General features: G+C 36.6%; 4 protein-coding genes across 6 annotated transcripts; all 4 read right to left on the reverse strand.

The window, feature by feature from the left end:
* Positions 1-1,816: 1,816 nt before the first annotated feature.
* On the reverse strand, positions 1,817-21,819 carry LOC127646695 (E3 ubiquitin ligase TRAF3IP2-like). Of its 2 annotated transcripts, none has more exons than XM_052130513.1 (9): positions 21,691-21,819; positions 11,364-12,058; positions 9,903-9,945; positions 9,686-9,753; positions 7,981-8,078; positions 7,810-7,878; positions 6,296-6,409; positions 6,104-6,178; positions 1,817-3,419 (listed from the first exon to the last, which is right to left on the reverse strand). In XM_052130513.1, the coding sequence occupies exons 2-9, from the start codon at positions 11,983-11,985 to the stop codon at positions 3,273-3,275; spliced, it is 1,236 nt and encodes a 411-aa protein (XP_051986473.1). In that variant the 5' UTR covers positions 11,986-12,058; positions 21,691-21,819; the 3' UTR covers positions 1,817-3,272. The 2 variants fall into 2 exon arrangements, with proteins under 2 accessions (XP_051986473.1, XP_051986472.1); XM_052130512.1 differs by having other exon boundaries at positions 9,686-9,771.
* Positions 21,820-23,295: 1,476 nt separating this feature from the next.
* chd1l (chromodomain helicase DNA binding protein 1-like) lies at positions 23,296-47,065 on the reverse strand. The gene is made up of 25 exons (XM_052131188.1): positions 46,852-47,065; positions 46,398-46,510; positions 46,093-46,199; positions 43,245-43,359; positions 43,108-43,139; positions 42,811-42,892; positions 42,479-42,641; positions 37,498-37,653; positions 37,272-37,364; positions 37,066-37,162; positions 36,712-36,785; positions 35,855-35,965; positions 33,393-33,507; positions 32,786-32,939; positions 32,394-32,568; positions 31,835-31,980; positions 30,088-30,251; positions 29,765-29,961; positions 29,419-29,517; positions 28,897-28,967; positions 28,681-28,795; positions 28,018-28,126; positions 27,390-27,678; positions 24,893-24,970; positions 23,296-24,791 (listed from the first exon to the last, which is right to left on the reverse strand). Exons 1-25 carry the CDS (start codon positions 46,943-46,945, stop codon positions 24,669-24,671), a joined length of 3,072 nt encoding a protein of 1,023 aa, XP_051987148.1. The 5' UTR covers positions 46,946-47,065; the 3' UTR covers positions 23,296-24,668.
* Positions 47,066-47,310: 245 nt separating this feature from the next.
* On the reverse strand, positions 47,311-50,177 carry sft2d2a (SFT2 domain containing 2a). 2 transcript variants are annotated; one of them, XM_052130957.1, is made up of 8 exons: positions 50,005-50,177; positions 49,717-49,806; positions 49,148-49,233; positions 48,975-49,056; positions 48,129-48,164; positions 47,968-48,026; positions 47,819-47,848; positions 47,311-47,718 (listed from the first exon to the last, which is right to left on the reverse strand). In XM_052130957.1, exons 1-8 carry the CDS (start codon positions 50,068-50,070, stop codon positions 47,667-47,669), a joined length of 501 nt encoding a protein of 166 aa, XP_051986917.1. In that variant the 5' UTR covers positions 50,071-50,177; the 3' UTR covers positions 47,311-47,666. The 2 variants fall into 2 exon arrangements, 1 of the variants encoding a protein (XP_051986917.1); XR_007970985.1 differs by lacking the exons at positions 47,311-47,718; positions 47,819-47,848 and having other exon boundaries at positions 47,965-48,026; positions 48,129-48,832.
* A 1,325-nt stretch (positions 50,178-51,502) lies between these two features.
* tmem45a (transmembrane protein 45a) lies at positions 51,503-60,106 on the reverse strand. Its single transcript, XM_052130501.1, has 6 exons — positions 59,848-60,106; positions 56,126-56,327; positions 54,689-54,901; positions 52,832-53,016; positions 52,511-52,653; positions 51,503-52,368 (listed from the first exon to the last, which is right to left on the reverse strand). The coding sequence occupies exons 2-6, from the start codon at positions 56,319-56,321 to the stop codon at positions 52,272-52,274; spliced, it is 834 nt and encodes a 277-aa protein (XP_051986461.1). The 5' UTR covers positions 56,322-56,327; positions 59,848-60,106; the 3' UTR covers positions 51,503-52,271.
* Positions 60,107-60,948: the final 842 nt, after the last annotated feature.

The following is a 60,948-nucleotide window of genomic DNA, read 5'->3' on the forward strand; positions in this document are numbered from 1 at the left end:
TCTGACCTGTCGTGATACTGCGGCTTAACAGAAAGGGGAGTTTATTTGGTATCGTTTTTGGGTTGTCATTTGCTTTAAGAGTATTTATGCACTGATTTGATGTGTGATTAGTCCTTTCTGTTGATGTTTGCTTTATTATAGTGTCTTATTGACTGTGGGTATTTAATTGGTAAACTGTGAAATGGTAAATTTTTAGAAAGCTTTTAGTGGAATACATTTATTTGTGAAATAAATTGGTATTGTTTGGAAGTCACGTCTCTGCCTTTTAAACCAGCAGGGTCTTTCATATTATTGTAACAGCATTTGGTTTAAAACTTTTGGGGAGTATTTTCATACTAGCATAGTAAAAATCTGTTAAAGCGAACAATGGACAAAGTGGTGCCCAAAGAAATTACTATCCACGGTTCGTTGAACTTTCATAGATGGTGTGCTGGGACATCATCCCGCTGTTAGAGGAGAGGCCACCCGGACATCATGGGAGTTAGTCAATGAGTTGTTATTGCTAATTTATCTTGCTAGCTAGCTTATGCTCACATTCGATATATTCTAGACAACATGATACCTCAGCTTGAGCTTCCCTTTTGCTTGTGAAATGGGTGAGGTGTGTGACATTGGCACCAAGACGGAATATTGAGGGTGGGTTCTAGAGGCCTGCTGACTTTTTAAGGCAACACAGTTCACCCAAGGTTGCTGCTGAAACTAGACAGGTAAGGTTCATAATTACAGTTAAAGCTAACAAATCCCTAGCACGTCTGTTCAAGAGTATGATTCCAAAAATATGTCCTCCCATCTGATGTCTTAATTAAATTAACTAAAGCTCCATATTTAAGGATAACATGTATTTTCTACATGATGTTCCCTTTGTTTTGCCTACAAAACAATTTAAACTAAAAATAACTGCTGGCGTTTCTTTTCTCCTGCTACCATGTTCAAATTCTTAAAACATCAGTCACATAAATAAGTTATAAACCGACTTACTAGTTAACATATTTGTGGGGCTATAGATGTGTTAATATCCAACTCTCAAAAATGGCTTCATGCATTCAGGCAAATCACATTGAATACACACAGAAAAACACTGAATGACACTGTCACATGGTGCCAATTACAACCATTTGTGGCTGTAGAAAGAGACATTTCAGAAAATAAAACCCTTGCAATTTATGAGCTTAAGGAGTCACATTTAAAACACACATAATGACAGTGAACTATAAAATGTTGTCAGATGTAAATGAGTCTCAATTGAAGACATTCTGCTCAATGGAACACACACACATAATAGGTAGTATTTGTCAACCACAGTAATCAGCAATATGAATCCTTCCATTGTTTGAAACTACTGAACAAGTTCTCCTAGCTGCACCCTGTTCCATTTACTTATATCAGAGCTTACAAATCTCTCCGATCCTGGATGAATACATATTCAAAGTTACATTGTACATGTATTTTTATAACAGCTGTGTGTGTTTTATTACTTAAGTCATGATTACAGAACCAAAGGGCAGAGTTTAATAACAATCAAATTAACAAGTCATGAGCAAAAAACAACAAGAAACTCTCATTACAGAGCACTTTAACAATAAACAAATCTTGACCATGAATATGAGCAAACACTGGAGTGTACACACACACACACACACACACACACACACACACACACACACACACACAAAGTCCAATTAACAAGACACACCTGGGAGACAATGAACATGTAAATCAGGAAACAAGAACAATAAAAGACTAACTCCCCCAACTGGCTGCTAGGAAACTTCCTACACATGACAGAGCCACTCCTTTTAATGGGTAGTTCTTCCACATGACAGGACTCATCCAAATTCATTCATGAATCCTGAGAGTTCAGATTTATTTAACATCAAATTCAATAGCATTAAGGGTTTTAACTAGGGCTGTCGATTTAACACATTAATTCAGTGCGATTCATTTGACCAAAAATAACGTTATTACACAATTAATTACTGAGTAATATTAATTAACAACATGTAATTACTATAGGTTTATGGTTAGGGTTTGTTTTAGGGTTAGTTGCTTGTAATAAATAAAGTGTTACCAAAAATTCTTCCATCATTTACTCATTCTCCTGTGTTCCAAACCTAAAAGACTTGTAAAGAGCAGTTAGGCAGATTTTTCAGCCTCAGTCACCATTAACTTCTTTTTCCCATATGGATTTTTCAATTCTTAACATTATGAAATTTGTGTGACTTTGGCGACTTTTTTGCAAAATTATATTACATGGTTCCTTACACGTATCGTGGCACATTAATTCAGTGCGATTCTTTTGACCAAAAATAACGTGTTAAAATATTAACGCAATTAAATCGCAATGCCTCCGGACTGCAATAAGGAAGATTCCTGAGAAATGCAAGCTTGTAGTACCACCAGTTTACTCCAGAGGGCAGTAATAAACATTTCAGCTGTATGAGCAACGCACAGCTTATACAATGAAGAAAACAACACTTCAGTAGGCAGAATAACACAAACATGCATTACGATCTTGCGTTCAAAAAACTTGAAGGAGCGTTATGTTTATCATGCAACGAACTAGAGACACACTACACAAGCATGTCTGACACAGGTGCACATTAACGGGTCCTTAAACAAACCCTCATAATAAATCTCCAACTGATTGTCAAATTCACTTGAGAAATAATTGTGTGTGCCAATGATTGACTTATGATCAATAATATGGTAATAAACAATGCATTGTATTCTAAAGCCGCTTTTTGTATTGTCTTATCAATGATCAACTCTTCTGCCACAAAAATGTAATGCATTTGAATTATTGTTATATGAAGGGCTTTCTCAGCAAATATTCGTATAAGCGATTATTTAATCGGAACACCATGTAATTAATTCGATGCAAATTTTAATTGATTGACAGCCCTAGTTAACACATTTTACACTCATTCAATAATCGAAAGGGGCAAATTTCGGTGGTTAACAGCAAGATCATCCCGGGTTCAAGTCCCGGCTTAACTGGGTCTTTTGTGTGGAGTTTGCATGTTCTCCCCATGTCCGCCACTGGGGGTTGTGTCAGGAAGGGCATCTGGCATAAAACCTGTGCCAATTCAAATATGTGGACCACAAATGGTCCGTTGTGGCGACCACTAATGGGAGCAGCCGAAAGAAGATTATAATATGTATTCATGCTATATTAAAATGCATCACATGCCTGTTCAAGGGTCACATATCATGGGTAAACATAGCAAACCGCATTACAAGGCACTTGTAACTTTTCATTGGATGTATGTTTTCTAAATGGGGATGGAGACAATTGTGGGCAGCTCTCCAATGGGAGGAAGGTTGTACTTCTCAACACGCATGAGTCGACGAAGGACGTCATCTCGGTCCCTGGGCCAGGTGAAGATTTGTGTGCTCTGAAGCCATGAAGGGACGTGACACTGCCAGACATAAGCAGATTTATGTTAAAGGTTAGACATATTAAAGAGAGAATTCACCCAAATTAAAAATGTGGTTACACTTCATTTTAGTGTCCCTGTTACAGTGTAATTACACAATTAATTACTGAGTAATATTAATTAACAACATGTAATTACTATAGGTTTATGGTTAGGGTTTGTTTTAGGGTTAGTTGCTTGTAATAAATAAAGTGTTACCAAAAATTCTTCCATCATTTACTCATTCTCCTGTGTTCCAAACCTAAAAGACTTGTAAAGAGCAGTTAGGCAGATTTTTCAGCCTCAGTCACCATTAACTTTTTCCCATAAGGATTTTTCAATTCTTAACATTATGAAATTTATGCGACTTTTTTGCAAAATTATATTACATGGTTCCTTACACGTATCGTGGCAGTTAAGACAAACAACTACTGGTGAAATGTATATTGTATGGTGCTAAAAAAAAAGTTAAATTTGTTCCCAAATCGCTTTTTAAGGTTACCTCAGGGCATTTCAACTACTTTCTTGAGGGGGCCAGACGTTTTCATCTGGATAATTTTTCAGTTTTCATCTTAGTTAGCACTTCCATCTAAAGTAACATATTTATAAAAATAAAAAAAATACCCCAAAGAGGGAGAAATCGCTGCCAGGGGCGGAGCAGACCCCTACCATCCACCAAAACATGGCAGGGCGTTATGTTCGCCAGGGGCCGGAGGACTGACTCCGATCCTCCAGGGGAGGAGTGGTTGTCATCCATTAGAGGGTGGAGTTGCGACCGAGGACCAGGCTATGGTGTATCAGAGAACTGATGATCGATCGATCTCTCTCTCGATCTCTCTCTCGATCTCTCAGGTCCGAGAAAGTGGGGAGGACCTGCCAACAGGCGGGGCCGGAAGGGCATGCATAATCGACTTGTTGTTGCCTAAAATGTGAATATGCGCTGACAACATTTCTGAAACAACTGCTCAGATACATCTTTTCATCTGTAGATTTGACCGCACTCCACACAACTGAGCAATTTATATAAATATATTATATAAATATATCAAATGCTCACCTAAATGGTGCGATAAATGTTTATCAAAGCAGTGTAACTAAACTATCGTTAGAAAGCTTAAACAAGCGCTCCGGTCTGGACTCCTATGAATGCTGAGTTTGCCGCAGAGAGTGCTCTGGTATTTCATACAGAGAGGCAATTTTATTAAAAAAAAAATAATCAGAGAGAGGGCCAGATCAAGATGACAGGCCACCAGCTGACTAACCCTGCTCTACGGCAACTGAACGCACCTCCCTACCGAAGCTTTAAACTGAAAACGAACCAACAGTCTCATAAAAAGCAAATGTGACATGAATACTGCAACCCCTGAAGTAACCACATCCTTTCATGGTACTCCAATAGTTGAGTTTCTACTAACGTGCCTAATGAGGGCGAACAGGTGCATGCCAGGGCCAGCTGCGTTCCCACTGCCACTTGCGGGGCTTTATCTGGAGTGGTGGTGTAGTGGTCTAAACCACATAACTGGTAAACTGATAATCAGAAGGTCGTTGGTTTGAACCCCACAGCCACCACCATTGTGTCCTTGAGTAAGACACTTAACTCCAGTTTGCTCCCTGTAATAAGTGCACTGTAAGTCGCTTTGGATAAAAGCGTCTGCCAAAAGCATAAATGTAAATGTAAATGTATCGTGCCTCCTCAGGGCTTTCTCGGGGACAATGGTCTTTGGCCTGCGATTACCCTTGGGCCAAACAAGGTGAACCAGGATATGTATCCAGTGCACAATGGCACAGGTTTTGGGACGAACAATGGACAAAGTGGTGCCCAATGAAATTACTTTCCACGGTTCGGTGAACTTTCATAGATGGTGTGCTGGGACATCATCCCGCTGTTAGAGGAAAGGCCACTTGGACATCATGGGAGTTACAGTCAGTGAGTTGTTATTGCCAATTATCTTGCTAGCTAGCTAATGCTCACATTCGCTATAAACTCGATATTCTAGATAACATGATACCTCTGCTTGAGCTTCACTTTTGCTTGTGAAATGGGTGAAGTGTCTAACATTGGCACCATGGCGGCATATTGAGGGTGGGATTTAGAGGTGCACTGCAGAAAAATTGGCCAGATGGTGGGAATGCAGAACAAGTTTATAGATTTAGTTACAGTATGTAATGCAAAAGTTTAAATATATATCGACTTACAAGTCATGCACTTGAGTAATAATATATTGATGTCATGAGACAGCATTGTGTAAGGAATTGTGAAAGTACAGTAACTGATAATCTGTGTTTTACGTGTGATTTGTGTGAAAGGCAATAGAAGTTGTTGTATTGCCACCAGGGTTAATTTCACCAGGAAACTGCCGCATGGAAGTCAAAAGTGTTTCAAACAAGATGAGGGTGAGTAAACGATCACAGAATTTATATTTTTAGGTGACCTAACCCTTTAAAGATTATATTATGTTGTAAACAAACAGCTATAATTACTTCTGAATTCAAGTGAAATCCAATGGAATACATTGTTTTAGTGTTACCATGTATACAAGTAAAATACAACAAAAGTCTATTACTATTATCCTAACAGGTAATCGTAAATTAGCATTTTGGCTCCTTGAGCAAGTTTTTAGTTCAGATATCCTTTTCATTAAGTAAATGGGTTTAATAAGATAACAAAAATGAGAAACATCATTTACCTTCTTGGCACCAGGAAACAAAACAGGGATAAATCTGTAATTCCTAGCCCCATTCTGAATAAATTCATTTTGTAACTAACAAGACAAAACACAAACAACAGAGGTTGGAAACTGCCAAGTCTTCACCCACATGAGTCAATTGAAAAGAAAAACAGTTATGGAGAAAACCAAGATTTCTCCCCCACTTTATACCTGCTTATGTATATAGACTGTGTTGAGGGTTTCATCATTTTCCGTGCAAAATGAGGCATTGGTAACGATCTCGTGGTACTTTGGACTAATGACTATGATGATCAGATAGTCTTTCTGTGGAAAAACAAAAATCAAGCACAAAAGAAATTAAATGGACTGAGAAGTCATTGCTTCAGATAATTTATTAAAATGGTTTGTTGCCCATTCTGGCTCATAAATGCAAAGAAAAGTAACTTCAAATTTTTGTAAAAAAAAATAAATAAAGAATAAAAACAAAAAAGGTTATTGCCAAAATTGGGTCTCTTAAACTATGATCTGTCATGTTACAGAGGGATATGGCTCAACTATGATCAGATTCAAAGAAACCAGTTATAATATTTTAATCCACATTTGGTTGGACAATCAATAAAATGTTAAGTCAATTTTCAGTTTCACTGTTGTTGTAGTTACAATGTTTTGACTTTGTAAGGCAACACAGTTCACCCAAGGTTTCTGCTGAAACTAGACAGGTAGGGTTTATAATTACAGTTAAAGCGAACAAGTCCCTAGCACGTCTGTTCAAGAGTATGATTCCAAAAATATGTCCTCCCATCTGATGTCTTAATTAAATTAAAGCTTCATATACAAGGATAACAAAACATATGAAACTAAAAATAACAGCTGGCGTTTCTTTTCTTCTGCCGCCATGTTAAAATTCTTAAAACATCAGTCACATAAATAAGTTATAAACAGACTTATTTTTTTACTTATTTGTAGGACTATAGAGGTGTTAATATCCAACTCTCAAAAATGGCTTCATGCACTGAGGCAAATCACATTGAATACACACAGAAAAACACTGAATGACACTGTCACATGGTGCCAATTACAACCATTTGTGGCTGTAGAAAGAGACATTTCAGAAAATATTTTGAAAGTGAATACTTGTCTTCCACATTTTAGGGACCAACTCTTGCAATTTACGAGCTTAAATAGTCACATTTAGTCACACAAATAACGTCAGAGAACTATAAAAGTTCTAGTATACTAGCAAGCAATTAATGTACTATGCATTGTGTCTGTCTTTGGTGTCCTAATGTGACCTGCAATGTGTGATTTAACTCTGTGGATATCAAAACAGGAACTTTGCAGAGACAGCAAAACACTTTGCTTGAACTTTCAACTGTTGCGAAAATAAAGGGATCAGATCCCTTCAGCTCGCAACTGAAAACACAAAACCATTGAGAGCAATTGCTATTCATATCACATTGTTTTGCTTATTAACAGGTGTTCCATATGACCAAAAGGCTTACTTGATTGGTTGGTGAGTTCAACCTCCAGAACTGAAGGATTGAATTTCATCCCAAAAGTGAATATGTCCATCAGAATGCAATGTTTTTTTAATTAAAATTCTTGCTTGATGTGAATATTCATTCTTGGTGTAATTAGGCCTTGATTATGTACCCGACCACTATTTATCCTACTGTAAAGTAATGCACAAAAACATTAGCAAGCCAATGTCAATCTCTACTGACCTCACTGATGTATCTCTCCATGAAGTCAATCTTGCTTATGCTCTTGAACTGCTGCTCAAGCATGTCAATCTGAACAAGAACAACAGAAAGTCTGAACAAAATCTCTGACAAAACCCATATTTGGAGACAAGCATGGCTACAAGGCAATGTTTGACAGGATGCTTGACTTACATGAGTGTAAAAGCCGTTGTGTCTTAGTAGCGCAACAAAGTTGATGATCTCATTGACATGTTTTTCACTATCTGCTTCATAAGTGACAAACACCTTCCCTGCAACAAAGTATCGAAAAAGTATAAATGAAAAGAAAAGTTAATTTATTGCGAAGTTTTAAAATATAACTACAGATTTTGCGATTGTGTGTGAATTTTGGAAGCTTGTTCAAACAAATCAGTTTCCCTAGTTGCTCCCTGACATCCACTGCATGCCCAATTATTAGGCAAGTGAGTATTCTGATCTTATCAATATTTCCATGCACATTGTCCAACTCCAAACCATATAAACTTGAATGCTTATTGGATTCAATCATTTTCAGATGGTATGTATTTGTGTAACGAGGGAGGGTGTAGCGAAAGTGACTAACTTTCGCTAAAGTGTGCATAATTATTAGGCAGCTTCATTACCCAAAAAAGAGATTTAACTGAAACTGAACAGTCAAATATTGTAAAATGCCTTTCAGACAGATGCAACACTCTTGAAATAGCTAAACTATTGAGGTGTGACCACCGGACAATCAAAGTTTTGTTGCGAATAGTCAACTGGTGCACAAAAAATGCATGGCAAACAAAAGGCGCAAATTAACTGCAAAAGTCTTAAGACATAAACGTGAAGCTACCAGGAACCCATTATCCTCCAATGCTATCATATTCCGGAACTGCAACCTACCTGGAGTGTACAGAAGTATAAGGTGCCAAGTGCTCAGAGACATGGCCAAGGTCAAGAAGGCTGAAACATGACCACCACTAAATGTATTCACAAGTTGAAGCGTCAAGATTGTACATGAACAACCTTTTCAAATGTTTTATAGACAGATGAAATGAGAGTGACTCTTGATGGACTAGATGTATGGCCTGTGGCTGGATCACTAATGGACACAGGGCACCACTTCCAATCAGGTGCCAGCAAGGTGGAGAAGGGGTACTGGTATGGGCTGCTATCATTAAGGATGAGGTAGTTGGACCTTTTCGAGTTAAAGATGGACTGAAACTCAACTCTCAAACCTACTGCCAGTTTCTGGAAAGTACTTTCTTCAAGCAGTAGTACAGGAAGAAGTCCTCTGCATTCAAGAAGGCTAGGATCTTCATGCAGGACAATGCTCAATCACATGCATCCAAGTAATCAACTGCTTGGCTAGCCAGCAAGGGCCTCAAAGATGCCCAAATAATGACTTGGCCCCCTTCCTTGCCTGACTTAAATCCTTGTGGAGCGGAGGGGGGGGCGGGGCCGGTCGGAATATCGCGCGCCCGGTCCCCAATCAGCCCGATGAGGCGCGCGATGGATAAAGGCGGCCCGGTGACGATGGTTCGAGAGAGAGAGAGAATTACGGACATGTCCGTCATGTGTGTTTGTGTTGTCTTTTAAGTTTTCCATTAAACTATGATTTATATCGTCAAGCCGGTTCTCGCCTCCTCCTTGCCCATCCTTCAACTGTGTTACAATCCTATTGAGAGGTCAAGTCATGGCATGAATCCTTTTCCTTTCATTTAATGGTTCACATGAACATGTTATGACACACTTCAACTTCCTTTGAAAAGGACTGTATAATGTGGTGTCTCAGACAAATACAAAACAACATGTCACCATGAGCTGCACTATTTTATTTATTACAGTCCTACTCCAATTCCACCACATTATTTCAGTGTTGCTCAACTATACTCACTTTGCTCCAGGGACAGAGGGGCTGTGCTTGGGGTTAGTTTAGCTCGAGGGTGAGGTGAAGTATGGCCGCTGTGAGAGATAAGAGCACTGAATATCAATCAGAAAATGAAAAGTTTAGTGCACCTATAAAAAAACCAATAAACTGAAAATTATCCTCAGAGATAAAGACAGGTTGTCCGACATATTGCACAGAAAAACTCAGCACTACTGCACCTTACCTATGAGTGAACTCTGAGGCTGATTGTCTGCTGTTTTCAGGGCCTGTTGGGGATGAAACAATGAAGTAAATAAGATGTTAAACTATGTGCATACCAAGCTTATAAATGTATGGGGGCTTCGGGCAACAATTTCACAGAAAGTCCCAAATACACACCTGAAATTCAAAATGTGTGAGAAAAAAAAAAAAAAAAGCAGCTGTAATGATTTTAAATTATTTTTAACATCTGATATACTTCTACTCTAGGCTAAATTATACATATTATCACATTCAACATTGAGTTGAGGCAGATTTAATTTTATGGATAAGTGATAATAAACTCTAATCCAATTTGTATGTAATTTTTCAGGTTGAGAACTTACATTAAAGATTTGATTAAATTGAAGTAGTCCAACAGTATCTGACATAAAAGGTTGAATCAAGCCAATATTTGGATTTATGGTTAGAGATATAAAAGCACTTTTTAAAAGTAAAAAAAGTGTTTATATTTTTGAGACACTGTAGAGCTACTCCAGCCACTTTGTTAACTAGCCCTTCTGACCCCTAAATGCATTTATTTTTCAAATATGAAATGTGTGTGTGTGTGTGTGTGTGTGTGTGTGTGTGTGTGTGTATTGTTAGATAACTGCTAATATCTAACAATATTAGCAATTACTGTTGCTAATATCTAGTATAAATCTTACAGCTGATTGGTTCAGTAGTGAAAATTCTTAGATGAAGTGCAGCTTTGACGCTTCCTGTGTAGACATGGTGCTAGGGATTTCGGTGGCCACTTTTGGCTCATATGCAAAGTGCGAGCATTAGGAAGAGTAATCGAGGTTCTCTCATGAATGCACAGAGGAAATTGCAGATGTCAAGTTTTATAGTGAAAAAGGAGTTACATTTTGGTCCGTTTCTTATCCAAAACGAATCACATTGCTTCAGAAGACATGGATTTAACCACTTGAGTCAAATGTATTACCTTGATGCTAAGTGTATGTGATTTTTGGAGCCCCCATTGACTTGCATTGTATGGACAAACACACATCATAAAATCTTTCAAAAAAACTTCCATAGAAGAAAGTCATACGAGTTTGAGACCGCATAAGGGTTGGTAAATGGTGAGAGTATTATCATTTTTGGTTGAACTATCCATTTAAGCATCACTCACATTTTATTCAGAAAATGTAATAATCTAGTTTAACCTTCTATTTTTAAGATGTGTCAGTGGAAAGTGGTTGCCCAATCTTCCTACATAATTGCAAAGTAAGTCTGCAATTTTGTCTGGTTTATACAACTTGGTTAAATTTGCAGAGGGATTAACAGTAAACATGTATGAACTTAAAAATATTGACATTACACACCCATGCATTTACATTGTTGATTTACTTCAAGATTTTCATAGTTCCAGGTAAAAGGAAGAAAATTACTTGCTCATGAATCACTCATGTTACACATGGAATCTGAAAGCTTCTAGACTTACCTAAAGGCCAAAAGGGCACATGATAATGTGGTCTGGGATGAGAGCCCTGATCAACTTGATACACATCCAGAGGGTAGTGACCACAGCAGGGCGACCCTCGGGATGGGAAGGGGTGCGAGGGCATGTAGTAACTGTTAGGTGTGAATGCAGTTGGGAAAGAGTGGAGTGAACGGGGCTGTTCTAGGCTTTCCTCTCCCAAACTATGCCTGTCTGGAGAGTTGGAATCACAGCCAGAGTAGCATGATTCACCAGGATAACTACAATAACTCCCAGACACCAAACAAGAGGGCAGGTTGCCACTTGGGTAATCTACTGAGCTACCAGTTGAACTCGAGCAGCGCGAGTCCCTGTTGTGCGGCTCCAGGGTGCTCAGACATCCTTCAGTCTGACTGGGAAAGGGCGTCTGGGGACTGTAGCCAGACGGTAGACCTAGCGGGGGCTGGTAATGGCTGTAGTTAGACGGAGTGTGTCTGTAGTTCGTGTTGCAGATCCTGCCTCTGCAGATTTCTGTGAATTCAGCCTGTGAACTGAGGGAGGACTCATTCCTGGGCATACAAGTGTCAGCATGAGAGAGTTGGGAAACAATGTCACTGATAGGGTCCTCAGTAATGGTTTTATCCATAGTCTCTCTTTCTCTTCTGGAAAGTTGATGGGCTGGAAACTGTAGTGGCCAAATGGGTAACTGTATCAAGATACTGAGAAAGAACATGCAAGAGTTCAAGAATTCACATACTAGTATATTTGTATGAGAAGAAATGAAACATTTAAAAGTCTCAAGAGCTCCATTTATATTAGATTAGATTCAACTTTATTGTCATTGTGCAGAGTACAAGTACAAAGACAACGAAATGCAGTGAAAATATGAAATCAATACTCAGCAGTGTAATAATAGTTAAACCAAAACATTTTTGTTAACCGAAAAACAGGAGCATACAGATAACCGAACGAGCTGAAACTAAAATTAATTTTCATAATTTAAAAACTGACCAAGTAAAAACAAAAATTAACTAAAGCAAAACTGTCAAAAAGTAAATGAAAATTTAAAGGAAAAAATTAAAAGAAGAGTAAAAGCTTTACTAACTTCATTATCTTTATTGTACAAAGAATACGGTACTTTCCACACACTGCTGTAGCTTGCAAATGTACTCATTTTTTAGTAAAATCATTTTGTTCCAATTAATTTGTGTGTGCATTTTAAGAGCTTAAATACGGAGTTCCTAATGCCTAAAAGTTAATGTACCAGAACGTTGCTATTTGAATAAATATTAGGGAATTCACAAGTAACGACCATATGCCGACTGTGATTTGACTGTTTTGCATGCAACCATCCAGGTGTGCAAGGGAAGTTTATTTATTTAAAAAGTGTGTTCAAAACTGTTATTTACATTTACATTTACGCATTTGGCAGACACTTTTATCCAAAGCGACTTACAGTGCAATTATTACAGGGACAATCCCCCTGGAACAACCTGGAGTTAAGTGCCTTGCTCAAGGACACAATGGTGGTGGCCGTTAGAACCAGCAACCATCTGATTAACAGCCGTGCGCTTTAGCCACTACGCCACCACCACTCCTCATTATTATATTTTACATTTAAAATTGTACCTACTAGTGTTGTCAAAAGTACCGGTACTTAGGTACCATTTTGGTACTAAAATAAAAAAAGATGTAAGGATACCAGTGTTTCTGCATTACCGGTAGAACAGAGCACCGACTCAATCCCGTACCAGCGTGCAGAATGACTGACACGCGACTGCTTTAAAATGCTAATTTTGAGCATGTGATCTGTTACTCTTTACACTGAAAAGTACAATTTATCAAATTAAAATTGTAATGTCCTATTGTGATTTATTAAACCGCTAAATGCAGCAATCTTACTGTGGAAGAAATGCGTACTTTAAATAAATCGGACCGCTCATCCACTAGAAACTCCACAGACATTGAGAATCATTCACAATGTCTGAGATGACAATTATCCATTGTAAACATGCAGCACATGAAACGTATATATTTATATAATTAAAATCACAGCATTTGTGCTTTAATCTCTGCTCAGCTTTATTTATACTGCATTTAAAACGACAGAGTTGACCAAAGTGCTTCACAGTAATCAAATTTAAAACATTTCAAAATTACCACATACACAAACACCAGTAATCTAAAATACAAACACTCCAAAACTGTGCCCGACATTTCATTTGTCAGACTGAAAGGCCAGTGTAAACAGATGAGATTTCAGACATGACTTAAGTCTTCAATGATCACACTGGGCCTTGTCCCGAACTGGGAATAATAAAGCTTCCAGCAAACAACACAAGTCATTATAAAAGCACAATTCCAAATAAAATCTAGATTCCCGAATTTTATAAAATTTTATAAAAACATATTGCAACTGTATAGTAAAATGTAATATTCTCTGTAATAATAATTAATCAAAATATCACAAGCAAGATTGCTGTTGAATAAAAGTTTGGCAAAAAAAAAGGAAAGAAAATTCAATGACATGTTGAAAAGTTCTATTTTCACTTTTAAAAGTTTTAAGAATTAATTGATTAGACACCATTTTGATGCTGAAATTAAATTAGCAGTACAGTATATGGTCCAGATTTAACATTTGACAATCGCTAAATGCTTTGGAGTTAACTGCCAACTGAGTTGTTGTTTTTGGTTGTAGAACTGCAAAATAATAATACATGCTTTAAATGACATAATATAAGAATATAATCTCTCTTATGTAAGAAAAAAATGGTTTATCAAAAAGATCTACTTTTCTTTTATAGGCATAACTCTGGAGTTAATGTAATTCAATGGGTCTCAACCTCATTTTCATATGGAAAAACTATTTGTGTATATAACATATTATACACAACAGAGTTTAATCCATCCATCCATCTCCATCCATCTTCAACCGCTTATCCGAAGTCAGGTCGCGGGGCAGCTGCTCCAGCAGGGGGCCCCAAACTTCCCTATCCCGAGCCACATTAACCAGCTCTGACTGGGGGACCCCGAGGCGTTCCCAGGGCAGTGTGGAGATGTAATCTCTCCACCTAATCCTGGGTCTTCCCCGAGGCCTCCTCCCAGCTGGACGTGCCTGAAACACCTCCCTAGGGAGGCAGCCAGGGGGCATCCTTATCAGATGCCCAAACCACCTCAACTGACTCCTTTCGACGCAAAGGAGCAGCGGCTCTACTCAGGGCTCCTCCCGGATGACTGAGCACCTCACCCTATCTCTAAGGGAGAAGCCCGCCACCCTTCTGAGGAAGCCCATTTCGGCCGCTTGTACTCGCGTCCTAGTTCTTTCGGTCATGACCCAGCCTTCATCACCATAGGTGAGCGTAGGAACAAAAATTGACCGGTAGATCAAGAGCTTTGCCTTCCGGCTCAGCTCTCTTTTTGTGACAACGGTGCGATAGAGCGAGTGCAATACCGCCCCCACTGCCCAGATTCTCCGGCCAACCTCCCGCTCCATTGACCCTCACTCGTGAACAAGACCCCAAGGTACTTGAACTCCTTCACTTGGGGCAATACGTCCTTCCCTACCTCGAGTACGCACTCCATCAATTTCCTGCTGAGAACCATGGCCTCAGATTTAGAGGTGCTAATCTTCATCCCAGCCGTTTCACACTCGACTGCCAAGCGATCCAGTGAGAGCTGAAGGTCACGGACCGATGACGACATGAAGACAACATCATCTGCAAAAAGCAGCGATGAGATCCCCAACCCACCGAACCGCACACCTTCCCCACCCCGACTACGAATCGATATCCTGTCCATGAATATCATAAACAGGATTGGTGACAAAGCGCAGCCTTGGCGGACCAACCCCCACATGGAATTAACTCGACTTTGTGCTGAGGACCTAGACACAGCTCTCACTTTGGACGTACAGGGATTGGATCGCTCTAAGAAGGGACCCCCCCCACCCTGTACTCCCGCAGCACCTCCCACAGTCTCTCCTGGGGGGCCCAGTCATACGCCTTCTCCAGATCCACAAAACACATGTAGACCGGATGGGCATACTCCCAGGCCCCCTCCAGGATCCTTGCGAGAGTAAAGATCTGGTCCGTCGTTCCACGGCCAGGATGAAAACCGCATTGTTCCTCTTCAATCCGAGGTTCGACAATCGGCCGAACCTTCCTCTCCAGCACCTTGGAGTAAACTTTACCAGGGAGGCTGAGAAGTGTGAGACCCTGTAGTTGGCACACACTTTCTGAACCCCCTTTTTGAAGAGGGGAACCACCACCCCGTTCTGCCACTCCTTAGGCACTGTCCCAGATTTCCACGCAATGTTGAAGAGGCGTGTCATCCATGACACCCCCTCCACAATGGGGCCCAAGGGATGTAGAGAGGGGTTTCACGTCACTTCTTCGGGCTGTGCCCGGCCGGGCTCCGTGACAAGCCTGCCCACCAGGCGCTCGCCGACGAGCCCTCCATCTGGGCCTGGCTCCAGACGGGGGCCCCGGGCTTCCTCCGGGCAGGGTAACTCCTCCTCTTGCCATTTTATCCATGGAGTCTTTGTGAACCATTCTTAGTCTGGCCCCTCACCTGAGACCACTTTGCCTTGGGAGACCCTACCAGGAGCCCTGTAGTTGGCAACACAGACCTCAGGATCATAAGCGCACACAAACCTCTCCACCACAATAAGGTGCTGGTTCCCGGAGAGGTAACAGAGTTTAATGATCGATGAAAAATATTTAAAATTCACCCAATATTGGCAGATAAAATGTTAATTCTAGACCATATATAGCTTGATAAAATCAGTTTTACCTTAACATTTTACCTATATGCAGCTGATTGTGAGCATTGCACAGAAGGCATCATCCTTATGCCTTATGCAAAAGAGCTGCAGCAATTTCAGTACCTCAGTCAGCACACAAACCTGCACTATAAATATTTGGCACTTTACATGAATACTGTACAAAAAAGAATCTGAAATTTTATCACTGAGCTGCTTATCCTTCAGAAAATGTCAACTGCTAAGCTCACGATGACAAACAAAATATTATATGGGCTATTATTTCATATTCAGTTTGTATGAGGTGTGCAATTTTTGCAAACCTATTAACAAAATTTGGGACATGTCTAAAAATATAGTTTAACAACTGGTTTTCTTTTTTTACATTCTTAGCAATAATCATTAAAGAAACATAAAAAAAAAAAAATTAACAAATAAAAAAAATTATATATAAAAACAAAATGTATCAGCTAATAATAAAAAACATGCCAGAATGGGTGACAGGGTTGCAAATTTAGCTTACATTAATGTCAACAACAATATTTGTTAAAATGGAGATTTTGACAATGACATGATTCTTGATGTGGGGCGTTACATTTTGTTTTTGTCATACAAATGAGTAATATATAACACACACACACACACACACACACACCTTTATTAGGTACACCTGTACACCTACTTATTCATGTGAATATCTAATCAGCCAATCGTGTGGCAGCAGTGCAATGCATAAATAACACAGAGATGGGTCAGGAGCTTCAGTTAATGTTCAAATCAAACATTAGAATGGGGAAAAATGTGATCTTAGTGATTTTGACCGTGGCATGATTTTTGGTGCCAGACGTTAACATTAACTGAAGCTCCTGACCCTGCATTGCACAGGTGCCACATGATTGGCTTAATAGATAATCGCATGAATAAGTAGGTGTACCTAATAAAGTAGTTTGGGAGTATATACTAGAGATGTAACGTATGAAAATGTAATATCACGATTATCGTGACCAAAACTATCACGGTTATCAGTATATCACAGTATTGTTAAAAAGTGCTGAAAATGTACTGATACACACACTGAAATCATTTAAAAGTTTTTTTTTTTTTTGGGAAAATCAACAAAACAAATTAAACGAGTGAACAAGGGAATAGCAAATGCAGTATAATAATAATACTAATTATTATTATTGGTGTGGTTACATTATTATTATTAACTTACACATTATAAATGATCAAAATATGTAGGTTGGTGACTAAACTACACAACATGTTATTACATAGCTCTCTGAAATTCTTTATTCTGGTCGCTCATCCTGAAACTCTTGCTTCTTTCATGTCTCACGCTCTCTCCTTTCATAAAAACACAACAGGTGCCATTCGTTTTCAAGCGGGGGTGGTCACCAAACTAGATTGCACAGCCTTAAAACCCAGGGCACCCCCGGGTAGTCAAGGGCCCCCTGGGACATACAGGGCCACACTGTAAACCATTATCCTCAAAATAATTTTATTGTACTAAATAAAACTTTTTTTGAGTAGGTAAAAATTAAATCATACAAATTTGTTCAAATAATTTATCTTTGATGAGCATTTAGAAGTTTCTCTTTCTTCTGAGTTCATGAAACGGACACCTTTATAGTAAACTGAATTGTTTTATCATTTTGAGTTTAATGAACTTAAAGGAACGTAAATTAAACTGAAACTGTGCAGGGGAATTGTATTACCCAAAATGCTTTGCATGACACATTACAGGGAGGGTTAATGATAAAATGAAGTGTTACACTGTAGAATGTGTGTTTGTGCAAGATGAATGTAAAGGGGGATAATTCTTAGTGTTTCATGTTTAGTGGTGTTATTTAGAAAAGTTTTTAGGGGTTACCATTATGGTGAAAGGTGGAGCTTGAGCTTAGGGTGAGGATGTGTAAATTAATGATTGGTCTAAATACATTCCATTGCATTGAGCAATTCCTAGGCTAATCATAGCAGTGTTTCCAATTAACATGAATTCTGCATGATATGATTGATTGGACTAGTTAGATCTTATCAGCAGCCATATCACCCAGTAACTCTTGCCTGATTGCCCACAAAAGCTAAGCAGGGTTGAGCCTGGCCAGTACCTGGATGCGAGACCTCCTCGGGAAAACTATTAGGTATTGGTATGCACACCCTGCTGGCCTCCCTACCCTGTGATCTGTGTGGGTGAGGGATGGGCGATCCCACTCATTTCAATTCCAATATCGTCAATATCGATACCAATACTTCTATTAAACTGATTTTTGTTTTGCGATTTCATGAGATAAATTAGTAATTTCTAAGGGAAATAATTCGTCATTATTTATTTTTTAATTTGTGAGCCTAAACAGAAAATGATTAGACTTCTGTTTTGTTTACAATAATTAACCATGGTTTCACTAGAATAACTATAGTTTAACCATGATATTTAGTTACCGCACAATATTACTTTAGTAAAAACATGGCTAACTATTTTATTTAAATATTTATTAACAACAATTACCCATAAACACATAAGAAATTTCACCTTTAGAAATGTTGTTACTTTAGCATGAATTTACTCCAGAATCGGTTTCTCTGATTTTCCATCATTACATGGGGCGGCTGTGGCTCAGGTGGTAGAGTTGGTCGGCTGCCAATCGCAGGGTTGGTGGTTCGATTCCCGGCCCACATGACTCCACATGCCAAAGTGTCCTTGGGCAAGACACTGAACCCAAAGTTGCTCCCAATGGCAGGCTAGACCCTTGCATGGCAGTGTAAAGCGCTTTGGTAACCTCTAAGGTTAAAAAAAAAAGTGCTATATAAGTGCAGACCATTTACCTACAAAAGCACTGATGCTTTTGTTTGAACGACCCTTGTGGCGGCAGAAGCACTTGTCTGCACATGTCTTTCAGCATTCATGCATGTTAAGATGAGCGGAAATGATAACCGTCCTGTTAAAAAATTTGAAGTTTGAAAAAACAGAAGAAGAAATTAGTTTCCATCCTGCACAAATATTTGCTAATCCTTTTTATGTCACTTTAAACTTATGATTATATTTTATGTTCATGGTAACCAAATAATACCCTAGTTTGAATTTTTTTTAGAATATATATTTTTGATACTAGTATCGATACTTTATGATCGATCTGCCCATCCCTAGTGTGGGTCCAAATGCCCCAGTATATAGTGACTGGGGCACTATACTGAAAAAGCCACCATTCTTCAGATGTTAAACAGAGGTCCTGACTCTCTGCGGTCATTAAAATTGTGGGCACTTGTCATAAAGAGTAGGGGTGCACTCCATTGGCCCTCATCTATCTTGGCTTCCTAATGATCCCAATCACTGAATTAGCTACATCATTCTACATCAATAGCTGGAGTGTGGTGAGCGTACTGGCACACTATGGCTGCCGTTGCATCATCCATGTGAATGCTGCACATTGGTGGTGGTAGAGGAGATTCCCTGTACTATGTAAAGCACTTTGAGTGTCTAGAAAAGCACTATATAAATATAAGGAATTATTGTTATTATTATTGTTAGGTTCCCTCTATTTAAAGTATTTGAGTGAATTACATGGTAATTTTAAATTAAAGTTAAGTGCTAATAAAATGTATGAGTTAGCTAATTCAATATTTTAAGTTCAGAGCAATTAGCATACATGTGTGGCACAAAATCTGAAACCTCTATTAACTTAGCACTTGGGAGTTTATTAACTTAAAAAAATATGAAACTTGATTGCCTTAAATGTTTTGATTTCTGCTAACTTATTAGGGTTTACAATGTACATTTGATGTTAAAAACGAACTACTTCGCATGGAAGATTGATTTTATGCTGTGTTAATGTTAATCTAAGATATTTAATAGTTTTAACAAAAAAAAAAAGGGATTTTTTTTTTGCCTCTAATGCTTTAAAAATAATTAAAAAAAAAATGGGACAAAGTGTATTTGTAGAATGTGTTATTTGTATACTTTGACCCTTGGATAACTTTCTCAAAAGCAATTAATACTAGCACTAAACATCATAGTCTAGCACATACTGTATGTAAAGTCTTGTCTGATGACCGTCCTGTTATAAAATGTGATGTTTGAGAAAACCAACATCCTTTGTCTACTGAAACACAGGAAACCACAATCATGCTAAGGGGATTTGCTTTTTCTCTATCAACCTGCTTGCTTACAGTATGACGTATTAGTACAGTTCACATTAACAGCGAAAAAACCTCAATACTGCAGTGGAAACATATGTATGACACATTATGGGAAGTCACAAGTAATTAAGGCCAATAATCGCAAACGCACAAGTAAGGCAGAGAGGGTGATAACACATGTACTTACATTCATTACCAGAATATAACACTCAAAAAACACAAAATAGAGATTTAGCATTCACTAAGCATTAACTACGTCACTTCTTCATAAACTATGCCATTTCTCAATGTAACTCTTCTCTAGGACACAGTAGCAAAGCTGACACCATTTAAAGATTATTTCCAAATGTTCTTAACAAAGAAACAGCCATGTTATATACACACAAAGTAATAATAAAAAAAAATGGACAGCATTTTTACAATAAAGCGCAAGCACTGAGAAAAAAATGGATACTGCTATTCATACCCTTAAAACAATTTTCAGGTGGTAATCATATTATCTGCCCTAATATTAACCAACATTTTACTACAATTATTTTTTTAAATCATAAAAATGAATTGCATCTCATAGTGCAATTATAGCATAGTCTTTTTGTTGAATTTATTTTTGCGATGACTAGTGGTTTTTCCAAGGTAATATTTTTATTGCAAATTTTCTTAAGGGTACAGGATGGATGAGATTTTAAAACTCTTTTCACGAGGACATGGCATATGGTAGTTGCATAGAATAGTCAAAGACACACGGGAGTAAGAAACTGTAAAAATTAAATAAAAATAGCATCCATTTAAAGGTTCTTGTGAAATGTTCCAGACAAAATATCTGTTATATCCTAATCCTTTTGTATAGCTGTTTAGCAAATTATTATTTAAATGATAATGGATCACAATGTATTCTATACAGTAAGCAGCAGTCAAAATATTCTGTCATTTTACTTAATTTCGTTTCTTTCTTCTTTTTTTTTTCTCCATGTCAGTACATGGTGGATAGCGCTTGCCAAGTTAAAATGTACTCCATTGTTTTTGGTACATGCTATTTTTTTATATTTACATTTAAATTACTTTGAATTTAATTTAAATATAATTTGTATCACCTAATTCTCCGCGGCTCGTGTCATAAGTTACAAATGGTAGCAGAAAAACTCACAGCCGCGGAGATCCATGACAAACAATACTCAGGTAGGTAAACACTGCACCAGTGTGCCAAAAAAAAAAAAAAAACCTTACAGTTCTTACATTTTCGCACTGGCAAATTTAAACGCGTGGTGTAGCCTGCTACGTGATATCATAAAAAGATAAATTTTCTAAATAAATAAAACATGCTACAGATTAACGACGTGGCGCTTGCTTTTAGGATTTTAAAATCTATTCAGCAATTAAAAAATGTAAAACTCGTGACAGTGGAAGACAACCCACATAACACAAACTTGTCAAAAGCATTTTGAAACACGTACATACCCATAGGCACATCAATAGATTTACTCAAGTGGATGATTTAATCCCAATCGGTTTCTAATAACAATGAACAGACGCGCTGAATGTTAATATAGAGAGAGCAGGAGGTACTGATGGGTGTCGTGCAGTGGTGGCAGAAGTTGAAGAACATACTTATTGAGCAATATACAACACCTGGGTATTAAGCAGGGTCCGCCTACTGGTACTTCCCAGAAAACACGTTCGTGAGATGCACTTGTTTAGCAGCCTGCTGTCTGAATCGCGAACCAATTGTTCAGATAATAATCAACAGATAATTTTTTTTGTATTATAATTCGAGTTTATAAATCACTCGACAATGGACTGTGTTTAGTAGTAAAATTATATTGTTAGAAATATATCAGAAATAAATAATATTGTAAAAAAAAAAAGGGGAAATGTTTGTTGTTAACTGTATTGTTGAAACAATAAAACACATATTATGCAATTTATAAACTTATCGAAAACATAACAGCCATTTTACAACAATATGAAATGTAAAATGCCGTGACCTCAGCATTTGTGGCATGATGTTTATTACCAGAAAAAATCATTTCGATGTATCCTTCTTTTGCTTTTACACCTCGTGTTATGTTCGTTTTTTTGCGAACACATTTTGCTGCAAACTCATATGGATCTATGTTTTTAATGGCGTTTAATTTCTCCGTAATGCCATTGCTTGGCGTTGGTATTCAGTTTGCCCAGGTAGGGTCCACTTTCTTTTTCTTTTCCCTTCTCCATATAATTCGGAGCGCGATCCTCTTAAGATGGTGGCGCCGCCCCCAGCATGCAACGCGGCGTGACGTAGCTTCACATTCTCTGGGTTTGTCAGGTTTTGTGCTCCTAAAACTCTATTGTATATTGTTATGTATATTTTGATAAGTCACTTGTGATTTGTATCCTTTTTTTTGGCAATAAAGATGACTTAAAAAAAAAAGTTTTGTACTCCACATATTCACAAGTTCTTCAATCATAAACCTTCCTTTGCCATCTTTGAAAAAGTCAAACAGTACATTAAAACAATCCTATACTCTAAAATACAGGAAAGCTATCAAGACCTTGCATCTATTTACCCTGTTTAACATCTTTCAGTGCTGATTTGTGATCCTTTTTTTTTTTGTTTTGTCAGCCCTATGCTCCCCTGGTATTGTCTGCCCTTGTGAATTATGTTTTCCATACTGCGTGTCAATGAAAGCATTAATAAAAAAAAGGTTTTGTACTCCTTTTTTGAATTATATATATATAATTGATAATGATTCATTGAACTGAGCCTATTAATTAATTAATAACCACTTGCTTGATCTGAACAATATAGCTGTCATTTAAAGACTTTACATACAGTGCAAATATCTGATCCTACAATTCTTATAAATGTTTTTTTTTAATTTGCCAACACATTTTTGTTTGCTAATTTGTTATCACTACAAATATATTCAGAGTTGGTTAACCCTTAAAAAAGATGATATTGCCATGTGTTACATATCACTGGAAAGGTCTCAATTAGGAGAATGAAATATCGTAACTTACAATAGACTGTTTTTATTCAAACAAGCCCAAATGCAACCTAAAATGATTTACAGATCTTGACATTTTCCTGTAGGCCTACATGGAACGATGATGCGCACAATAGGATGCTCAACACAAGATATGTGTGTGCACATGTCTAAGGACTTCGTGCAAACACACATCCACATATGTGCTCATCTAAAGGATTGGCATGCTCCTGAACACTTCATTTTTCTGTATTTTGTAGAATATATTAGTCATCCGGGTCAAAATAACAAGAACAAAACATAAGGCTTAAAACAGAAAAATCGTAAGGCACATACAATGGAAGAAATGGGGCAAATTATGGCAGGATTAAAAGCAGGGCCGGATATTTCCAAATGGGGGCTTCACTTCCACACCAGGTTAGGTTTAGGTAAGGATTAGGTTCGGGGCTCCCTACCCATACATACGCAACAAATGCTGATGATTGCGGTTAAGTTTTATTGAACTTGGAATTTTACCACATAATGACCTAACATTTCAGGTATGATGAAAGTTATAACAGTCAGCGATACAACTTAAAAATTGTTGTTAAACAATAAGAGGCTTACAATCATGTCAAACAGTTGTTTCGGCTTTCCTAGTTAGGATACACTTGCACAACCCTAACCATGGGGCATTCAGGTTTAAATTAAAACCATGTGGCATTTAATTTACTCAAGGACAGTACAATTGGTTTACAATAAAAATGTAATTAAAACAAAACAATGCCACAATCATGCATCAGTTTTGTTAGTTACTTATTGTTAAAAATGGCCAATGGGAGTTTCCAAAATTAGAGGCAGTACATTATCATAGACATTTGTTATTTTTTTCTTCGTTTTTTTAAAGCGCAAACATTTCTGAGTAAAACCTTTATTGAGATCAGACATAAAAATAACAGCTTTTGCAACCTGTGGTTGGATTTATGACATTACATTGGATATGTAAATTTGAAACATCTCACATTTCATATTCATTTGAACAGGTGATTTCTTTCCACAATCAAACATCACCGCTTTACTTTCCACAGGACAAACACCAGACATGATTTATAATCATGAAAGTAAAATTGTACAGTGGATTGACTATTAAAATGCTGCCATTTTAAAAACTTTACACAGCTTGTCATTATCAGACATTTAGGAAACACCAAATAGTCTTTACATTTTATGTACACTCATGGCCACTTAATGTATTTAACTCTGTTGTTTTATCTTTATTGAAATATTTAAGAAATGCTTCATCATTTAATCCATATTATGACAGTACTCCTGAACTGAATTTACTGTATATCATACCATACTGTATGATGTCATTTAGGTGTAATTTGATATACAAGGAAACAGCAATACATTTCTTAAGATAATACACCTGAATTAATCGGAGGCAAAATGATTTGTTCAGTCAGTTCCAAACACGGAGAAGGAACTTTGTCAAGGTAACCTAATTAAATATCTACTGACACTGACTTTCCTTTGGTAAGCAAAGCAAGACTCCAACCACTTTTTGTTTACTAGAATGGCCTGAGGGTACTGAAGCAATAAACCTTGCAGTTCCTGAGAGAAAAGGAAACAAAATAATTAATAGAATATTGCTGATACTAACCTAAAAGGTACAACATTCTGTATTAAGTATATTCATAATTTGATTGTAATACCTGTACATGGACAGGGCTTTCTACCTCTCCTACAATATGAGTGACATTTGAACTCATGAGATCCTCTTCATCACCATCATATGTGCAGCAATGTTAAGGTGTATTACATTACCTCATATCAACAAAATGTGTTATCATGAATGTGATAATGATATTTCATGTCCCTTTAGATGTGAAGTCTAATCATTAAAAATCTGTGGTCCTGGCTGAAAAGTTGTACTGTAGGTTACAATCTATCAACTAAAACCCTTGTGCCCTTGAGTAAGGCAAAACAGATTTCTCTAGGGGACTGTTCCTGTAATAAGTTTACTGGTCACTTCAGTTTAAAGCATCAAGTAAAAGACACATTTGTAATTATTATTAGTACAATAATCAGGGGTTCTTAAGTATTTTTGCCTGGTTCTATAAAGTTATTCAAAAATACATTTAACCTTGTGTGACCTCGTATGTTGTATTTTGCTTATTAAAATAAACATAATTTTATTTTAAACCGACTGAATACTATTCAGATTCTAGGCTGTCGTTTAAGGGTTAAACTTTAGTGCACCAAGTCAAGTGAAACAACATGACGTTGATTTGCGTGAAGTGCCATCAATAGTGCCTCTGGTATGAAACCTCAAAGGTTTTTCATTGAAACCTGTTTTGGTGTAAAGAGTAAAGTCTCTATTTTTGTTTGAAATTGCCACTTTAAAAACGGAATAATTTTTTTGCATGTCAGCGCACTGATAAATTACACATGGATTTTGTAACATTATTCCCTCAAAATAAAAAAATGGTAGCAGAAAATAGCTTCAACGGTGTATAATTATTACCTCCACTGCTGCTCTTTTGTAGAAGGGTGAAATATACATGAAGGAAAGACAGATGCAAGGGACTCACGTGGGACTACCACAGACACATTGAAACTAATATGCCTTCATCAGTGTGTTAATTACAAAGAAGGAATTTACACGATAAAGACAACTATGGACGCAAAGCATCTTTTTAAATGTAGTAGCCCAATTGTAAATAAAGGCTTTTAATCCTGAAACCATATCCCACGTAAGTGCCTTGGATCTGTTTTTCCTTTAGTAGAAATAAAAATTTGCTATTTTTAATAAATTTAAACATTAACACATCTGTCAGTCATTTCACTTCATTTTAATATATATTTTGTTATATTTCATTTTATCACTGTTTAATAAGGTTGTATTCATTAACATTAGTAAATGCATATTCACTGTGCATTTTTACATTGAGAATTTAATGGGTTCATCCAAAAGCTAAAAAGATTATGCTTTCAGAGGCTTTATATGGAGTTAGGATGAAAATGAGGTGCATTTCAAACTGTTCCAAGACCAGTGAAGACAGACAGCACACTGGAGGTTAAATCATTCACGAAATAGGGAACAAGAGAGCATTCTATAGCTCTCTATGCAGCTAAGTGCATTCACTCCTAAAATTTGACCAAAAGTTTAGGCTGCAGATGACATTTGGACCACTCAACATGTTTGGCAGACATGGGACAATGGTAATCAGTACATAGATTCAAAATGTATAATGTATAATTTTATTTTTAAAGGAGTCATGAAATGAAGATTCAAATTTTCCTTGATATTCAGACATATTAGAGATAACTGTAATGACTGAACTCAAAACTTCCTCTCCAGTCTAAAAAGAGCATATATATTTGCCACCCTGCTGAAACATCTAATTTTGAAATCTGTCTGTTAGTGACGTCACATTGCTCATTTGTTTTACAAATCCCACAACATGCGTCATTGCACCCTTGGCCTCACCAACTGGTGCACAGTTCAAGTCAAGCGAGCAGGCCTTCCTTTGCTAACTATTCCTAACATAACACTTAAGGGGACCCATCTGGACCATTTTGAATTATTTTGTATATGAACATGAACTACACAGACTCTTTAACCGCTGCCATGTATCTCGCCACTTTTAAAAGATGCGGTTTCAAGTTACAACTCTGAAGGGGAGAAGCAATTCTCTTTCATTCAGCTGCTGCCTCTTGTTGCTTTAAGCACAAACACGTCATGGACGCTCTTTCACCAATCTGCGCTATTTTTAATTGTTGGTGTTTGTAAACATACAACATCTTTGATGATGGACGTCTTCGACGATGGACCTCTTTGACCATTGTGGTATAATAAACAATTTGATAAAAAAATAAAAATCTACCACTTGGTATTAGATTTTTTTTAAATTTCACAAGTTGGTCCCACTGTCCACATGCATGAATGTGGACATCAATTTTTTGGAAAACTGTTTGCTTTAGATTTTTTGTTTTTGCATGTTTATTAGGTGCTACTACTGTCGTTACAAATCAAAAAGGGAAATGGAAAATGCACAGCAGTCATGCTTGAGACTCAGGAGGTTAAACTAGGTTTGTGAAAGATTCTCCTTTTTACCTCAGGAATCCTTATTTGTCATTGGCCTGTATGGGTAAAAGGATCAAATGTGAATTGATGTAACACTCTCCCCTCTGAACATACATGAAAGGATATGTGATGAGGTAGCGGGTGAGCTTCTTTTTCTCTCCAGCAGCCATGTTGTAGAAGAAGACATGAACACCTTTCATGAAGTTGGCCAACCCTGATGCACTTTGACCGTGGGACTCAGTTGAGCACTTTGGTGACTTTGTTGGGTCTTCACTCTTACCTTGGGGACTGGAGGAGTGTAGGGACCGAGGTGATGAAGATGCTGATGGGTAACAGGCTGAGTGTGATGTAGATGGTGCAGTTGTATATGTGGTGGAAGCTGCTGTAGAAGTGGCCCGCCTATAATAATAGCTGAAATTCAAGTCAAGAATGACCAAAGGTAGTATTTTTTCATGCCTTCTGTCTGAATGTCCAAAGCTAATTAGAATATAATACATTTCTTTAATTTAGAGTACAGATATAACTAACAAGCATTCTATGCCAAATATTTAGCCAAATGTAATATTTCTATTCCTTTATATTACATCCATATGTAAGAACCCTGTTTGATCAAAAAGGTTTCATAACAAAAAGATACAAATTATATTTGTTGGCTGTACTTCATATTTCTATAAACACTTCTACAGTCAATGCGACAAATTCTTGCCTGACCTTAGAATGACCTAATAAACTCTTTTGGGGGTAGGATACATAGATGTGGAGATGCCTCTGGAAGCCAGGTGCTTGCGAATGAGTCTCTCAGTACCATACCAGTTGAAGCCTTTAGTAGAGTGACCAATCCGTGGCAGATGGACACTGGCTAATGAAGAAAACACAGAAAGGTTTAATATCAGACTAAGGCCTACCATTAAAATCACCCGTTATATGATGACATAGGTTTACTTATCAAATATTGTTATAATGCAGTGCACATCAGACAACTGAAAGGAGACATCACTTGCTAAGCTAGGCATTAGTCACCAAGCAGAAGCTTCTCACAACTGCACATAAAAGCTCGAACAAAATGCAGATAAGGACAATGTATATTCTTGAATAGGTGCGTTCAAGGAATCTTTGAATGAAACTAGGGAGCTGTTCGAACAGGTATTTTGAGATGCTCTACCTCTTGGGAGACAATCCAATCCAACTTCTATAAAACTCAAAGGGGTGTGCTGTAAACTATGTATTGATTACAGGTTTGTAGCAAATATGCATCATTTAGTGGCAGTTGTGCAACCACAAATAAAGTGTTGATCCCAAGTTAACAAAACTTTACAGTAATTTTAATGTTATAAAATCATTTTTAAAATGATAACAAATCTAGGAGAATATAGGCATTCGGTGTTAACATGGTCACAGATGAGTGCAGAGTACCCTTCTTTTGTTTGGCTTCTCTAAAGATCTTCTTGAGGCCTTCATCCAAGGCAGTGAGCCGAATGCCTGACAAGTTGTTGGCTTTATCCCTCTGCTGGGCAACTATGAGAGCCAGCTACAGAAACAGAAAGCATACGATTGTAAACTAAATTACCGGTTTAAAGTAATTAACAGCAATACATAAAGAAACCGAGAGCTTGAGCCTTAAAGACTTACATAGTCTCTTCCACTGAGTCTCGACTGCTTGTCATCAATAGGAAAAAGCAGAACATTACCCAGTTCTAAGTCTGAAACACAAGAATACCTTTTCATCCTTCAAATATGTTTTTGTGACCCCAAAGGTTTATATTAATCACAGATTACCATAGGTGTTCTTTGGGTAAGCTGTCATTGCTACTGATAAACTGCCATTTTCAACCATAACAAAAATAGCCCCTGGAATCCATTCATATTGCACCCTTAAACATAAAACTTTAAAGTAGCTGATAAGTATTAGAGACAACCATGGTGATTTAAATTATTATTATTATAATTATTCGTTTTAGAGTGCAAACACTTCCCATAATGGTTTAGGTGATAAATCAACATTGACAGTTTTATGTAAAGCAGGTGTATAAGCAAAGAGCAAGTAAAGAGCATTGTGAGCTGAACTGAGCTAGATATTGAAGTTAGGGTAGAATGTTTGTAATGGTAGAGCATGAATTAGACTTGTCGAAGCAAACTGGAAAGGTTTGTCACCTTTCATGTCTCCAGCCAACTCATACTGCTTCCTCGGCTCATCTGATCTGATTTCAAGAGCGGTAAACAGTCCTCCTCTCCCCCAGTGTCCAGAATCGTCTACATCAAACAAATAAACACACAAACCACACATCATGTCAAATTAATGTGAAGTGTGAACCAAATTGTGTGAACTAGCCGCTTAACAAAACTGAGATCATTATACAGTAGATGGATATGAATGGATCCTTATCTGGTAACATGTCATGTGGAAAAATCTATATGATTTAAGTGCTCTTCTGTCAGTGAGACATCGCTACAACCATATATAGACAGTGTTGAAATGAAGTTTTTATTAGAAACATACCAACACAGTGAACAATGATGGCATCCTCTCGATCAGCCTGAGGGTGTGTTACATCACCCAACACATAGCTAATTGCTGAGTGATCGGAATCTATGGAGCTGATATCATCATCTTCATCAGGCTCCATATCCTCTCCCTCACTGTCGATGTGGTGCAAGCACAATGATCTGTAGCCACAGGATTCCCACCAAGCCATCCTGAGATTGAAAAACAAACACAAGAATGTACATACACACACTGCCTCTAAAATGGACATTCACAGGAACAAAACATTTAAAGGAAAATATATGCAATAGAATGCCACTTTGTTATCAGTTTCTTACTTCTTCTTATAATTAAGTTCTTCCTGTTGTCTCTTCCTCTCCTCCTGAAGCTTTGCCCTCTTAGCAGCAGCTTCTTGTCTCTTCTGATGTCTCTCTTCGAGCTCAGAGTCTGTAAGGGGCCTCTTCTTCCTCACAGGGTTGATCAAGGGCCCAGACAGGGAGACCTGATGGGCAGTGCCACGCTTTTTGTTTAGTTCCCTGATAGCATTTTAAACTACAAACTAGGGATATGCATGAGTAAGACTAATTGAGTACTCATTCTTCACCAGTTAGTCACCTATTAAAAACACTACTCAAATATCACAAATTTATTTTCTTTTGCAAATATGCCTGCCATTGGCAATGCTGAATTATCCTGTACTTTCCCTCTGGATTTCCCACCAATTCTCAGTTACAATTGACTCCACTGAGGGGCACTGTGGATGAGTGTTGTCAAGGTCTTGGATGAGAGGAGGAGACATGATTGCTTGACATTAACTTTTAAGCAAAGCCAAGTGTGGCAATATTGAAATATTTCGATTCTTATTTAATTCTATGCCATTGGTACTCGGTTCTTCTTGGAGTCATGCATACAGTACCCACGGACAGGAATCTGTTTTTATGGTGGAAAGAAATTGCAAAGCAGTACGAGAAACTCTGAAGTTTATCAGCTTCCATTTAAAAGCATGCATTTTAATTTCCAAGTAATCGATTACTCATTTTTTGTGGATTAGAGTACTCAACTACAAAATTACTTGAAAACTCTATCCATCTATCCATCCATATAATGCAAAAATATTTGAACTTAATATGAATCATAATTACTCACTTTCAAACAAAAACTGTAAAAATAGAAAATAAATCTTTAAAAAAAAAAATGGTTCTGGTTGAAGTTCTGGTTTCTATTTGGTCATCCCATCACATTAAAAATTACATTTTCTCACAAAAAGACAGGATCAAACTAAATAAACATCCAGCGCACAGAGAATATGACATTAATAGCGGCCAATTACAGTACATATAGCACCACATGTAGAATTTCTGATGCAATCTTCTGATCTCTTCAAGTTTACAAGGCCTGGACCTGATTTGAGTCTCATGCAACATTTGTGATTCAGACGCAGAGGTACACTGTTTTGACCCAGGCTGAAACAATGTGCACTTAAGAGGAAGATCTATGAGCACTGTGCACTTCATAATTTGAAAAATCAAAAACAACAAAAATAAATATCGGCCCATATTTCAGCCTCTGCGATATATTGGTCCACCACTAATATAAAGTAGGGATGCACAGATGTATTGGCTGCTGATATTTAATGGCCAATTATTGACCAAATTAAAACCATCAGCATATCAGTAATAAGCATGAAAACACTATTTTGAAAACTCCATAAACAAACACGACCATTGTGAAAGTGGCACTTATATAGGCTATATGCTACATGATGGAGGAAACCATCCAAAACACATTGAAACCAGCAGACTTTGACTTCGGAGATATCGGAAATTATATATATTGTAAATTATTTATCATTAGAATATCAAAAAGCTTTTGTACCTCTTTATATATTTTTTACGCAATTCTGAGTAAAACTGAAGACAAAATAAGGTAAGTGGCAAAATATTTGTATCGGTCTATAGGCTTTTGTTAAAATAGGCACAAAAAAAAATCATATCGTGCATTCCTAATATAAAGCATGAAGTCTTTGCCAACCAAGAATCTAAACTCTTTAATTCACATTATAGCTCTCTTTAAATATTAAGTTACCCCGGCTTTGTTACGGAGTGTTCGGCTCTCTTTCCCGGCATCCTCTAGTTCGGCTAACTGCTTCTCAAGTAACATTTCAAAGGTCTTCTCGTCTTCTGCACTGGGGTCTTTTGAGTAGTCCTTCCCCTCAAAGTAGTACATGTGGTCTGGAAGACAAGAAAGACATTAAAAGATCATCTAATTTTCAAGTGCCAATAAAAAGTGCTGCAAGAGATTTATTTTTGGAATACCATGCATAAAACTGACAGACATCTGACAGACATCTCTAAAATAGACACCTGTCTACATGATAGAGCCTTAGGCTCTGTAAAGAGCATAAAAGAGCAGGTGACCAGCCTAGCCTTAATTAGCCAAATCAGAAAAGCTCTCAGCCTATCAATCATTTGACCAGGGTTGCTGACATGTCTATGGAGGGTGGGTTTATGGAGAGAGGGGTTATGATTTAGGGTAAGGGTTTTTTTTATTCATTAGCGAAGTCTGGCAAAGTAATCAAAATAGCTGAAATCTCTTAGAGCAACTTTAAATTAGGAATATTGAAAATACGAACTAAGGGTCATACTTTGACCGACGATGTCCTCCTCTTCATCAGTCTCATTAGGTATGACATGCTCTTCTTCCGTTACCCATTGTCCATCTTGAGACTGTCCCAGGATCAGCCTAAGGTCCACATCTTGAATGGAACTATCCTCTGATGACAGCAGTTTATCCACACCAAACTTTAGGATCTCACTCAGCTAGAGGGGCGGGGACGTGAAAATAGAAAAAATACTGAAAAAGCAGATAACTTTTCTCTGAACAACTGTTTATATGTGAAGTTTTACACGTAGATAGGAAGATATAATTAGTTAGACAAGATATATGAACCAGGAAACAGGAAACAGAAAGAGCTCAATGACTTTGACTCTTCAGCTTATCTCCATTTTATCTCACAAAGGACATGGACCTCTTCACCTGAAGGCCAGAAGCTGCACACTGAGCCTGGTCCAGCAGTGAAAAACGTCCCTCCTCAATCACTGTGTTTGTGAGACGAAGTTTAGACACAGCACGGGAATATATGATCTCCTCTACTGTATCTCTACCCAAGAGTCTGATCACTTTAACAGCTCTGCAGGCAAAAGAGAGAGGAGGTTTGTCTACACAGTCAACTAGAGGAGCCATTTAATGGGATAGCTCACCCAAAAATGGAAATTCTGTCTTTAATGTTTCACCCTCATGTTGTTTTAAACATATGGGAATGAAATGAAGTCATGGTGTGGAACACAAAAGGGGATTTTTAGGCAGTATGTTAATCTCTGTCATTATATCTTTTTTTTTCCTCCATACAATAAAAGTGAATAGTGACTAAGATAACATCTCCTTTTGTATTCAAGAGAAGTAAATCATATGGGTTTGGAACAACATGAGGGTGAATAGATGACAGAATTTTCATTTTTGTGTGAACTATCCTTTACCAAATGTGACTCTAACCAAACAGATGATGAGCTCCTAAAACAAAACAAAATCAAACTTTAAAAATTAGATAGTAACAGAAAATATGCTTAAAATATTCCTTTAGAACCTTGTTTGGCCAATCCTGTGTGCTCGAGCTGCAGCTTGGAGGTCATTCTGTGGGTTGAAGTCACTATCAACAAAGATCACAGTATCTGCAGCAGTCAGGTTCATTCCAACCCCACCTAAAACAAGATTGTGTTGCACCTTTGCTTATAATAGAGTTATCACAATACATCTTACAGTAGCAGTAAGGCTGTTACTATGTCAACACGTATGACAAATAATGGAAAAATGTCTATATAAAAATGTATGTAAACAAGTTCAAGATGGCTCTAAATTAAAAAAGATGTACTATTTGGCTTACAGTTTTTGCACCACCTTCTCAGACAGAGGTACAGTTCTCATGCCTGTCCTCAATATTTATGCATCTCTGGTTAGTTCACTTTCGGTTTTCGGTTACTTGAATCAGTCTTAAATGATGCTGACAAGGTTTGCATCAACAACTTTTGAAATGGCAACCAGCTACAGTACAATACATTTTGAAATCACATAAATAGATTTGCATTGCATTTGATTATATCTTTTGACCAATTAATTTCTATGATTTTGAAGTTGTTTGTGATTACTAGATAATAATTTTTTACAATTATTTGATAGGGACTGCACTTGCAAAGACCAATTTTTCTCTGATAAAATATTTCAGAGCTTACCATGACAAGAACAAATTATATTAACATTTTAAGCTCCGAGGGTGTTTTTAAAGATCTCCTGTTTCAGTGGCATACCCAAAATTAAAGGCTTATAAAAAAAACAAAACAAGGAGGGTCAAGTGTTTGGTATAATTTTAAAGACAACATTTCAAATGTTTCATTTTAATGTGAAAAATTACTATTACAATTTGAAAAAAATTTTTTTTTCAGAACTTCTAAAACTACTTCAAAAAGAAATGTTAAAAAATCCTCCACGTGCAGCAATGACAGCTTTGCAGATCCTTGGCATTCTATCTGTCAGTTTGTCCAGATATTCATATGACATATCAATTCACCCCATCTTCCTGTAGCACTTGTCATAGATGTGGCTGTCTTGTCGGGCACTTCTAATGCACCTTAGAGTCTAGCTGTTCCCACAAAAAGCTCAATGGTGTTAAGATCCAGAACACTCTTTTCCAATTATCTGTTGTCCAATGTCTGTTTCTTTGCCCACTCTAACCTTTTCATTTTGTTTATCGGTTTCAAAAGTGGCTTTTTCTTTGCAATTCTTCCCATAAGGCCTGCACCCCTGAGTCTTCCCTCTTTAATGTTGTACATAAATCTGGTGCTGAGCAGTTAGAATTCAATGAAGCTGTCTGTGAGGCATCCATTTATCAAACGAGAGACTCTGATGTACTTGCTTAGTTATACATCTGGAACTTCCACATCTCTTTCTGTCCTTGTTAGAGCCAGCTGTCCTTTGTCTTTGAAGACTGCGGTGTACAACTTTGTATGAAATCTTCAGTTTTTTGGCAATTTCAAGCACTGTATAGCCTTGACGAGTTTCTAGAGAAAGCAGTTTCTTTTTTAAACCCAATACTGACCTTAAAACATGCCAGTCTATTGCATACTGTGGCAACTCAAAAACAAATACAAGGACATAAAAACTTCATTTAACGAACCAAACAGCTTTCAACTGTGTTTGATATAATGGCAAGTGATTTTCTAGTACCAAATTAGCAATTTAGCATGATTACTCAAGGATAAAGTGTTGGGGTGATGGCTGCTGGATGATGGGGCCTGTCTAGATTTGATAAAAAATGACTTTTTTCAAATAGTGATGGTGCTGTTTTTTACATTAGTAATGTCCTGAATATACTTTGTGATCAGTTGAAGGCCACTTTGGTGAATTGAAGTACCAATTTCCTTCAAATAAAGCAAAATCATTTATCATCAATTATTCCAAACTTTTGGCCACCAGTGTACTTGGTGCCATCTCCTGGTGGCCAAATGTAATTAAAGTAAACAATCCTCTCTGCCCATACTTGGATGACTTTTATGCATCCGATTACGTTGTGTGGGGGCTCGTTTTATAGATAATCGCCTCCTCTAAGTGATAGTATGTGATATTCTACTCTTTGCTTTCTAATGACCTTGGATAATTGGCTTTTTGTTCCATTTGATGTATTTACCAATTACAATAATATGTGCAGTGCAAAATTATTAATAAATTATTAAAACAGAACAGATTTGTTTGCAAATTTCAAAGCACTTTTTCAAGTTTGGTCTTAATGCTAACATGCATTGTAAAGTACAGCTTCTATGCTTTACAATGATACCCTTTTGTGTTGGTCAAGATTGTAATTATTTATATTTTTATAATACATTTTTGTCTGTGGGTTAACTATGAAAATGTCCATGACTTTTCAAGATTTTATTAATTTACACTAATTTCCAGGCTTGGAAATTTTTATTTATTTTCCAGGTTTTACATGACCATTTTTATTTTATTTTATGGTGGCATCTGGACATCAGAATGGCCCCCGGACTTTAAACTTACCAGCTTTGGTGCTGAGGAGGAATATGAAAACATCTTTGGTGCTGAAGTTTTTGATAGCTAGGTTACGTTCCTCTCCGCGGACTGAGCCATCCAGTCGCTCGTAACTGTAACCTACAGAAGTGAGAGACCCAATCAAAGCTGGCAGTTACAGGGTCGGAAGCACAGCAACATGCAAGCAGCACAAACACAGGATGTGATACTGAACCACATTAACTGCTCTAGATCGGAGAACTAGATTATTAGGAGAACAGATAGGGTACAGTTACATAAATGTTCCAAACTGAAAAGAGAAAAACACCACTTTAAGACTACAAGCTAATACAATCTATTTTTAAAATAAAGTCTTGCACAAACACATTTTCTCAAGATTGTAATAATTAAGTGATTCTATCCTATTAAATTCACGAGGTCAAAAAAGATTTTTGGGTAACACATTACAAATGTTCCATTAGTTAACATGAACTAACAATAAACAATACTTTTACAGCATTTATTATGTTAATTTCAACATATAGTAATAGATTTTAAAATCAAAAGATGTAAATGTTAACATTAGTCAATGTCCTATGAACTAACATGAACTAACAATGAACAATAGTATTTTTTAAGTACATTAACCAAGATTAATAAATGCTGCAAAAAATACATTGTCCGTTGTTAGTTCATGATACCTAATGCATTAACTAATGTTAAAGAATGGAATCTTATAGTAGAGTGCCACAGATTTTTCTTATGGCTTTTGGAAAAAGTCAGTTAAGATTGAAAAGTAAGCACTTCTGTGATTTTTTTATGTACTTCGTGAAACTACGCGTATAAGAGAAAACGAAGGCTTTGACACACAAAGTGTGTTTTAGTACCTCTATACTCCAAGTAATCTTGCAGAATATCCAGCATCCTGGTCATTTGAGAAAACAGAAGGACACGGTGGCCCCTGCATACAAGGACATAATCCACAAAAATATAAATCCATTTTATTATAATACTCAATGTAACATCTGTGATGCTTAAACAGATTGGGAGGTTTGGGATGCTATGTAATTGATAATGTACAGTCAGCCAGTAATTACCATGGGCCATAGTCAATGTACAAAGATTATTAACACAGAATGCACCAATCAGACCAATTGACCAATCAGAATCAGCTCTGTTTGCCACTGACAGCAAGATAGGAAATAAGCAACAATGAAGGATATAAAGTAAGAAAGACACACCCCTCCTGAAGATATGTCAGCATGGTTTTCAGCAGAGTGAGCTTTCCACTGGCCTCCACTAAATGCTCCCCCATTTCAAACGGTTCTGGTTCCACACCTTACACCGGAAAGAGGTAGAGGAAAAAAAGAGAGATTTAGAGTTAAAATTAATTAGAATCAATTACTCTATGTGCTTGAGCATCTATAGAAATGGATGAAGAGATTACCATTGAACAAGTAGGGATGGCTCACACACTTTCTAAGCTGCATTAGAATGTTTAGCAGTCGGGTCTTACTGCTTTGATCCGTCTTAAATGCATCTGAAATTATTAAACCATTAGGTAAATCACTCATCGCATTGCAAAAATATTTTATTTGTATGTTGTGACAGATCATTTGTAAGTTTGTTCTGCTTGGATGTCATTTGCATGTGTTGGGTTGGGGTGGTCTTACCAAGGTCTCTCATCAGAATAGCTTTATAGTATGTCTTCTGAAGGGCAGAGAGCCCATGATAAACAACAAGTTCAGTCTTCTTGGGCAGTTCGGCTGCCACCTCTGCCTTAACCCTTCGCAGCAAAAAGGGCTGTAGCACTTGATGAAGCTCATTGGCTGCAGACAAGAACATCCATGTTACAAAGACCTACACAAATTCACTTGAGTGCAAAAATGTAATTTCACTTTCATGCAAATTTGTCAAGTGAGTCAAGGAGAGAGCATCTGCACCAGGCTGGCATTGCAAAACTCACAACTCAAGCTTTCTGTGTTATCATGCCATGCTGGTGGGCAATCAGACTTGTTACTTTAGGCACCAGATCATTTTAATTTCTCTCGGTCACTTACATGTAAAATAGATCAGTTAGATCAGTGGGCTTCAAATAAGCAGAACAAAATTAATCAAATTCTTCTGGCTGCTGTCAGACAAAGCAGCACATTTCAACTCCAAAGAACAAGTAATTAAACATTACCAGAGAAAGAAAAGAGTTATCTAACTGAAAGCATCAAGGTTAACAATGGTAACGGTAGATATTATAGATAGAATAATATCTGCTAAAACAACAGCCTTAAGAACAATAAATATGGCAGCAGACATATAGGGCCCTATTTTAACAGGGCTACTGCTAAGTGCAGAGCTTTACCATAAGTCATACATGCAAAGTCAATGGGCATCAGGGATCCAGGCTAAAAAAATTACTAAGGAGACATTGGCTCCTAAACTGAAACATTTTGGAGCCAAATGGCTGTTTTAGTTGCCACATCACAGAATTGTTCGATTTAGATTGTTGTTCAAAAACAAGATAGAAAGCTAAAGACAGCTAATTAATCGGTTGTTTAATATATACACCGATCAGCCACAACATTAAAACCACCCGCCTAATATTGTGTAGGTCCCCTTTGTGCTGCCAAAATGGCATCGACCCGCATCTCAGAATAGCATTCTGAGATGCTATTCTTCTCACCACAATTGTACAGAGCGGTTTTCTGAGTTACTGTAGACCAGGGTTGCCCACAATTTTTTGTGTGATGATCTACTTTTAAATGACCAACTCAATAAGAACTACCAACTAAAAAAACACAGTTTCATTTAAAATAAGAAAATGCTTGTTGGGACTACTGCATGTATCCCTACATGGAATTCATCTTCTAATTAATAAAAAAATATATAATAAATGTTCAATGTTGATATCATTCCGTTTTAAAACTAAACCCAAAACACCTACAGCACAATAGATTACAATAGCCAGGGCATTTACCTTATTCTGATGACTTGCATTGAATGGAATCAGACAATTTTGCCTAATCCAGGCAGTAGCATCGCAATTTCGTGCTCTGTTCTCAGAAGTCCTTGGAAGGCGCGTATGCGCAAACCTAGTTGTCATGGCAACTGAATAAACAAAACCTCGCCTGGTCAATATTTACTCGTCAAGTGCAAGTCAGACAGAAACTAAAAGGAAAGAAAGACATTATATTTATTTTTATAAAAATTTAACGAAAGCACATTTAAATTTTGTGCGATCTACCAGCATTGCCTTTGCAATCGACTGGTACATCTCGATCGACATATTGGGGACCCCTGCTGTAGACTTTGCCAGTTTGAATCAGTCTGGCCATTCTCTGTTAACCTCTCTCATCAACAAGGCATTTCCATCCGCAGAACTGCCGCTTACTGGCAGTTTTTTTGTTTTTGGCACCATTTTAAGTAAACTCTAGTGACACTTGTGCGTGAAAATCTATCAGATCAGCAGTTACAGAAATACTCAAACCAGCCCGTCTGGCACCAACAAACATCCATGTGATTATCTAATCAGCCAATCGTGTGGCAGCAGTAAAATATATAAAATCATGCAGATACAGGTCCGGCGCTTCAGATAATGTTCACATCAACCATCAGAATGGGGAAAAAATATGATCTCAGTGATTTGGACCGTGGCATGATTGTTGGTGCCAGGTGGGCTGGTTTGAGTATTTCTGTAACTGCTGATCTGATGGATTTTCACACACAACAGTCTCTAGAATTTATTCCCAATGGTGCCAAAAACAAAAACAAAAAAATCTAGCAAGTGGCAGTTCTTTGTACAGAAATGCCTTGTTGATGAGAGAGGTCAACAGAGAATGTCCAGACTGTTTCGAAACTGACAAAGTCTATACTATTACAGATAACCGCTCTGTACAACTGTGGAGAGAAGAATAGCATGTGGTTTAGCGCTGTTTTGGCAGCACGAGGGGAATCTACACAATATTAGGCAGGTGATTATAATGTTGTGTCTGATATTCATACAGTATATATATATATATATATATATATAAATATATATGTTAAGAAGTTCTTAAACTACTTCAAAGAGATCTCATCAAAAAAATCCTCCATATGCAGCATTGACAGCTTTGCAGATCCTTGGTATTCTAGCTGTCAGTTTGTCCAGATTCTCAGGTGACATTTCACCCCACTTCCAGTAGCACTTGCCATAGATGTGGCTGATTGTCAGGCACTTCTCTTGTAACTTAGTCTAGCTGATCCCAATAAAGCTCAATGGTGTTAAGATCCAGAACACTCTTTTCAAAATATCTGTTGTCCAATGTCTGTGTTTCTTTGCTCACTCTAACTTTTTCTTTTTGTTTTTCTGTTTCAAAAGTTGCTTTTTCTTTGCAATTCTTCCCATAACGCCTGCACCCCAGAGTCTTCTCTTTAGTGTTATACATAAAACTGGTGTTGAGTGGGTATATTCATGTTTTATTGAACACATGGGCCTTCCACATCTCTTTCTCTCCTTGTTAGAGCCAGTTGTCTTTGAACACTGTAGTGTATGTCTTGGTATGAATTCATCAGTTTTTTTTTTTTGGCAAATTCAACAATTGTATATCCTTCATTCCTTAAAACAATGATTGACTGATGAGTTTCTAGGGAAAGCCGATTCTTTTTTTTTAAACTTAAAATTGACCTTAAGACATGCCAGTCTATTGCATACTGTGGCAACTCAAAAACAAAGACAAGGTTAAGCTTCATTTAACGAACCAAATAGCTTTCAACTGTGTTTGATATAATGGCAAGTGATTTTCTAGTACCAAATTAGCAATTTAACATGATTGCTCAAGGATAAAGTGTTGGGGTGATGACTGCTGGAAATGGGGCCTGTTTAGATTTGATAAAAAATGACTTTTTTTCAAATAGTGATGGTGCTGTTTTTTTACTTCAGTATGTCCTGACTATACTTTGTGATCATTTGAATGCCACTTTGGTGAAGTAAAGTACCAATTTCCTTCCGAAAGAGCAAAATCTGTACATTATTCCAAACTTTTGGCCACCAGTGTATATATAATAAAAAAATCTTACTCTTTCTTAACTGTGACTAGATGGCACAAAGACAGACACAAGAGTGCAAACTGAATGAAATCCCAGATGCAGTTTATTGTGCTACTCCAATCCAAATCAATAATAACCACGAAAAAAAAAAAAAGATTTGGTACATAACACAGGACATTTAATAATAAACAAGCCCGAAATACACATGTGACTACTATTTTGAAATGCCTGAACTCCCAGTTGTGAACTCACAAACTGCTAACCTGAGCTCCTAAGTTCAAATGAGTTCTTGTCGAGTGATTCATTATAAAGACCCCGTTCATAAGAATAACTTGTTCACGAATCAGACATCATGGCTCAAGCTGTGTTTGTTGTCGGGTGCAGCCAGAAAAGCGGAGCGAGACACACTTGCGCTCTAAAGATCTATTTAATAACTCACAAGATGATATCTGACGAAACTGTATATGAAAGCACACATTCCGACTGTCGCCAGTTGCAACTAGATCTTAAATTATTGTTGCATCCATTTATTTTTTGTAGCATTTGTGACCATTTTAGTCATTGTCTGGAGTCCTGGGCATTGCCTTGAAGTTTTAGTATTTTCGTGCAAGCATGATCCAAGTCTAGCTGCAAGTGGGTTTGGCGAAATTGCACATGCAAAGCGATAATGGGCTGGGTCAAGTGCAATTTAATTATGAGGTTCTTCTCCAGCACAGTCTTCATCCTGTTATAAAGTCCATTCCTGGCAGACAGCACTTAACTTTGCATACAGTCCATTTACACTACACATAACTTGGTAGTGTAAATGGACTGTATGCAATGAATTAGAAGAACAGAAATAAGGACTTAAGATCTTTTGCCCATTAACTGCATCCCTGTTGAATGTCAGGCAAATTTCTACGACAGTGACACGCTCCTTTATATGAATGGAAAATGCATATATGTTTCTAGTCAGGATGTTGATTTACGCTCCATTAAATGATAGAGAATGGAAGTATAAATACATTATCATATATTAACAACTTATCATGGCTAGTATTAACAGTGATGGTATCAGAACGCACTTCACTTCTACGTTGATTTTGAAAACTGTTATTCATTTATTGAAAAATAAAATCCAAGTCCAAATTTTACTTTATCTAACATCTTCCACTGCCACCTTTTGCAGTGACTTAAACTCTTTATGGACGTAATTTGATGTTCTACTTTATTTTCAAAGATTGTTAATTTACTTTATTACCACCTGCTGGTGGAATCTCTAAACTGCAAATGCAGGAACTGAGTTTAGACTTTGCGTTGAAAACAAACGTCCTTTTGAAACATCTTGTAAAAAACAGCAAAAGAAAATAGCTAATTGTGCCAATACACCCACAGTCTGCGCGCATACATTCACAGATAGAGCAAACTATCCCACCCACACCCAATTGCACTGGCTCGAAAACTGCACTTAGAATTTGCACTCTCACGAAAATTAAGTCATTCAAGAATACATTTCTGAGTTTGTTTTGGATTGTAATAATCACAATATCAAGGGAAATTGTTGACAATTATGATTTTTTTTATCTAAATTTAGTCCAGCACTCAGCCAACAATCAGATATTCATACTGGAACTGCAAAGGTTTGTGCTGTCATACCTAGAGTAGTTTCAGTCTGTACATCTGCATAGGCTATGACAAAGTCCTCTACGGCATCAGGGGAAAACAGACTAGGCTGGATAAAGGTGAGTAGAGAATACACTTCTTGCAAATTATTCTGAATGGGCGTTCCTGTCAACAGCACTCGAAAGCCCACTGAAAACTGAGGCAAAGATACAGAAGTCACATGCCAGTTTACAGCAGGGGAAGCTGACAAATTGACAGACAGGGCATAGTTTATCAAAGGTTTGACTGACACCAACAGTGACTACAAAATATATTAAAATATGTGAAAGACATTAAAGCTAGTCTATGTAATGCATTTGTTTAACCTTTGTGAGGGTTTGATGTAGTAATGACTGCTGGTTCTTCAGCCTGTGAGCCTCATCTACAACTAAAACCTTCCATTTCCAGCTGCGGAAAGAGTGTTACAATTAGTTGAATCGAAATATATACCAATAAAAATCCCAGGGAATAGTGTTTAATTATGCACAAAATAACTGAGAAGCAGAATTGTGCAAGCATAATGTCTATATTAAGTCTCACACTTATCAGGATGGAATACAACATTACAATAAAATCTTCTCTTTCTGCAACAGTTCACCACAACAATGAAAAGATATGCTCACCTTTTCAGGTAGCTGGCATCTTTTAGGCACATCTTTTAAAAAACGAAAAGAGTTTCTTAATTTTTTGTAGAGTCTTAATAAATCCAACGCTTTGAAAATACATCTCATGGATAAAAAAATAAAAAAGGTGCACTAACCTCATAGGTGGTGACAAGAACATGAAAGGGTCTGTCATTCCGGAGTTCTGTCTGGAGCTCTGCCCTTCTCTCTTTATCACCAGTGTAACAGATCACAGAAAGACTGGGGCAAAAACTGAAAAATAAATAAATAAATAAATAAATAAATATGGTGAGAGAAAACCAAATTAAGCCTTTAGGTGGAAAAATGATAAATGCATTTAATTAAATTAACCAAACTTACCAAGCTAACTTACTGCCTAACATCTATTTTTGTGCTCCACACAATAAAGACCAAGTCAAATCGGTCTGGAACAATGAGGGTGAGTAAATTTTCAACTTTAGGTGAACTATCCCTTTGACTGCTTCAAAATATATACAACAACAGTGTTCATATGCTACTGTCTCCATCTGGTGACCATGACAGCTTATTGTCTTTCAGGAAAGATCAGTTCATACTGAATCGAATCGTTCTCACATTTATGGGATCATATAGTGTAGTGCTCATGTACTAACAGGGTTGGGGAGTAACTGAATACTTATAACGGGATTATGCATTTAAAATACAAAATATTAGTAACTATATTCCACTAGTTACAATTGAAATGGTTGGTTATCAGAATACGGTTACATTAAAACAGTATTTTGATTAAGAGATAACTTTCATTTCATTGTCATTTGCTCAATTTTATATTTAGTCTATTCAGTTGGAAAACATTAATCCATTTAAATGATGCAACATAAAGAGCATTTGAACAGCGGTGAAACACTTTAAGATGTGTTGCATTCACACAAGCAGACAGAGAAGTAAGTTTTGAAATAAGTTTGGATCAGCAGAAATATAAATAAACCTGACATGTGAACATTTAGTTTTATGCCAAGATAAAAGCTATTTCTAGTCATTTTACATGCACCTGTTACCAGGCATGATCATATATTTTTATCAAGAAAATCCAAGTTAGATCTTTTTTTTTTTTTTCTCTAGTAAGACCTTTGATATAAGGGCAAAAATCGTATTCTTGATGAGAATTTTTGTATTGTTTTTCTGTACAAAAAAATCCTTAAAACAAGATCTATTTGCCATCTTGTTTTAGAAGCAACAAAATTTTAAATCAATAAGATATTTTGGCTTTTTTCATATCATATATTTTTAACATGTGTATTTAGTGGCGCTTGCGAAGCAAAGCATCACTATTATAATATCACATTCTTCGTATTATTATTCTTCCGTACACTTTTTACGGCGCCTAACTTGTTCCACGTTGTTTGTCATAGACCCACAAATGAGGTGTCAAATCGACCGGCCTATTTACGGTGCACCCCTGGGGGGAAAAAACATCCTGAAAAATCCCATAGACTTTTTGACAGAACAAATCTCTGGATCAGAATTTCATGTAGCATGTGACATGTGGGTGGACTCATTTCATACAGCCTAGCAAGCCATTTTGGAGCATTACATGAGATTGGGGGTAAAATGTACACCTGGGGGATAAAACCAGCCCAAAAATGCCCCACAGGCATACTATGGCAAGGGTCTTGCCCATGAAAACAATAAATTTTTTTCCTACTATAACAAGACTACATTTTGTGGGATCATTTCTCCCAATCAGAATGTCGTAGAGACATGGAGGCAGGCTCATTTCACTACGGCTACCAATCAGTCTTTAAGTATCATCTTGGAAATGGCATAGCCAGGCCCTAGCAACCATTTACTTCACCCAAGCAACTGCTCCCATAGACTTCTGTTCAAAATGGCTCAGAAGGAAGTGTGCGGCCACTTGGGGATTGGCTCTTTTCAGTCAGGTTAGTAAGCAGCCAATAAGAATCACTCTGGTCACTGGCTAGCCACAACCTAGCAATGATTTAGAGCACCCTAGCAACTAGCTCTATTGACTTCCATTCAAAATGGCTGTGTGAGATATCTACCGATCAAAATGTCCTAGAGACACGAGAGTTGGCTTGTTTTACTTGGATGAGCAATCAGTCTTCAATTATCATCATGGAAACTTCTTAGCCATGCCCTAGCAACCATTTAGAGCACCCTAGCATTCAACCCCCATTGACTTCCATTCAAAATTGCTTAGATGGGTATCTCTGCACCATAACATTGTAGAAACATCCTGTTCGGCTCGTTTGACTCAGTCTAGCAAGGAGTCTTTTAAGTAAAATTCTTTCAAGCCTGTTGAGTATCACCCTGGTAACTGCCTAGCAACAAAATGGGATTACCATAGCAACCAAGAAATATATTAGTAATTTTCTACATTATATAAAAATCGCTCCACATTATTAGACACTTCCAGGTTGGCTCATTTGACTTAGGCTGGCAAGGAGATTGTACATTTTGAGTATTACCCTGGTAACTCCCTAACAACCAGGTGGAACACCCTAGCAACCATGGAACAACACCAATTTCTTTGCACCAGAACTTGCTACTGTCATGGGGCCTCTTTCAACTTGGAGCAGTTGGTGGGACATCATGGTGAACACATTTTGCCACGGCAGACACCACTTTCATTTTCTTCAGGAAATGTACCTATCTAGTTTGTCTTACTGTTCTTTATAGTCATAACATGTGAAAAAAAAAAAATCTACCAGTGTAGAAGAAGTAATCTAAATTATTTAGATTATGTTACTGACCTCGAGTAATCTAACAGAATATGTTACAAATTACATTTAACAGTGATGAATGAAATACATTTTAAAAGTAACCCTCCCAACCCTGTGTAAAAACTTAAGAATAGTGTTTGCAATCAGATCTCTGTGACCTTAACTGACCTTGAATGTTTAACCAGAGTATACACCAGCTCCTGAATGAATCTCTTCACAATTAAAATAACATTTATTCTCAAAAGAGAACAAATTCCCTTACCGTTCCAATTCTTGTGTCCAGTTCTCCAAAACAGACAAAGGGCATAGCACTAGAAATGGCCCATTGATCTTAAGGCATCCTCGAGCATATGCCAGCAAAGAGATGGTCTGCAAAAGATGACGACAGTTAAATTATGTTATTGACATAGCTTTATAATATAGTTATTAGTTATAGTATTAGTGCAACAAATGACAGTTTCATGAAACAAAATCCAAAAAACTGCCAATCGGATTATCTTGGAATGAATTTCTGGCTAAACTTCGTAATAACATAGTAAACAAGACAAACCCCTTCCCATTTCTAACCTGACAGGTCTTGCCTAGACCCATCTCATCACCAAGAATGCAGCCTTCCTGGTGCCTCATACACTGTGTCAGCCACCTCACTCCATCCACTTGATAAGATCTCAAATTAATTCCTGGTAGTAAGGAGAAATAGGTTTGCAATATTGTTGGTAATTAAAGTTTCAATAAAACCATAAACGAGTGTCCAAATCCTGTTTTCACAAGTCAAATTAATGCGCCACATAAAACCCCCAACATGCCCAAATATGCAATCAAGGTAAGGTTTTAAGGCGCAGCAATCAACAGTATTCAGGTACGAACAGACGCAGTCCCATACGAACTCTTCACTTATTTGTATTATGAATTGATAATACTTAATTGGCATGAAGAGCAACACATATTTCAAATGGCTACACAAACACTTTGCGGCGTTTCTTCGACCATTATTATAAGATTCGCTCAACAATTCACACACCTCCTAATCCCCATTTTTTCAAGTCATTCTCCGATAGTTCCGATTTGTCCTTTTCTAGTATGCTGTTTCTGACAGCTCGAAGGAATTTAGACATTATTGTGATTTGAATACGTATACAGTAATCGTGCTTGTTTTCGAAAGTTTATTCACTCAATTTGCATCAAGTTATTGTGTGTTGCGCGCGCTATTCGAGTTGGCATACACTTCACATACTTCCTGCAACGGTAAGAGGGCGGGTTCAGAGAGACGTTGTCCAATGACAAGTCGGCATTTGGCAACGTCAGTACGTCCTATCTGCTTTAAAGTCGCCACCCTTGAAAAAAACTAAAAACTAAAACTTAAAAAACTAAGAAAATTGTAAATCTTAAATTCAGAAAAAATATTAGCAGCTCATCTGTGATACCAGTTTAAATAAAATAAAACATAGTAAAATGTTACAAAAGAAAAACGTTCCCTGATAAAACTAGACTTTATTTACAAGGTATGATATCTTTATACAAATATAAGACAACAAAGAAAGGTAGTTCAAGACAGTAGTATTATATTCCAGTCAATCCCCCCAAAATATGTACTTTTATAAATGTCCCTTTAAAAAGTTTCTAACAACCATACCTAAAAAAATTAACATCATATTTAAAATAAACACACTAAAAATGATGTAAACGTATTTGGCCACACTGTGATCCAGCAACCTGTCCAACTAGCCAACAACTAGAAGAGTCCCATTGAGCCATTCTGTCAATGATCATGATGATTCTTTTGTGTAGTATTTGAGCAGAAGTTCGTTGGGTGATTAAAGGCCAAGCCTTGTCTCTTCATTTCGTACACATGGAACAGAGCATGGAGAAAAACTTCAGGATGGCATCTCTGGTAAGTGAGAGAGGGCATAACATTTTAGATAATTTCTGTTCAATGTACAAAAGGCGTTGCGATTCCACAATGATTTAAAACACAAAGCAGAACAAACCTGGCAAATGGAATGTATGACAGACTATACCTATAGAAAACAAAAAAAAACATTTTACTGAAAGACATTTTCTCAATGTTACATACACTAGGTATTGAGTATAAAATATGCTTGAAAATATCTACTGTCATGCATCAATGAAGACTTACCACGCAAATGCAAGGACTTGTAGAATGACAAACAATAAAGAGAGTGCAAAGATCTTCCACTGTGGTACAGACATTAAGATAAATAAAAAGCTAAAAACAATAGGCCTACTTAATCATCTGATAAATCCTTGTATGAGGTATAAACATGGACAACAACTCACCCAAAAAGCTGCACAGAGTGTGAGAACCAAACATATCTAGACCAAAAAAGAAAAATAGAACCATTAGCAGTGTTGGGTAAATTACAAAAAAAGTAATCCACTACAAATTATTAAATACTAATCTACAATTATAATCCGATTACTTTACTGATTACATCATTGAACATTTTATCACATTATTATTTACTTTACTTTTAAGTTACTTTCAAGTTAAAACTTGTCAAATATTTTAATTTTTTATGTTTACACTCAACAAATTCAAAATAATATCTAGTTTCTCCTTGTCTTACACCCTTCAGCACAGAAATGCAAACAGATGTTCACATGAATATATATCACATTTAAATTGTATTACACATAAATTATATATATATTTTTTTAATATTTTTAACCAAAGTAATGTTCTTAAAGTCAGTGACTGTAATCTAATTACAATAATGTAAAATGTAATACATTACATTACCTTTTGTGCCTACGGTAACAAATTATTTTGTAATCCAATTACTCCCACAGAGACCATTAGTACCAATGACAAAGTGGGTCAAAAATAGTGAATCAGAATCTTTATTTGTGTAACTGGCAGGTTGCTAAATACTCCACATAAGCAAAACAAAAAAAGATAAATATTCTTCCACTTGCTGATGTCTCCAGTGTGTTTTCAGGTATGGCACTAAGTGTATGTAGTCAAAGATGGAATAATCTGTCTGCATTGTTAAGAAGAAAAAAAAAAAAAAAAAGGAAATTTCTGCATTATTTTCGCAGTGAGGAATTGGACAGAATCTCATTGTTGGTTTTATAAGTTTGAGTGAATGTGTAGTGTGGAAAGCTACTCAAGGATTAACTCACTATCATGACAACTGTAGCAAAGGCTCTGGTCTTGTCACACATCCTCTTAAGCTGTTTTATCGGCCCCATCAAAAACATTGTGCTGTAGGTGGGATCAAATTAAACAGAGGAGTTATTGCACTAAAATAATAGATATTTATTGCATTTAAGTTGCTATGATCTGGATGACTTACCTTACAAAGGAGCATACGTTCCCAAATGTGTAAAAGACAATGAAGAGAATCACACCTGTTTTGGGAATAAACAGGCAACACACTCCCTGAGACACAAAAGAAAAGGCTGGTTATTAATGTTATATTACTTACATTTTATATATATATATATATATATATATATATATATATATATATATATATATATATATATATATATATATATATATATATATAACACATTATTTAATATATATAAATACAGTAATGTATATGTTTTAAATATTTACAATATAATACAAATATCTAAAACAATTTCTGTAACATATTGTCTAAATTTAATAATAAAAAATTGTGCCAAATAATTTAAAACAGAAATCTAATTTCTATCTTAATCTCCTTACTAAGTATATTTTAAATGCTCAATTTTGTTCAAAAGGTTTGCATCATCCTTTCTGACATTCCTGAAAGCTGGTCAAACCGGTACTACAATTCTAATTTCTTCCAGTCAGGAAGTTATCAATGTGTAAATGTACACTGACATTGAAAAAAACATTAATAAAAAAAACTATTATGTTAGTGTCACTGACTAGGATAGTGCACACAACTCCGATGACCATGCAGGCGATGAATCCTTTCACACGCGTTCCCCATCCCAGCGTGGACGCTTCATCCGCCGCCTTGAGTGAAGACACTGGGATTTATATGCGTTTCTTCAGAAAGATCAAATCAAAATGGGAAGTTTGTATGTCTAAGTATATACAAATTCTTAATCAGCAACATATTATTTAATTTATATTTGTTTACCTGTTATATGTTATATGTAGCTCAACCTCTTAGTGAATGCAGAGCACTAAAGACAAGATCTAATAATTTACCTGCAGTATATTTCCATTGTCACTGTTTCCATCACGACCACCCAGAACCGCTCTGAGTTTGTCCATAACTGTATATATTCAGTTCTCACGTTTCTGTCAATAATTCTATCAGTGAACTTTAAATCCCCTTGAATATGTTGAAAAAGCTTGCAGGCACTTGACAACACTGCATACCATCACCTTCTGAGCTCTTTTAATTTGTACATTATTATCACCTGTTGCTCATGCACGCCACCTACTGGTAGTTCTCAGGCGTACCAAATGTGGAATATGTAGTACCAACATAGATTAAGTCCAATATCACACGGATAACTACACCAAATAAGTTAAAAATATATATATATATATATATATATATATATATATATATATATATATATATAATAATACTGGTGGCCAAAAGTTTGGAATAATGTACAGATTTTGCTGTTTCGGAAGGAAATTGGAACTTTAATTCACAAAAGTGGCATTCAACTTATCACAAAGTATAGTCCAGACATTACTGATGTAAAAAAAAAAAAAAAAATACCCAGCCCCATCAACATTTGAAAATAAGTAATTATTGATCAAATCTAGACAGGCCCCATTTCCAGCAGTCATCACTCCAACAACTTATCCTTGAGTAATTATGCTAAATTGCTAATTTGGTACTACAAAATCACTTGCCATTATATCAAACACCGCTGAAAGTTATTTGGTTCATGAAATGAAGCTTAACATTGTCATCATATTTGTTTTTGAGTTGCCACAGTATGCAATAGACTGGCATGTCTTAAGATCAATATTAGGTCAAAAATTGCAACAACAAAAAAAAGAAACTCATCAGTCAATCATTGTTTTGAGGAATGAGGCCTATACAATACTTGAAATTGCCAAAAACCTGAAGATTTCTTACAAATGTGAACACTACAGTGTTCAAAGACAAAGGACAACTGGCTCTAACAAGGACAGAAAGAGATGTGGAAGGCCCAGATGTACATCTGTACTAAGTACATCAGAGTCTCTAGTTTGAGAAATAGAAGCCTCACATGTCCTCATCTGACAGCTGCATTAAATTCTACCTGCTCAACACCAGTTTCATGTACAACAGTAAAGAGAAGACTCAGGGGTGCAGGCCTTATGGGAAGAATTGCAAAGAAAAAGCCACTTTTAAAACAGAAAAACAAAAAGAAAAGGTTAGAGTGGGCAAAGAAACACATTGGACAACAGATAATTGGAAAAGAGTGTTCTGGATCTTAACCACATTGATTCCACTTGTGGGATCAGCTAGTGCCCGACAGGACAGCCACATCTATGGCAAGTGGGTTGCGTGGGGTGAAATGTCATCTGTGTTTCTGGACAAACTGACAGCTAGAATGCCAAGGATCTGCAAAGCTGTCAATGCTGCACATGGATGATTTTCTCTTTGAAGTAGTTTAAGAACTTCTGAACATTTTCAAAGATCTTTAAAAACATTTATCAACAAATCAATAAATACATGTCATAAGATACTATCATTTCAAGATTCCATACAAAGGCAGTCATGATATAGATTTTTTTATTCAATCAAATCCAAAGAATGCTGTGGTACAAACAAACACAGCAAACTATAGCTGAGAAATTGTCAAGGATATAAAAATTGAAAATGTCAGTACCCACAATATCTTTCATTTGAAGTCTTTTTAAATATATAGATCATAGTACCACTAAAATAATAAAAAAGATAACTTCTGTCCTTGAGTGAATTTTTTTTTTATAACAAATAATTCTCAAATGTACACAGTATTCAAGGAAATCAAAGAGAAAGTGTACATAAAGACCAAAAAATTATCAATACAACTTTTTGAAATGTCTTGATTCAAACTTACAGTATATACATTTAAAAAAGGCAAGTTTTAAGTCATTTTTCAGAGAAAGCAAGTTGATCCTAAGGTTGCAGCACAGGGGTTAAAGTGTTGTGACAAAATAAAAAAAAGTGACCACACAAGACAGCAGACTACATTGACAGAGAACTTGTAACTATATCTGGAGCAATCATAGTGGGAAGATGAGCTGGTGATATAAGGCTCCATTGATTCACTCAATGCCACTTGTTGTAGTTTGATGAACTACACTGATGTACTGTAATTGTTTCTCATCTCCAAGCTGTTATTCAGGAAATTAAGACAGGTCTTATATTTAGTGACAAAGCCTCTGTCTCTCATATACTGTCTCTGCATTTTTCTCAGAGGTTAAAAAGTTTCAGATGCATATGGATGCAGGGTTGAATGTGTAAGATTGATAAATGCTCATAAAATCTCATCTTCGGACTCTGCTTCTTTCTCCCTTGGTTTCAAGAGCCCCATTTCCATGGGTGGTGTTCTCCTCAATTTGGAACGCACAGCACTGTAGGCAAAACAATAAAATTACATTTAACATAATATTATGGGATGCTAAGTGAACTTGAAACACAAAGATGTGTTGACACAAACACTTTTATATAAACCGATGTAGGACGTGTCCATTTTGGGAATATGCACATACTAACCAGAGAACAGACCAGTACACTGCCGCAACAATGAGCAAGGCAAATGCTAGATGCCAGCAGTAGCACATTGTGATGAACATAACGTTGTTGTGGTCTGTCAGATCCCATTTCACTTGACTGGGTGGGTATAAAACAAAGCCAATCTAGAAAAACACCGACATAAATCACAATTAAACAAAGAGTTCAAGTCAGAATTACTTATTGGCTTGCAATGGTTGCATGCAGACAGACAAACACACACACACACACACACACACACACACACACACACACACACACACACACACACACACACACACACACACACACACAGTTACTGACCTGCCAGAACCAGCTGCCTTGCAGTATGGTGAGAGTGGCTCTAAGCAGTTCTAGTAAAATATTTCCCCTGTGGAAAACCTCTAGAAGGCAGATAAGTGCTTGTCCAAAGATGGCATAGAGGAGAAGAGTGTGAATATGGACATCAAGCATGTCTCTACCATGTAGATGGTAAAGGAAAAGGAATCCTGCAAGAGGCAGATATATACTTTAAATGGTATGACTTGAATTTATACCGATCATCACAAAAACTGGAACGTTCAACAAATAGTGCTTATTTTGTGTAACATCAACAATTCACACATTCTACAACATTGTTTACCAAAGCAATAAGCCAAAAGAGGCAATTCTATGAGTTATGGAGTGCATAAAACTCCCTTACCCATGGTAAAATCACTGCTACATATGCAGGGTTGGGGAGTAACGGAATACATGTAACGGGATTACGTATTTAAAATACAAAACATAAGTAACTGTATTCCACTACAGTTACAATTTGAATAATTTGAAATCAGAATACAGATACAATCAAAAAGTATTTTGATTACTGAAGAGATTAATTTGCATTTTATTGTTATTTGTTTCATTTGATATGTAGTCTATTCAGTTGGAAAAACAATTTTCCATATAAAGGATGCAATCCGAGGAGCTTTTGAACAGCGGTGAAACACTTTGTTTTATTTTTTTAATTTAATTCATACGAGAACGTTCACACGGTTGTGAGTGAAAAGGTGGATATAACGTCATTGAGAAACTTCCCCTTGGGACCCAGAGTAGCTACATTGTGTTTCTAAAGTTTAACAAAAAGATAATAAGGTTTTGACAGATGAAACATTAATCCAATAAATACACAATGTTTTTTATGCAGTTAGGGTATTTTTTACAAGAAATGCTAACAAATGTAGCATTTAACATTGTATAGAATCTTAAAAAATAATGTATTTTCTGCTTCATTCTATGAACAGAATACACATACTATCCGAAAAGTATGTTGTTGTGTACACTGTTAGGTTTTGAAGTTTGGAGCAGCAAAATAGTTAACCTTGTGTAAATTGTAATGTGAACATTTAGCTTTATGCTAAGCTAAAATGCTATTTCTTGTCTTAACATGCATCTGTTACCAGGTGTGATTATATTTTACAATGAATTCTATGAAGAACAGTCACGTTAGAGCATAACTTCTTTCTCTAGTAAGACTAGGGTAAATGTTAGGGCAAAGATGTACTGCAAACATTGTATTCTTAATGAGAATTTAAATATTGTTTTCCTGTAAAAATATCTAAAAATCCTTAAAACGAGATTTACTTAAGTAGCAAATCTGCATAAGATCTTTAGGCTTTTTTCAGATAACGTATTTTTACAGTGAAGTGTATTTTCTTACTTCATTTACTTGTTTATAGTCAAAACAAGTGACAAAATCTGCCAGTGCTGAAGAAGTAATCCAAAGTATTTAGATTACATTACTTACTTTGAGAAATCTGGCAGAATACATTACAAATTACATTTTACAGCATGTATTCTGTATCGGAATTCTTTTTAAAAGTAACCTTCTCAACCCTGTATATATGGACTCGAGTGGCAAAAAATTAAATGCTGCCAATTTTAAAGACACTAATATTAAATAAACAGTTACATTGATTATTAATAAACTGTAGGATGTTTGTGGTTTACAAGCAACATAGTAACTTGGCACAGGTGTATGTTACAATTTATATTTTACAATGCCTCTGAATGTGGCTCATCGATAGAGTCAGAATTATCCATTTATAAACATTCTCACACACCACTCTCATACACTGAAAACATTTACTAAATCTTTCTTCTTTTAAGAAAAAAAAAAAATAAAAATCAAGACCTTACCCTCATTAAAGAAAGCAAGACCCAGAAGCATCCTGTCTAATGCCAGTGGGGCAATATCTGTGCTGTGGACAGTGAGTGATATGGCCCCTGCGATGGCAAAGAACAGGTACATAGTGGTGTGCTGCCAGTTCATTAGCTGCTCCCAGTGCTGAGTGGAAGAATCATACAGTTGGAACTTAGGCCCACCAGCTAAAAGCTGCTCTGCTAGCATTCCTGTGTAACAGCAGAAGAAACTCTGATTAAGCTCAAATGCTAGAAGCCGTTATTGATAGATATTCATTTGGGGGGAAAAAAATAAATATTATTAAAATAACCTGTAATCAAATTATTGTAATTATCTTAAATCACCCTGTGTCCATTAAAGGAACAGTTTACCCCATTTTATTTTACTCTTTTACCCTTATACCATCTCAGATGTGTACGACTTTACTTCTTATGCTGAACTCAAACAAAGATTTTTAGAAGAGTTTCTCAGCTCTGTTGGTCCATAAAATGAAAGTTAACGGGTACCAAAACTTTTAAGCTCCACAAGCACATAAATGCAGCATAAATATTAAGTAATAGTAATCCATAAAAGTAATCCAGTTGTTTAATCCATGTCTTCTGAAGCAATATGACAAGTGTTGGTGAGAAACAGATCAATATTTAACTCCTTTTTTTCTATCAATCTCCACTTTCACTTTCTTCTTCTTTTGTTTTTGGTGATTCACATTCTTTGTGCACATCGCCGCCTACTGGACAGGGAGGAGAATTTACAGTAAAAAAGGACTAATCTGATTCTCAGTCACACCTAACATCTCACTTCTGAATGTATGGATTTAACCACTGGAGTCTTTTCCATTTATGCTGCCTTTATGTGCTTTTTGGAGCTTCAAAATGTTGTTACCAATTCACTTGTATTGTGAGGACCTACAGAGCTGAAATATTCTTCTTGAAATCTTCCTTTGTGTTCAGCAGAAAAAAAGAATGTCATATATGTCTGGGTTGGCATGAGGGTGAGTAAATGACGAGAGAATTTTCATTTTTGCGTGATCTCTTTAAAAAAGATATACATACAGTATATAACTGCCACATACTGTACTCTTGTTCCAGATAATATAATTGAGCAATTACGTATATTTTACTTATATACTCCAGCAAAATAAAGGTTCTAATTAAAAAAAAAATAAAAAATGCCAAGGAAGGAGCTTTTTAGTTTCACAAATAACTTTTTATTTTTTAGTAATTTAGACAACCATTAAAATCATACATACATTGGTGCTTTAAAGAACCTAGAAACCAATACACCGATCTGAAGAATTTAACACCTAGAACTTTTCGATCCAAATAACCATACAGCCAATTCAAGAACACTACATGGCAAAAGGGTTATTGTAAAAATACACAATGTTTTTTTAAGTGTACATGATGATAAATATCATTAAGACAGCAACTCACCAATAATAGAAAATGATAAAATGACTGATCCTTCTATGATTTCGATGCGCCGTTGGGTAGCTCGTGTTGCGAGTCTCCCTGCTCCAGCATTTTTGTTCCTTCGGGTGGCGTACAAAAACGAGTGCTTTGCAGCCCACCACAGACCAGTGATCAGAAAGAAACTTCCAGGTAATGCATGGCCTTTAAAACTTCCCATGATTTCCTAAATAATCAAAAGAACAATTTTGTTTTAAAATGAAACATAAAAAAATAGAAAGATAAAATGTTTCATCATAAACAATTATGCCTCATAACTAAGATTACTAAGATTACTAAGATTTGCAAATAGTTCTAAAATACATATTTTCATAAATAAGTGGGGTAAAAGTGTGGCAACACCTGTTCTGGCACTGATTCTGTTAGTCAAGGGTGGAGTCTAAGCAGACAATATTTTCACAAACATTTTATTGCCCTCCTGAACAAGCAAATGATTTCACACACTAATGCACAGCCATGAATTGAGAGGAAAAATAAAATGTCATAGAAACAAATTAATATGCACTGGAAAGTGCTGAGAGCCCTCAGGCAGCATATTAATGAAGGTCTAGGGGAGCACCTCGCAGTGCTATCTTAAACAGTATACAAATAACATATGCTACTAGGACAAATTAGAATAGCTATACATTTTGAAAGAATATAACCCTACAGTACAATCTAAAAGCACACTGCTGTATTAAACATTCATCAGCAAAATAAATGGTAAATGGTGCATTGATTTCAACTTAACAGAACTTAAATTCCATCAATTCTAAAGATCAGTACAATTTAAGACTAAAAATTATAAGGCACTCAAGGAAGTGATTGGGAGCCAATCTGTAAATGTCAAAATACTCACTATTTATTTAAGTATAGCCACAAGACATAAACAATGTACGTGTTAACATGATTTTAGTGTCATAAAATCACTTAATAACCTTTTCTGTGTAAAGTTATAGCCAATACTTTTCCATGGCATGTAATGTAAACAAACCCTAAAATGACTGTAGAAATACAGAACTAAACAGCTTTACAGCTCAATTGCTTGTATAAAATATAACTTTATGTTTCTACCTTTAAACCGTCCAAAAATTGGCCCCGTTTACTTTCATTGTAACTAAGTACCTCACTGCAACTTCACACAAATGTGGAGATTAGGGTGTACAAGTTGACTTCAGAAGACTTGGATAATAGCACACAAGCATACTTTTACAGTGATTTTATTGTTGTTGGTTTGTGTTTTGTGCCTTTTTTATGTACTTGTATCAAATGTTGTATGTCATTCTATGTAAAAGAGCTATGTGAAAATACTTAAAAAAACAAAAACATTCTGCATTCCATAGAAAGAATAACAGCATACGCATTTGGAATATCATGAAGGTGAGTAAATAATGACAGAATATTCATTTGTGGGTGATTGTTTCCTCCGAGAGTTTGAGATGGTCTTTTATTCCAGACAGCTTATTTTTTTGCAATTGCTTATGTCATATCTCAAAAATGCTTTTTATATTATCTGAGTACTCCAGTTAAAAAACAAAAATGGCTGAGCAGCTACGACTTCAAACAATTCAGACAAGTTTTGTAAGTTTTTTTCTCTGGTTTTTGTGCAGCTGTGTTGCGTTCTTTGTTACTTTTGCTGTGGCAACCCTTTAGATAAACAAAATGGCTGTGGGGCGGCTGTGGCCCAGGTGGTAGAGCGGGTTGGCCACTAATCGCAGCGTTGGTGGTTCGATTCCTGGCCCACATGACTCCACATGCTGAAGTGTCCTTGGGCAAGACACTGAACCCAAAGTTTCTCCCAATGGCAGGCTAGCACCTTGCATGGCAGCTCTGCCATTGGTGTGTGAATATGTGTGTGAATGGGTGATTGTGACGCAGTGTAAAGCGCTTTGAAAACAGCTAAGCTTAAAAAGGTGCAATATAAGTGCAGACCATTTACAAAACTAGTTTTCACTTGAACACCCCATCTCGCAAGAGGGATCTGTGTATTCTGTTGCTCTCGTGCACTCTCATGAATGCGCAAAGGAGAGCAACCTGTGAGCAACTGACTAAACAATACATAAGATTTCGGTTTGTTTCTCACCAAACCTTATCGTTTACCTTCAGAACAAGGAATGAGTCACATATAATAATTAATTAGACTTCCGAATTATTCTTTTGTGTCCTTTTTAAGCTTGACAACTGCAATTGTATGACATAGACTGAGCACAACTTTGTTTCAAAATGTCTCCCTTTGTTTAAATAAAAAGAAAATCATATGGGTATACTGATTTGCCACAACATTGAATTCACCTACCTAATATTGTGTAGGTCCCCCTCATGCCACCAAAACAGCACCAACCTGCATCTCAGAATAGAATTAATAGAATATTCTTCTCACCACAATTTTACAGAGTGATTATCTGAGTTACCGTAGACTTTATCTGTTCGAACCAGTCTGGCCATTCTCTGTTAACCTCTCTCATCAACGAGGCGATTCTGTCCACAGAACTGTCACTCACTGGATGTTCAGTTTGTTTTTGGCACAATTCTGAGTAAATTCTGGGGACTGTTGTATGTGAAAATTCCAGGAGATCAGCAGTTACAGAAATACAAAAACCAGCCCGTCTGGCACCAACAATTATCCATGCGATTATCTAACAGCCAACATGTGGCAGCAGTGCAGTGCATAAAATCATGCATATATGGGTCAGGAGCTTCAGCTAATGTTCACATCAACCATCAGAATGGGGAAAAATGTTGATCTCAGTGATATGGACAATGGCATGATTGTTGGTGCCAGACGGGTTGGTTTGAGTATTTCTGCAACAGCTGATCTCCTGGGATTTTCACACACAACAGCCTCTAGAATTTACCCTTAATGGTGCCAAAAACAAACAAACTAACAAAAAAATCCAGTGAGCGGCAGTTCTATGGACAGAAATCGCCAGACTGGTTTGAACTGACAAAGTCTATGGTAACTCGGATAACCACTCTGTACAGGGGTTGGCGCTGTTTTGGTGGCACGAGGGGGACCTACACATTAGATAGGGGGTTTTAATGTTGTGGATGATCAGTGTATAACCACACGGGGGTGAGTAAATATTGGCAGAATTTTTTTTTGGGTGAACAATTCCTTTAATGTATAGACAAATCAGTTGGCATATGTAGATTATGGCTAAGATATATTTGCTTATCCATTAGTAATAACTTTTAATGTCTAAGTAGTGTATTTTATTTTATGTGAGTCATGTAGGCTGTGGCAGTAATAAAAATCAAGGCTATGAATAGCTTCTGTACTGAAGCTTTGATCAAACCATTCTTTCAGTGGTCTAAACACTCTCTTCAGGATGCTCTGCGGTCACCATGGAGACACTGAATTGCTGAGAGCCTCTCCAATGAAGAGGCCAGAACCTTTTTCATTTATTTACAACAACATGTCTAAACATGGACCGTAATAAGGACGACATTAAATTATACATATACAAATATATTCTTAGTCATAAATGTAATACTGAAGTATCAGTATGCAGTCCATTTAGCCAAAAAGAAAATTTAACATGAAAGCCTGCATATTTCACGAAAAGGTCACTAACACGTTCATAACAAACAAACAATCAAACCACACAACAAATCTTTTTACAACCTTACCAGGAAAAATATAGTCGTAGGCATATTAATAACTTGAATTTGGGTAAGTGGTGGGTGATATACAGTGAATATCTTACCTTAGCGATCTGGACAAATAATTGGGATATTCTTGAAGAAAACGAAAAAAGGCTGAAAAAATTCTCAGAGTAGGCTAGATGTTGTTTGTTTGTTTTTTTTTTTTTTCGATTCTCTGCATAGGACGCTATAACAGTTCACCGAATTTGTTCAAGCATCCTCACGTAAATCTGATTGCGAAACAATTCCTTTTTTTACAGTCATGGATTTTTCTTCTCACTGGAACTCTCACATCAACTTCTTCCACTTTTCCAGCTGTTTCACCACCAGAATTGGGGGGAGTTTATATTTTTCATAGCGTCTTTTTCATGGGAACCTCCCATTCTATTCAGTGATTGGTTCATGGAGGTGAATAAAGACTTCATTGTGACCAAATTTGATTGGTTAACGTAACTGTCACTCAAGAGTTGGGCTCTATTCCACGTGTGCACTTATTGTGTACTGTACAACGAAAGATCTGAAGATGTACGTTATACTTTGAGCCCAGGTGTCTAACAAATTAAAAGTAGATAATGTTTTTATCTAATTTTTGCCAGTGTTTTGACACCTTTTAAAAATAGTGGCAAATAAGATACTGTAATTTGCGAGTTTATACTCACATTTGTTCACTGGGCAAGGACTGCAATTTTCCTATTGTTTCGACCCATTATTTAAATAGAATTTCGCTTACATTTTACCTTTATTATATCATGATTTCTGTTTTGTTGAGTTTTTGTTTCTTTTATGACGTAGGGCGGGATATAGAGGGAAGTTATACGTGCAGAAAGGCACGGTCTTCACAAGTGAGCTTGGCAACAGATACGTCTAATAACATCTTTCAGCCTGCATAATGTCCTCTTCATCTTTATTCCACATTTTACAGTATGCATCACTCACAGTCTAGACAACATTGTGGCACAAGTTAAAGGAAGGTACTATAGTCTATGAAAATATATATTACATTATAAAAGTAATACTTGCATTAAATTATAAAAGTAATACTTACAATGTTGGTATTTCATAATCTGTGAATATTTAATTAAAAGTATAATCTTACTACAAATTACATTTCTACAACTTCCCAATATAATATTTACAAATCTGATCATCAGGAATGGTCCACA

The sequence above is a fragment of the Xyrauchen texanus genome, chromosome 7 (assembly GCF_025860055.1).
Source record: "Xyrauchen texanus isolate HMW12.3.18 chromosome 7, RBS_HiC_50CHRs, whole genome shotgun sequence".
Lineage (NCBI taxonomy): Eukaryota > Metazoa > Chordata > Actinopteri > Cypriniformes > Catostomidae > Xyrauchen > Xyrauchen texanus.

Coding starts and splice junctions, on each gene's coding strand:
- tmem45a (XM_052130501.1), bottom strand. CDS start 56,321: ATGGGAAGTTTTAAAGGCCATGCATTACCTGGAAGTTTCTTTCTGATC. Junction 52,654..52,831: donor AAGGCAGCTGGTTCTGGCAG/GTCAGTAACTGT, acceptor GTGTTTTTCTAG/ATTGGCTTTGTTTTATACCC. Junction 52,369..52,510: donor GTGTACTGGTCTGTTCTCTG/GTTAGTATGTGC, acceptor TTTTGCCTACAG/TGCTGTGCGTTCCAAATTGA.
- LOC127646695 (XM_052130512.1), bottom strand. CDS start 11,985: ATGGATAAAACCATTACTGAGGACCCTATCAGTGACATTGTTTCCCAA. Junction 7,879..7,980: donor ACAACGGCTTTTACACTCAT/GTAAGTCAAGCA, acceptor GTTCTTGTTCAG/ATTGACATGCTTGAGCAGCA. Junction 6,410..7,809: donor TGGAGAGATACATCAGTGAG/GTCAGTAGAGAT, acceptor GTTTTTCCACAG/AAAGACTATCTGATCATCAT.
- chd1l (XM_052131188.1), bottom strand. CDS start 46,945: ATGTCTAAATTCCTTCGAGCTGTCAGAAACAGCATACTAGAAAAGGAC. Junction 29,962..30,087: donor GAACTTAATTATAAGAAGAA/GTAAGAAACTGA, acceptor TTTCAATCTCAG/GATGGCTTGGTGGGAATCCT. Junction 27,679..28,017: donor AGAGGCATCTCCACATCTAT/GTATCCTACCCC, acceptor CTTGAATTTCAG/CTATTATTATAGGCGGGCCA.
- sft2d2a (XM_052130957.1), bottom strand. CDS start 50,070: ATGGACAAACTCAGAGCGGTTCTGGGTGGTCGTGATGGAAACAGTGAC. Junction 49,234..49,716: donor GAGTTGTGTGCACTATCCTA/GTCAGTGACACT, acceptor TTTGTGTCTCAG/GGAGTGTGTTGCCTGTTTAT. Junction 48,027..48,128: donor CACTCTGTGCAGCTTTTTGG/GTGAGTTGTTGT, acceptor TCTGTACCACAG/TGGAAGATCTTTGCACTCTC.